At 36.5% G+C, this 72,089-nt stretch overlaps 4 protein-coding genes and 1 long non-coding RNA gene across 5 annotated transcripts in view; 2 read left to right on the forward strand and 3 right to left on the reverse strand.

The window, feature by feature from the left end:
• LOC5575764 (leukocyte elastase inhibitor) overlaps positions 1-4,917 on the forward strand; it is a 22,719-nt gene extending 17,802 nt beyond the window's left edge. Inside the window, exon 3 of the mRNA XM_001662133.3 lies at positions 4,641-4,917. Coding sequence (XP_001662183.2) covers positions 4,641-4,768 — 128 coding nt within the window. The 3' untranslated portion in view covers positions 4,769-4,917. The remainder of the gene's footprint in view (positions 1-4,640) is intronic.
• Positions 4,918-12,365: 7,448 nt separating this feature from the next.
• LOC5575766 (cuticle protein CP14.6) lies at positions 12,366-12,938 on the forward strand. The gene is made up of 2 exons (XM_001662134.2): positions 12,366-12,551; positions 12,605-12,938. Exons 1-2 carry the CDS (start codon positions 12,406-12,408, stop codon positions 12,828-12,830), a joined length of 372 nt encoding a protein of 123 aa, XP_001662184.1. The 5' UTR covers positions 12,366-12,405; the 3' UTR covers positions 12,831-12,938.
• Positions 12,939-23,405: 10,467 nt separating this feature from the next.
• Positions 23,406-25,101, reverse strand: LOC5575765 (antichymotrypsin-2). Its single transcript, XM_001662135.3, has 3 exons — positions 24,906-25,101; positions 23,908-24,841; positions 23,406-23,845 (listed from the first exon to the last, which is right to left on the reverse strand). Exons 1-3 carry the CDS (start codon positions 25,035-25,037, stop codon positions 23,658-23,660), a joined length of 1,254 nt encoding a protein of 417 aa, XP_001662185.3. The 5' UTR covers positions 25,038-25,101; the 3' UTR covers positions 23,406-23,657.
• Positions 25,102-31,919: 6,818 nt separating this feature from the next.
• On the reverse strand, positions 31,920-33,049 carry LOC110675340. Its single transcript, XR_002499387.1, has 3 exons — positions 32,627-33,049; positions 32,211-32,543; positions 31,920-32,146 (listed from the first exon to the last, which is right to left on the reverse strand). It is a non-coding gene; the product is annotated as an uncharacterized LOC110675340 (long non-coding RNA).
• Positions 33,050-45,925: 12,876 nt separating this feature from the next.
• Positions 45,926-47,546, reverse strand: LOC5575767 (serine protease inhibitor 42Dd). The gene is made up of 2 exons (XM_001662138.3): positions 47,099-47,546; positions 45,926-47,027 (listed from the first exon to the last, which is right to left on the reverse strand). Exons 1-2 carry the CDS (start codon positions 47,213-47,215, stop codon positions 45,942-45,944), a joined length of 1,203 nt encoding a protein of 400 aa, XP_001662188.1. The 5' UTR covers positions 47,216-47,546; the 3' UTR covers positions 45,926-45,941.
• Positions 47,547-72,089: the final 24,543 nt, after the last annotated feature.

Genomic DNA, 72,089 nt, shown 5'->3' on the forward strand with positions numbered 1-72,089 from the left:
TAATTGAGAAAACTGTAATTTCTGGGTACTGCGGAGTACAAATTTGGATCAAACAATGTTAAAACTCAATTTAATCTTGTTAGCGTGTTCGACAAACTTTAACAGAATAAAATTAGCTTTCAAATAGTGGTAATAGCAAGTGGTTTTGATTTTTCACATGCTAGTTATGATTTTTCAAACCTTGAAATAAGCCCAAAAACACATTTTCAACTTGAAGCATACTGAAAACTTTATCAAATGAGCTGAAAATTTGACCAGACATTGCTCTTAGCATGAACATTCCGAATACTGCTTGACCGGTAGATTTCCACACATTTGTTTAAATATGAACAGGTCTAATGAACACGTTCTGCGCAAAATGTGTACATCACAGAATCGCTTGGACGTTTGGCGGTTTCATCGAGAAGTGATTGAAAGAGCAGTCAACAATGTGGAGCGTTCTCTCGGTTGCGTGATTGTTGAGCGTAGCTGGGTTTGTTTCGTGGCAGATTCATGTAAATTTCTAGCCGATTTAACTGAAATATAATTGGAAGGGCCCTGATTAGTTGACAGATGGTCATATTTGCTTCAGCTGTCCCGGCGTAAAATCTTGATGATTGAATTGGCGCATGATATGGTTTGTGCTGATCAATTCAGATTCGACCAGAATCATTTGAAATGAATTGAAAGAGCCGGTGAATACTAATGGTTTACGATTCAGTTACAAAAACTGTAGTTTGGTGTGTTTGGTGTGATAATTATGGAAATGTATCAAATGACTTTCGGACAGACCCCACGGAACATCCGTATATATCAGGAACCGATCGTCCGACTGGGGTACCGTAAAACGAGGTATCTTTGATAAAGCGGGTAACTTTGATAGTGCGTAACCCATCACATACTAAACGAAATATCATAATTTCTGTTGACTAGTTAAGCAAAACGAATGCAGAACTAAAGAATATTAGTATGACACTTCATGTAAGAGTGGTTTTCATTTAAATCAAGAACATTTGAGGTTTTTTATACGAATTTTTAAAATTGACACAATTATAGCATTTTCGAAACGCTTACAAACAATCTGTTCTACGATCACTATTTGATGCAGTTTTGGTCACTTATCTTTGACAGCCTAGTTATCATAGAACTTGAATACGGACTCAAATCTCTTAGCGATAAGCATTTTCACAAACTGGGATCATTTTTGTAATATAAGTCAGAAATTTCCATATAACGTCAAACGCCTAGAGGTATGCAATGCCCTACAAATGTTCGTTATTCATTCAAGTTTGTTTGATCCATACTCTATTATCAAAGTTAGCGTTAGCGTTAGCGTAGTTACGGTATACTTCGTAGATTGGATACTAGCAACATTCATGTTTCTTTTTAATAATCTCATCCTGACTACTTTCAAGAACAAGGCAGGGGAGTATACCTTGTTCAAATCATAAACAAGAATACTAAAAGCATGAATATCACTATTCCCGGCCACGCCCATCTTTACCGTGACTTGGGATAGGGGAAGGAAATGTTGATGTAGCACTTACTTAATGAGAGGCCACCGACTCAGCGACACCCTCATAAGTGCTACGGAGTTGGAGGTTGGGGAAGGTATATTATCAGGATTCGCCTAGAAAGCTGGCGATAGACCATAAATATTTGTTGTTTAAGCATTTTCAAATAAATCTTTTGAATGCCGGCAATCAAAAGAGAAAACAATAGCTTATTTATAGTATAAATAGTATTTCGCGAAATGTTTGTCGAATGTGCAGTAATATTTTCGCTCAATAACCAGTAAAAAGCAAAACCGATCCCTCCAGGGTCATCGGATTGTATAAAATAACGATACGCGTAAAAAAAAATCACGCCTATTGAAAAACTGTACTGTGCCCATTGAAAAACTGTACTGGGTGGTACTGTATTTTTAGATAATCGAAAAACGAAAGGAAGCGCGTTCGAACTAAACACCCTAGGATAACACAGTCGGTTTTTCTGCTCAAAATTATACGAAAAGCAGAATCGATCCCTCCAGGGTCATCGAACGGTTAAGAAGCATCCACAACCGATTGTTAGTTGCGTAACACCCGCCCGGACAGAATGCGCAATCTGAACATAATTATCAAACTCCGAAAATAACAGAAGTTCCACGACGCGGACAAAAACGATCCGGAAGGCTCACAAAAGAAAAAGTATCATACTGGAATAAACTTACCGGATTGATTCTCTAAATTTATGTGCTGCCTGTCACTTCCGGATGGTTCGGTGAACTTAGGGCAGCCAAAAACCAACAGTACTAAGGACACAAATCAAACAAATCACTTTTTCATTTTTCACTCTTCACTATTCCATTTCTGAATGTAAAAACTGTCCTGCTTGGGCTTCACGAAGCACTCGATCCATACTCTATTATCAAAGTTACCCCAAAACAGAAAACCAACTTTCGTTCATATGAAAAATCATATATCCATTCAAAATAAATCTTTTGGCAATCTATCGACTGTAATCGATAGCTAGGATGCCAGTACTTGTTTTAAAAAAATATAAATTATAATTCTTTAAAACAGCATGCATCAATATTCAAGTTTTCTTCGAAAAAACTATCAAAGTTACCCCGTTTTACGGTACTAAGTACAGGTCACGAAAGATGTGCTTATACATTAAAGACGCTTTAATCATATAGGTCATTCGCGTCTTAAAAACTGAATAGTGTTGTGGTGTTGTGTCATTGAAATAGGCTGATAATTATGTAACTTATAGCCTAAACATCACGAAAATTATTGTAAAAATATGTGCACAATTTTAATTTAGGACTTACTAGTCCAATTGAAAATGAAGTTACTCAGGACTTCGAAAATATTCTCAATCAAGAGAACGTTTTCGAAAATGCCTGGGAGACTGATTTGGAAGAAGTGAGAACTATTATTAAAAAATTCAAAAATATAAAAGCTGGCGATGATGGAATTTTCTACATCCTCATCAAGAAACTTCCAGAAAGTAGCTTATCATTTTTAGTTGATATATTCAACAAATGTTTTCAATTAGCATATTTTCCTAACAAATGGAAAAATGCTAAGGTTGTTCCAATTTTGAAACCAGTCAAAAATCCTGCAGAAGCTTCTAGCTATTGTCCAATCAGTTTGCTTTCCTCCATCAGTAAACTTTTTGAAAAGGTTATTTTGAACAGAATGATGGCTCACATCAACGAAAATTAAATTTTTGCCAATGAACAGTTCGGATTCCGCCATGGACATTCGACCACTCATCAACTTTTACGTGTAACAAATTTGATCCGTTCCAACAAATCTGAAGGCTATTCTACTGGTCTTGCTCTTCTAGACATAGAAAAAGCATTCGACAGTGTTTGGCATGAAGGTTTGATTGTAAAATTAAAAAACTTTAATTTTCCAACATACATTGTTAGAATAATTCAAAGTTATCTGTCAAATCGTACACTTCAGGTTAATTATCAGAACTCCAGATCTGAAAGACTTCCTGTAAGAGCTGGTGTTCCTCAAGGCAGCATTTTGGGACCAATATTATACAATATTTTCACATCTGACTTACCTGAGTTACCTCAGGGATGTCCAAAATCTTTGTTTGCGGATGACACAGGCCTCTCCGCCAAAGGTCGAAGCCTGCGTGTCAGTCGATTGCAAAAAAGTTTGGATATTTTTTCTTCATACTTGCAAAAATGGAAGATTTCTCCTAATGCTTCCAAAACTCAACTAATAATATTCCCACATAAACCAAAAGCTCTTTATTTGAAACCTTCAAGTAGACATGTTGTCACGATGAGAGGGGTTCCAATAAATTGGTCAGATGAAGTTAAGTATCTAGGGCTCATGCTAGATAAGAATTTAACTTTCAAAAATCACATTGAGGGCATTCAAGCCAAATGTAATAAATATGTAAAATGTCTCTATCCCCTTATTAATAGAAAATCAAAACTTTGTCTTAAGAACAAGCTTTTGATATTCGAACAAATTTTCAGGCCAGCCATGTTGTATGCTGTACCAGGAAGAAAGCTCTGCAGAGAATTCAAAATAAAATTTTGAAAATGATTCTGAGACTTCCTCACTGGTATAGTACCAATGAGTTACTTAGAATATCCAATGTTGTAACATTGGAACAAATGTCTAATAAAATAATAAATAATTTCAGGCAAAAATCGTTACAATCTTCTATTGCCACGATTTATGCGTTATATGTTTAGGTTAAGTTAGGTTAAGTATATTCAAAGCTTTTTTTTTTCTCTTATAAGCAGGTGAAATCAAGTCACCTGTAAAAAATCTGAACTGCTACGGCAAATGAAATGTAATATGTTGTTAACAAAATGTTTATAAAATCTTAAATTTGTTTTACCAAATTAGGATGATAGTGTTGTCTAATAACACAGAACACCTAGATATAAGAAATGAATGTAATGTTTGGAATGATACTAATAAAGAAATATATAAAAAAAAATTGTAAAAATAGGTTAGGACGTAAAGGTTAATGCCAAAACGGAGCATGTCAAAAACGGAATCCAGCTGTATTGTAATACAAAATGGTCTTCTCCACTTCACCAAATAACCACAATCTTTTAGATAGATTAGATAAAGAAAATTCACATAAAATGGATTTAAAAAAACGTCCATTACATTTGATTCTTGACTTCACAGAAACCCAAGCCGTGGGACGCGCCGGCTACCCGAACTTCTACGTCGATCGACCCTTCCTATATCTGATCCGGAAGCGCTCGACCAAGAATATCATCTTCATCGGACATTATTCCGCGTACGAGCAGTAGGAAACCCCTTGGCCAAACTCGGAGGACCTGATCCAATTTCACCCGATCTGCATCCAACAGATGGTCTTTCGGTTGCACTTTTCAAAATGCTCTGAAGCACTAGAATGTAACAATTCTGAATAAAGCTAATCGACCTTCCTTCCTTGTCACGCTTGTGAGTTTCAATTTTGCATCGAAATTTTCCCACGAAACAAGTGCACTGCCCTAACCATCGTCCTCATCATCGCTGTTCTGCTCATCCTAATTGATGTGTGAATAACTTTTCCGCCTTACTAAATGCCGGCCTACTGCGTTCCGGCTTGAACAGAGGAAAGGTGTGTCGCCTCCGTCGAAAAAGCGGGAGAAATTTGATTCCCGCCCAAGCAACCTGCGACTCTTGGCCGCACATATCAGCTGGTTGGAAGACACATGCTCCATGGTTCCACTTGAAGTGGCGCAAGTGTAAAGGGTAAGCGTTATTTCAAACGATTCCATCGATGAACTCGAGTATAGTACTCGACACAGAAGTCATCCTTACGACATTAAGATCGAAATACACGTATCTGTCAATGGATACAAATTCTAGTTGAAATTGATTGGTGTAATAGGTTTATATTCATTTATAACCCTTCAGTCGTCGCGCGGTTTGCCACCGTCAGAACCACCACGCGGATACTGTGTACGTTAAGCGAGGTTTTTTCCCCACTGTTGTACAAAATACAACAGCGCGACGACTGAAGTGATAAAATTGATGATTTTGGTGAAGATTTGGACATTGTTTTTAGTTTTGTTGGTTTGCTGGAGGTCAATATGATATAACACGTTTGATGGTGTAAATACCAGCATTAAAATCGTTCCATGTTGCGGCTAAATAGTGACAGTAATAAATTGTGATGAAAGAGAGTAGGTGAAAGTTTTGCCAAATTCACAATTAAACATTGAAAATCAGAAACATTTTGACTACCCTTGTGGGGAAACATCCAACAATAATTTCAAACACAATTTTTCATTCTAAAGCAAAATTGAACAATAATTTGTACCATAATGTTGAAACTTTAGTGTTTCATTTCATTCATTTATTTTTAACTAATAATTTTGAAAGAGGGAAAAGCCCCTTTGAGTGATTTTAAGTAAAAATCTTCTCAAAAAGGCACAAAACCTCTTTATCTTTTCTAAAACATTATAAAATAAGAAATTTAAATCTAAAGGTTCATCCGGAATGGATCCATTACAGAACCGAAATCGCCAATACAAGGATCATCACGTAGAATGCCAGTTCCAAAGTGAGGTCAATCTGAAATTAAAAACAAAAAATATACAAAAAAAGAGAGTATCAAACACGATAAGAGATTTCATTTAGGAATTCAAAGAAAATTTTCATCAAGGGAAAACATTTCTGAGCCAAAATATCTCTAATTGAAATTGGAATTTCATAATTCAAGCTGATTATTTTATTGAAAAGTTTGTTTCTGGGTACAATAAAACGAGAACATTTTAATAAAATGTGATCAATATCTTCATAAAATGAATCGCATTCACAAAGATTGGTATCTTTTAAATTCATACGATATTAATAACAATTACAAATATAATGATTGGATACCAATCTAGAAAAAAAATATATGAAATTTCGTTCAACAGATAAATTGTTGAACCAGGGGATAGTATTAACCCTAGGATAAATAGAATAACTGTATCTTCCTTTATCACTTGTATCCCATGAAGTTTGCCAACTGTTTATGGAATCTCTTTTTAATTTAGAAAAATATTCGGAAGGACAAATGATACGTTTATATATTCTACCACGAATAGCACCAAATTTTGCTAAAGAATCAGCTTGTTCATTACCGTAAATGTTGCAATGAGCTGGAACCCAAACTAATTTTATGAAATAACCCATGCTATATAATTCATGTAATAAGCTTTTTAACATTAATATAGTATGATGTGATTTAAAATAAAGTTTGACAGAGTTTAAAGCTTGAAGACAGTTTAAACTGTCAGTACATACAAAATATACATTAGGAATGCACGATTGAATCAAATTACACGCAAAATATAAAGCAGTCAATTCAGCTATGAAAACAGAGCAAGGGAATTCCAACTTTAAGAAATAAGCCAAATGCATATTATACACGCCGAACCCTGCAGTATTGTTAATTAAAGAACCATCTGTAAAATAAACTTTCTCAAGGTCAACTCCAACAAATTTACGTTTAAATAAGTTATCAGCAAAATGAAAATGTAAATGATGAGGAATATGATTCAGTTCTGCATGTAATGATAAATCGATACATGGGCGAAATGCATGAACATTTATATTATGATTATAAAAACCATTGTTAGATGGGATGAAATTTTCGGTATTAAAATATGTGAAAGAATTTAAAAGTCTACAAGTAGGATTAATTTGATATAAAGAATTCAAATTATTGATTATTGGATGATTATTTGAAAAACATTGTACTAAAAATTTAGAATTAAGCTCATGAAATCTATTTTAAGTGGAATTATACCTGCCAAAACTTCTACAGATTTTGAATGAGTAGAATTCAACAATTTTAAACAAATTTTCAAACTACGGAATTGTATCTTTTCAAGTTTTGAAAAATGTGTTTGAACAGCACTTGAAAAGGTAAAACAACCATATTCCATTACTGAAAGTATTGTTGTTTTATAAAGTGTTATCATATCATGAGCATGAGCTCCCCACCAATTACCAGTAATCGTACGAAGAAAGTTAATTCTTTTAAAACAAATTATTTGGATATATTTAATGTGATTATTCCACTTCAATTTTGAATCAAACCATATGCCAAGGTATTTATAATCAAATACTTGTTCAATTTGATGGTTATTGAGATATAAATTGATGTCAATGGGAGAATGTTTTCGGGAAAATAAAATAAATTTGTTTTTTTTTTTTTCAACTGAAAAGGTAAATCCATTATTATGAGCCCATGTATGAATATTATCCAAAGAACATTGCATGAAATGACGAATAACTTCTCGATTCTTTCCACTAACAGAAATTACTTTATCATCAGCAAACTGGATAAAATAAGTTCCTTTAGGAATTATAGAAGTTATGTCTCTTGTAAATAAATTGTATAAAAAAGGACTTAAACAAGAACCCTGCGGTAGTCCAAAATAACTATAACGTATCATTTTTGAAGAACCATTATGATAAAAATGCATTATTTTGAATGAACATAAATTACATATAAAATTGGAAATTAATGAAGGAATTTTACAATCATTCATTCGCAATACAATCACGAGATCCACGACCTTTTCTTAAACCATATTGAGATGAAGAAAAAATATTATTTTTTTCAGCCCAAAATTCAAGACGATTTAATAGCATTCTCTCCATTAATTTACGAAGGCATGATAATAAGCTAATTGGTCTTCTACTATTGACTAATGATGGATCTTTACCAGGTTTAATGATACTAACTACTTTAATGAAACGCCATTCAGTAGGAAATACGTTCTGTAAAATAAATTCATTATATACAGAAAGTAAATATAATTTCCCTTCTAAAGGTAAATTTTCCAAAATAATAAATTTTATGTTGTCAATACCAGGAACAGTATTTTTGGTATTTGACAAAGCTAAATCCAATTTAGCACAAAGTTCAGGAAAATAATTGTATGCTGTTGTATTTTTAAAAGGAATATAATGAGGTACAAAATCAGGACAAGTTTTAGAAGCAAATTGACTAATCCAATCTTCCGTATATTCTGAAATGATTGGAGAAGAGGCATCAAAATTTCTCATATTTCGTGCTACAGTCCATAATGTTGATGATGAAGTCTGAGAGTCAAGATTTTCGATGAATGTTCTCCAATAATTTCTTTTTTTATATTTGATAGTTCTAGTGAATTGTGCCTCAGTTTTACAATATAAGAAATAATGATCTCTAGATCCAGAACGACGAAAATTTTTGAAGGCGTTAGATTTATGTTTTAGAGCCATACTACAATCATTGTCCCACCAAAGAGTTGGATTATGTTTTTTATGCGGACTGTAATTATTTGTTTTTAGTTGAGATTTACATAAACAGTCGATTAATAACTTTGAAAAAAAATCATAATTATTGATTGGAGAAAGTGAATTATCATAATTAATTAAAGCAAAAGAAATTAAATCAGAAAATTTGGACCAGTCAACAATTTTTGTCAAATCAGGAATAAAGGATTCATTAGAAAATTTCTTACGGATGGGATTTTGAATTTCAATTATTAAATTAAACAATTAAATGATCACTTCCGTTAGCATCATCAATAGTATTCCAAACAGTTTTAATTGATAAATTATTTGAACATAGAGATAAATCAATACACGAATGACAAGCAGGTGGTATAGCAATCCTAGTAAAAGATCCATCATTAAGTATATTTAGATTTAATTCATCAATTAAATCCATTACTAAAAAACCTCTACTTACCATCAGTTTTATCACTACCCCATGCTAAATTATGTGCATTTAAATCTCCAAGTATGTAAAAAGGAGGTGGGATATTTTCTAAAACTGATTTAATATCATTTACTGAAAATTTCACATTGGGAGGAATGTATATACAAACAATAGAAAATTGTAAATCATTATATTTTACTAAAACAGCAACACATTCAATTTGTGAATTGGAAGTTAAATTCAAAGATTTGAACTCAATATTTTTACGAACTCCAATTAAAACACTTCCATATGAAATATTTCTATCCTTCCGAAAAATATTAAACAATGGAATACGAAACGATTTTGAAACTTCTAACCATGTTTCATTGAGACAAAAAATGTCTAAATTATGATTAGTAATAAATGCTTTCAGTCTGTCAATTTTTGGAATGATACTACGACAGTTCCACTGTAAAATTTTCAAATTAATAAAATTAAATTTAGCCATTACAAGGCAAAAAAGGAACTGATGAGGGGTCCAAATGAGTTTAACTTTTCAAGAATAGAAGCTAAAAATGGTAAAAACTCTTTGATTATTTTTTTCCAAAAGTCACTCAAACCTAAAAACTCTAATATATCTTCCAAAATGCTCAAAATAGAATTTTCGGATTTATTACTAGAATTAGTGTTATTTGTATCATCATTGTTATTTTTAGTGTATTCATTATCTGTCTTGAAACCAGGTATATTTTGAGAAGATTTAGTTTTACTTAAAGGGGGGAAATTAATATCGAAAGACGTTGATGGCTGAGGATCATGATTTTGATATGACTTGTGAATCCTTTTTCTTTTACTGGGAGGTTTATAAATGAAGTTGTTTTCCTCATGATTTAGATCATTATCATCAATACTAGATAAAGGTACAAAAATATAAGGAGAACTAAAATTTTCAGTAGATTTAGTCACATCTGAATAAGATAATTTACTTTTATTTTTAATAGATTGATTAAATTTTTGTTGATGAGCAATATGAACAGAACATTCTTTTAATGAATTATGTTTTCCCCTGCAATAAAAACAAACATCAGAAATTTTTTCACAATCTGAGGATGAATGATAATCATTACATTTTGAGCATTTAGGTTTGTTAGAGCAAAAGTTAGCTGTATGTCCAAAAAGAAGGCATCGATTACAATGCATTATTTTTGGAAAATAAAGCCTCACATGAAATTTAACATTATCAATTATAACATAATCTGGTAAAATTGACCCTTCAAATGTAATTTTAATACAATTAGAATGGGTATAAAAAGAATCCTTGTCAGTAAAAGTTAATTTGGATAAACGATTACATTCTAGAATTTTAACTGACGAAATTGATTTATTTTTAAAAGATCCTAAACCATGATTCAAAATATCTTCATCATAAATTACGCCGCTTATTTCACATGAATCTGAAGGGGCATAAACTCTATATAAATAAAAAAATAATTTAAATTCCAATAAAGAGTTGGCATCTTCACGGGATCCAAATATAACCCTAAGTTTGTCAAGAGAATTTTTTTTAATTTCCTTGACAGACTTATAAGTTTTATAAATTTCTGAAGAAATTAATAAAACATTAATTGGTTTATCCTTTTTACGGAAATAAACAACAAAAGGACCAAGAAATGTTGAAGGATATGTTTTAATTCGAAACGATTTATCTGATGAACTCGATTTCTTGAGAACCGAATTTTCTGCAGATTTGTCTCCATCCCCGTCAGTCTCCATAATAGGAAAACGACGGGGGTGAAAATAAAGAACTATGTATAAGAATTAAATTACGATAAAAAAGACATTAACAAATAAAAATTATACTTAACGAATACCAATCCACTAGAATTAGATGGATAAAACCAGCACCAGCAGGAAATCAACGTAATATTCCACTTCTTTCTTCTCCTCCTGAGTCACCGGGCACCAAAATCGTCGAGTACCAGAATCGTCGAACACCAAAATCGTCGGGCACCAGAATAGTCGGTCTATTGATTGTTATACCAGCTGCTACGGAAAACTTCTGTTTTGATGACTATTCTATCGATCCTTCCCTTCTTTCTCCAGATTAGCTCTCCTACATACGGAAATTACTGCTTCAAATCCAATTCTTCAATTCTTCAGAGATCACCTGAAAAACAGAAAAAAAATGACAAGCGCAGAAAAAATCCACCAACCTTTGTCAAACTTTAGTGTTTCAACAAGGAGCCAATTCCAAAATCTCAGACAATTTACATGAACATGCCTTCAACTTTGGATTATTGAAAATTATTTTTAAAATCTATTAATGCCATAATTTTGCATAAACTGTAATTGTCTTCTGGTCCAATAGAGGCTCAAGAGCTATTCCGAAGCTTTGCACAGAACTGTATTTAAAATTCATTTAACATAAAAATGCACTCAATTTGAAAACAAAGAACAAAAATTTTTGATCAGCACATAACAGGCTAAAATATATTGAGATCCCAACAGCTCTGCAAATTTCGTGTATCGTTTCGTATTGCCATGAAAAAATTACATATCACATACCCTTTTTGTAGTCTGTAGGTAGGTAGAGTGTAAATGCAAATTGTAAATTTTATGAATTAGGGCAACGCGGTGGCGTCAAGACAATGATGACCGAGCCGTAGTCCACATCGGAGCGGAAAAAAAGACTGGCAAATCACCCGTTTGGAACGAAGCAGTCGGAAGCATGAGCATAGAGTGGTACTTCCCGTAACAGTCGGTGAGAATTCATAAACAGGTGTAAACAGCCCAATTGTATGTTGTGTGCGTTTTTTGCGCTTCAAAGGGGAAATGGCTTCTAACTTTGTCCGTTAAGAGTCCCTGTCGGCAAGTAGGAATGATCTAATGGCAAACACCTGATAAAATATCGATGTCCTTGGTCAAGCTTGACGCTTCTTGAGTGGCTACCGAAGTGCCCAGGCCAACGCAAATATTTCTCCAACGATTAGCGTACTAATGCCGTCAAATTGCAACGATCTGTAGGTGATCTCAGTGATCATGGGTGAGCTCATGTCAACCCTGGTAAGTCAATACGGTCCGCGACTCAGGTACGATCCACCACCATCAGACCTAACGAGCTTCCAAGTTGCTAATTGAATAATCATTGAAGCTCAAAGGTCACCGAGATGGGGATGTTTTGGTATAAATGTGACCCACCCACTGCTGGAAAGTCACATTCTCAATCAAAACCTCGAAAAACTAGGAACCAAAATGCTAAAATTTGCACTAATCTTTGTGTTATCAGCAACAAGTGCCATCTTGGGCGCTCCTCAGTTGCAGCAATCTCAGGATGCCAACGGAATCGAGTTGCTAAGATACAATTCCACCAACAACAACGAAGCAGGCTACCAGTTTACGTAAGTAACTCCCAAAGTTATTCGCACACAGCTAACTTGGATTCCCCCTTTAGATACGAGCAGAGCAACAAGCAGATCTTTTCTGAAGTGGGAACGCCAAAGGACTCCACAGATGGAACGAAGGTTTTGGCCGTAGAGGGAGCTTACACGTTTGTGGCTCCCGATGGGCAGACCTACTGGGTCAACTATCGTGCCGACGAGAACGGATTCCTACCGAAGACGGGAACTGGTACCGTTGGAGGTATTCAACCGGGACAGGATGCCCCGGTCCGGAATTGATTGGGGACAAGGGGTTCTGGTTTATGAAATGTATATACTCAAGTTTTTTTGCAGTGGCAACATGGTCTATTCTAATGTTCTGTAAATAAAGTTTAAGACATTAAAATTGAATTTTATCGACGATTTTTTTTTTCGATGAACTATCTTAAGGTGGAGACGTTTAAGCTTCCATAAAGTAGGCGGAAGCCCGAAAGTTATTAAAATCGTCATAACTTTCAAGTTTTCTGGTATTCTTCCATGTTGGTTTTTCCAAAAATTCTCCATTTTCCCAAAATCTGAATTGTTGGTGGAACTTGGTTACCTGGTTCCAGAGTTGTTCCGATGCTCTTTAGGGTATCGTAACGAACCCATATAAAGACTCAGGGCGGTGATAGTGCTAAGAACACATACTATTCATGCCGAGAACTTGGGATCAAATACTATTCCCTAGATAGTCACTTATGGCTTTAAAATTGTAGTGACGATTTCCTTCGGAAGGGAAATACAGCTGTTGGTCCCGAGATGCACTAATCCATGGTCCTAAATCTCGTTAATAAATATAAAAGAATATAGAAATGATTCGATCGCCATTTTGGTTATACATTAGAGTGATGCAAATTTTGAAATGTTTGCTCCCCTATGCTTAAACGATTTTAATTATGGCAAATAGCATTCTCCCAAAGTTTCAAGTGATTCGGAATAAATTTGACTGTGCACACGCCATTTGAAGTTTATATGGAGATTACTATGGAAAACGTCAATCTTTTGTGTTCAGCCCTCTAACACGTCATCATAATATTTTAGGTAAAAGTGAACACACTCATCTTATGTGAAAATTTCCCAGCTACAACTTTGCCAAAGACCACTTTTTGATTGGACCTCACGATAAATTGTTATTCTTCATCATAAAGTTGTTTTGCATGTAGCATGCTTCACCAACTGCTCGGCAGGCAACAGGGGTGCTCCTGGTGGGAAGTATAGATCAAAGTAATCCAGGCTACTATGTTCTACAGCAAAAAAGCAGTGTTGCTCTGAAACTAATTGAATGATCATCTCAGCACGATTTGGACTTTGTTATCAATAATAACAAATAATCCTTACGTCCCATCGAAATGTGGTCTTCGGGAAAGTTGTAGCTGGGAAGTTTTGACATAGGATGAGTGTGTTCACTTTTACCTAAAATATTATGATGGCGTGTTAGAGTGCTGAACACAAAAGATTGGCGTTTTCCATAGTAATCTCCATATAAACTTCAAATAGCGTGTGCACAACCAAATTTCTTCCGAATCACTTCAAATTTTGGGAGGATCATTTTCATCATAATTAACATCGTTTAAGCATAGGGGAGCAAAAACTTCAAAATTTGCATCAGTCTATTATACATTGTTCGTTCAGTTTTGGCAACACATCCAAAAATTTCGTGATGCTAAAATCGAACGGTCTTTCCATAGTGGATTTTCCTAATACAATGTATTATGAATTGGATTAAAAATCAGCCTACAACATTGGTTTTGATTATATTGTAGAAAAAGTTGATAATAATTGCCGAAAATTATCAAATTTTGAAAACCGTTCTTTTTTAGGCACGGTTTTAAAATGAGTGTTGCCTAAATTCAACGTTATTTTGCGGGCAATGGAATTACATTCCTTTATTAGGTTTACCATTGAAAATACAATGGAACGGAGTTTTTCTAGGATACTCCATAGAAATTCTTCCAGGAATTCTCCTCAGAGATTTTTTCGGGTTTTTTTTGTCTTAATTTATCCAAGGGTTCATTCAGGATTATCTCAGAGAAACCCCACAAAAGGTTTCCTCAAAGATTTGTTTAGAGAGTGCCACAAACTTCGACACAGGAATTTCCATAAAATTAATGGATATGTGGTTTCCTCTGATTTCATTAACACTTCAGTCGTCGCGCTGTTGTATTTTGTACAACTCAGGTGAGAAAACCTCGCGCTTTGTTCTCAGTAACAGCGTGGTGGTTCTGATGGTGGCAAACCGCGTGACGACTGGAAGGTTAATACATTTTCCACTGACTCTTCAAGTTATTCCTGTGGAGCTTCTACCAAACATTTTTCTAGTTTTTCTTCAGCAAATTTCTCCCTTAATTGCTATGGAATACCACAAAACCTTACAAACAGAAAACTCCACGCAATAGGTAAGTTGTGTTTCGTGAGGTTTACAAGTAGCTGGCATAATCTTCTAAGTGCGCGTCAGGGATGGTCAAGGGGTTCACAAAATTTGTCAGATGTGACTAGGACTTTTCATTGGATTTCCATAGATCGTCAAAGGATTTAAAGTTGATTCCAATGAAGATTTCAAAGCTTTCGAGGGAATCAGAATCAGAGATTATCAGAAATTTTCCAAGGGTTCAAGAAATTCCACACAATTTGCTAAGGGTTTTAATACTAGTTCCAAATGAGTTCACAAGAAATTCAAAGTTGTTCCAAAACTGTTTTCCATAATGTTTTTAAGAACAACTCAGGTGTTTTCATGAACTACTGAAGGTTTTCTATGATGTTTCAAGAATTCTCGAATGTCTATATAACCATATTACGGTGCCCCGACAGACCGTTATTATAAAAAAAAATGTCCATCAAATCTGAGCACAGGGCTCTATCTCTGAGGTTATTCTGCATCTCTTGGCCATTTTTATGAAAATCCTTAGGAGGAATGTCGAAAAATCTTGATTTAGTTTTCGAAACACATTTCAGTGTTATACGGTAATTGAACCCAAGGTGTTTTGGCGAAGTTGTTAACGAAATAAGATAAGCTTCTATGAACCAACAGTGAAGCAATGTCGTTACCCTTTGCAAGTTGCTGGTCCCTAAGCTGGTTACGCAACCCATTAAAAATATTCGCAGCTAGAACACATGTTTTTACTACACGGGAAACCATTTTATCATACGGTACAAGTGTTATATAGCTCTTCAATAAATTCATCTACATGTCCAGCAAGCACTGCTGCAGCACCAGCACATCTGAACCTGCTTCTTTCTCTACATGCAACCATATACGTTTGGGTAGAATGAATGGCATTACAAGCTTATCCTAGTTGTCCATCTTTAAAATAGTGAAACCCTTTTTTACTGAACTGCGATCGATTCCAATAAAGCTATCGTCTGCAAAATCAATGAGAATATACGACAAAACGCAATATTGAACAGTAAATTCGAAAAACTCATCTCTTTTCATTTCATGTAATTTTACAAAACACAACTTCTGTATATATGTATGTATACTCTTCGTATACAATTCTCACACTTGATTGTATTTTCCAGCTTAATCAGCTTTAAGTCTTTGATAATACCTACAACAGCTAGATTTTCGTTACTGAGTGACTGAGAGTGACCTAGAAGACAATAAACAGATTGATGATGAATCCCGAAAAATTAAAACGAAATAAATGGTTGCAAGTATAAAGAGTGGAAGTACTAGTGGTGTTGATACTTAAGTTGCACTTATTTCGTATTTGTTTCAAGTTGTTAATCTTCGAACACTTGCGACATATATCCTTGACAATTTTGATACAGATCTCTTTAATGAATGTTCGAATTCCGCTCCTAAATGCTTATCTTTGACAGATACGCGTATTTCGACTACCACTTGCAGTCTTCTTCAGTGTCAGTTACTCGTATCCACTGAAGAAATCGTCGCATCTCTCTACCTTAAATACTAACACCAGATAATTACCTACACAATCAAACTACCTAGGAAAAATTTCGACAGGAGTATACCTGTCATGTCTTGGTCAAAAATTGAAAAGGGGGATAACACAGCGTAACAAAAATGACATTTTTGCGTGTCTCAAGGATCAAATTATGTGTCTCTAGTAGTTTTGGGGCTGCTGAATCTGATGCCATTCTCAGAAATTTTCCAGCACGTCACAATTTTTAGCAACAGGTCGCCAAAGTTGTATAAAACACTGGTTTTCTTGATTTTTACATACAATTTAAAATATAATTTATCATACTTTTTTGTGATCTAATCCGCTTAGCATGCGAAATAGGACCTGAACTTTCAATTTGAATATAATTTGGTTGACATTGCACGATTAAATTTAGTTTTAATCGATTTTTTCAACATGTTTTCTGTCTCCATACAAAATTCTTGGTTTCTCTTATATGGGAAAATACAATACTTCTTCAAAGCATCAAAAAATAACTTTTCCGCATCGAAAGTTTTAAAAACTTTACTTAGAAGCATTGTTGTACACATAAAGTTTAAGTTCTGTGGCAAATTAGGCAAATAAATTGCCTTACAAGCTGGCAAACTTGCATGCAAGTTGGCTCAAATAGGCAATTTTTGCATTTTCAACAGCCAATATCTCAAAAACTAGACGTGCTATGATATTTCTGAAAACGGCACTGGATTCAGCAACCCATAATCAAGTAAATAGCGGTATTTAGGTACTGGAGACAAAAACATGTTCCGCAGTGTAATAATAATTATACAAATCCCTAACTATCTACCTATATATTCAAGCTCGTTTATATTTCTTAGGTACAAACTTAAACAGCCTTGATTGTCCGTTTCCTTGATCCCTATTAAGAAGTAGTGAAGGCTTTTGTTTGTAAATTTCTAAACTTTCAGCGACGTCTAGTTTCCAAGATGAAGATACGCTTCGCACGATGTCTATGTTATCGCTTGTCATTTGATGTCCATCCTGGAAAACCGTGCCCCCATTGTAATAAAATCTATATAGGACAAACAAAACGAACTCTAGAAATAAGATTCAAAGAACATATTGCTGAGGTAAAAAAAGCGGACAAGGAATTAGAAAAGGGATTAGCGTATGATTTTAAATCAAAAGTGGCTGAACATGTTTTCCAGGATGGACATCAAATGACAAGCGATAACATAGACATCGTACGAAGCGTATCTTCATCTTGGAAACTAGACGTCGCTGAAAGTTTAGAAATTTACAAACAAAAGCCTTCACTACTTCTTAATAGGGATCAAGGAAACGGACAATCAAGGCTGTTTAAGTTTGCACCTAAGGAATATAAACGAGCTTGAATACATAGGTAGATAGTTAGGGATTTGTATAATTATTATTATCCCCCTTTTCAATTTTCAACTAGACGGCGCCAAAATCTTTTTGTTTCAAATCTAATAATATTTGATGTTAATTTTACTCATGTGCTCCTATAATGCTAGAATAAATACAAAATACTAAATTGAGAGAAAAATAATGAAAATTATGTCAATTTTCTCCAAACATGCCGTCGGTTCTGAATATAAACCTGATTTTTTTAAGCTGGAATTCTCTATTACATTGAATGAATGAAGCGTGCAAGAAACTACCAAATTATGAGCCCTGAGATTTGTATTTGTTCACATTTTTTTCTTAAAAAAGATTCTGGGAGCACTGGTCACCAACGATGCAAAGTCAAGGTTATTGACTGAAAAACAACGGTGAATTCTTAGTTGAGCTGTCCTGTCCTATTACAGAACGCATTTGATTGTATATATAAATTCACATTTATACCTACATTGCCTATTTTCTATTTAATTACGTTTCATGTATATGGTTTTAGGTTCAATTAAAGGAATTCCTCGCCCTTATTTACCGGACTTCTATAGAACTTGAGCTAAATCACTGCTGGTGAATAATTTTTTTTCTGGAATGTGGATCAAGCCCTTTTCGTGGCCCATGTAGTTTTTTCGAAACATTGTTCGATGAAACAGGTCCCATTGCGTAATCATTAACCCATAATTTTGAAAAAAAAAATCGAATCACAATCAAAGAATGAGGGAGGATTGATCATCGTTGACATAAAAAAGTGAACAAAGCCAAAATTAAATTTGTCATTAGTTTTGTAATTCAATCTTGACTCTAGCAGTACACCATATGTACATTTGAAGTACGGATTGTCGTTATTGATTTCAGGCCTGAAAACTTCAAACTGGTTTCAAACATAGAAACAAATTAAGTTTATGGAAAAACGATCGGCTTAGACTACATCTAAGATTAAACAGTACCGTATTGTTGAGTGATGCTCGATGGACTTGGGATGTGTTTCAGTGGCATATTCTCAAGAAAACAGTTGTACCATAGATATACTACCAAAACTGAACCAGTTCCCACTTATGTTCCAGTCTCTGCTAAAATCATGCATCAATACTTCATACTTTAATTTTAAAAAAAATAATAATTTTTGCGTTTAAGCAGGATATGATCCGACCGTAGGCCCTTTTCGGATCGATTTGGTATTTTGAATTAAAAATAATTTTCTGATTTGAATTGCCTGAAAATAACAGTGACAGTTTTTTACAGCGAATGCATTTTCAACATCGATAATGAATCACAAAGCTTGCTTTGATTGATCTACAAAAAATATATAGAGTAGCCAAAACATGTCAGAAGGGGGTGATTTCAAATTTATGGCAAGCTAACGTAAAAAGCTGGATATATCAACGATGATTTATCTTTCTTTGAGAATATACTGAATAAATTTGTCGAAATTCATTACAAATGCATGCTAACTGCAGTTCAGTATTGTTTTCAATTTCGGCCAAACGGCATTCGGCCAAATAACCTTTTCGGACAAATGAATCTTTCGGCCAAATGGCGTACGGACAAATGGCATTGTGCCAAATGACATCCGGCCAAATGAAGTTAGGGAAAGTTAGACCATAGACATTTTCACGAAATGAAAACAAAATACCTGTTTGCCGTAAGCAGCTTGTAATAATACTTAAAACTGTGGCTTACTAATGGTTTATAACATAATGGATTACCTGCTTTGCACTTGCCCACAGTTGCTCAGCAGGAGTTTTCTCATTTTATTTTGTATGGGCAAAGGCATCTAACTTCAAATATCCTGTTGATGGAAGATTTATCCGAAAATGTATTTGATAGACGTGATAGCCATCATCATTACGCATAACCGGTACCAAATATTTTTTTCGAAACTAGTTCCCAATTTTGAGAAATAATTCGTTAGATGCATTTCGCCATACAAATATTTTCCGCGTTGCTTTTTAGCGATTTTTCGTGCATAGACACTAGACATATGCGTTACTATATGGTGAGTAGCGAATCAGGCCATGCATGTAACCCATTGTTTTATTGCGAGCTACTGCAAGACGTGGAACGTGTCACGAAGAATCATGCGAGTTGAATATGGCGCTTAATTGACAACTGTCACTTGAAACACATGGTTGTAAAAATAACAATGTTTGTTGTACTAAATACATTTCGTATCATTATATCTTCAACATTCTAGAAGAATACTCCCTTAAAAAACTTTTGACACGTTAATTGCTTCCAGTGGACGATTTGCCCTTTGAAGGAAGCACCACACTAGACAACGGACTAGCATGCAACGCCCAGTGGCATAGTCGAAAATCTTTCCTGATGAAAAATTTTCCGGATTGAAGTGGGAATCGAACCCACACCCCTTGACTCGATGCGGCTAAATGCTTGGTAACACTAACCGCACGGCCACGAAGCCCACTTTTCCTAAATTAGCTAAGACGGAAGGTCCCACTTACCCCGGATTTTCACTTGCCTCGAGGTACCTTACATAGAAACCTCGTTTACGAAGTCTTCTTTTTTACGCAACTTTTAAACGGAGTTCGTAAATTGAGTTATGAAGATTCAATGGGAAACTTTGTACAAGGATGATGAGTTTCGCAAGTATAATATGACTTGTTTTAAACTTTTGCTATGTAGTTTGGTTGAGACGTGTTGAATTTGAAATGTCAATACATACTATTGGTTATACTACCGTCGATGGGGGTGACAATGGGTCTAGGGGGTGAGATTGGGTCAAAACGGAAAAATATGATTTATGAAATATTTCAGCTTATAACGCTGAGATTACTAAAATTAATAATTCATGTATTAGGGAACATATTATTACATGGAATTCATCACAATATACATTTTTAGAAATAGTAGTTTTTGTTTACTATATCAATAAACTTGTATGTTGAAACTAGATAAAATTTACAACATTAAATTTCTTCTGTGCAAAGTATCACGCATGTACTTTAACCTCTATCGTTATATTAGTAGAAGGTTGAAAGTCTTTTCAAGACACTTCACACGTATTTTCCGGAATCTATTTGATTTTTCTACAAAAATTTCATTTTTTTCGGTACGGTGTCTAAAACATCGTAAATGGGGGTGAGATTGGGTCAAGCAAGAACGATAGGAAATGAAATTGCAAGTCCACTTTTTTTACATTTTACGGTACCGGATGTTTTTTTTTTTTCATTAAGATGTGTTTATTCTTTCTAAATACAGCATCTCTGAAACATCAAACAAGTCTACTTGAGTATTCCGTGCATTGAATAACAATGCACCGCATTTCGACAACTTTTCAAACCAGCAACTGTGTTTCGTGCCCAGCAACATCGTAAAATTTTATCAAATGGATTTTTTTTGTTTAATTTATTTATTAATCAGTGTTTTCATATTATAGAAACATCTCACGGAAGTACAAATGAGTTGGATTTTTGAAATACCGGGATTATGACGTCAACATCTGCCTGAAATGTATTGATCGTGGAATGTCGTATCGAAATTTAACTATTTGCAAAGGTTTAACAAAATCACAGTTTCAGTACACCTTTGGGGAAAATGAATAGGCTTTATGGTAATGGGGATGAGATTTTGAAGACAATTTGAGGGAAAAAAAAAGAAAATTTATGTAAACTTGTCGATAAATGTTGGGTTTACATATTTTTTCTCAAAGCTCTTTATTTTTTTAGTATAATCGTTCTTTTAAGTGGGTTTATCATACTTGTGAAACATCTTAGATATCTTTTCGTCTTGTTTGCATCGAATTTCATCAATATTTTTCAGCAGTGAATGGTTTTGCAATCATATTCTCAAAAACAAGTTACTTTAATTACAGTGACCCAATGTCACCCCCTCTATGGGGTGAGATTGGGTCATTTTTCATTCACTTGTGGTGCCGCTGTGAATAAATATTTTTCTTCCATTTTTTGAATAGTTGTTAATGTACCATCAAAGTACATACACACCAAATTTGAAGTTGATTGGAGTTAAATTGCGATAGTTATTCAACAAATAAATCGTACATATCCCTTTTTGACCCATTCTCACCCCCAACGACGGTAATACTAAACTCCAGAATGCTCTGGAATATAATTTCCACATCAATGAACGTGATCTATATAGGTTGTAAAATCTTTTCATTATGCAAAGAAATACAGAGCAATATGCTTTGATTTTGTTGCTGTATTATTGTTTTGCATTTAAGAGTAGTTTTGAGCCATCAAGTATTATTTTGGATCTATGTAAGTAAGAAGTGACATAGTGACCAATTAATAATCCACTACACACTCTTACTAATTTAATGAAGTAAGCTTCATTAAATCTGCATAGCCAATATATAAAAAAAAAAACAAAAAAAAACAACCACGTGATTATTGAGCTGAAATCGAATTCAGGTTAACTTCTGCGTTCATGAGTCCTGAGGTAACGCGCCCTAACTAGAGATCAGGGAGTCGTGAGTTCGATTCTCACTGAGAAGACGTGTAACTTTTTCGCAAAACTTCACATCAATTCGACCATTTCATCCAATTGCAAAGTATATGTAATGTTTAGCTTTTCGGTAGTTGTTAAGCGGAATAAGTTCTTTGAAGTTCAGCTTAGAAATTCATAACAAATGCATGCTAGCTGTATTTCACATTTTTTTTTTTCAAATTGCGGCCAAACGGCATTCGTCCAAATGACCTGGTACCACCGCCTCAAATTGCTTTCAAGCTTCTGAACAACTTTGCCAAAGACACGAACTTTCTAGGTGGTCGGGATCCTGAGAATCTACTGGAATATGACCAAATTACATGCACACTAGCACTACGTAGCGGCAAAACTGCAAGCTAAATAGGGCTGCCTCAAATTGCTATCCAGCTTCTGAACAACTTTGCTTAAGAGCGCGGCCAGGGTAGACGCGAATTGCGAAGCGAAGCGAAAATTGCATGGGAAAAAACAACAACTATTAATAATGAAATGTCAAACACCAAAGGATTTTCGCATCGCTTCGCGTGACGCGTCTACCCTGGCCGACACCTAAGACACGAAATTTCTAAGTGGTCGGGATCATGAGCTAGATATGACCAAATTACATGCACACTACCGCCACGTAGCGGCTAAATTGTTAACTAAACAGTACTGCCTCAAATTGCTTTCAAGCTTCTCAACAACTTTGCTGAAGGCACGAACTTTCTAGGTGATCAGGATCATGAGCTAGAATATAATGAATTCGACCAAGATACATGCACACTAGCGCCACGTAACGGCAAAATTACGCATTAAAAATTTCGCCAAATAAACGCCATAAGGCTGCTGAACAAATTTGCCGAAGACCGCAACTTAGTAGATAGTAAGGATTCCGAGATGTTACATCATAAATATTATTGTTTTTAGGTGATGCTAAACTTTTTGGGGGGTGCTGCAATATTCAATTGGGGTGTTGCATCACTAAGTGATGCGATTCCATACTTATGGCGGGTAGTGTATCATTGAAATTCAAACCGATTGATTAAACAACACAGAATTGTTGAGCCAACCCTACATCTGATTGAGCCTAGCGAGAAATGGCAAAGCAATAATTGTAATAGTAATATAAATTCAATATATCTTCATCATCTTTGAAAATATACGTAAACATGAAGTAAATGTTTAGAATATTTTTGGGAAAAGTATTTTTAAATGTCTACAATCTTAAGAAACATTCAAATAAATTAAGGATATTCAAGAGGAGTTTGGTACTCTCTGAATATACCTATAATGTAAAATGCGGAACTATTAATATATACTAAAATGATTGGACTACTATATCTCAACCAAACCAAAATGGAGTGCTCTACTGATAACCAACCGGTGGATCATCGCACTTCTGCTTATCTTCCAGTCCCATTGCCGCTTCCGGTGGCGTCTTCAGGTAGAGTCCGACCAAAATCGGTACCAGCTCATTCTGATCGTATACCACAAACAGAAACGGTTGATGAGCCGTAAATTGCTTGTCCTGTCGTTTGTCCGCAAACGATTGAGCTGGAAAAGTATATTTACTTTTAAACAAGTGTGTCACCTTAAGTAGTAAAAAGAATCTCTACCCTGTTTTTCTCCATCGGCTGCCATACTCATTTCCATCTTCTGAACTATTTCTCCCAGTGCAACATCCTGGCCCTGTTCAAACACTTTGAACACACCCTGGTTGAACGGTACCTTCATTCCCATAGATTCGAGTAGTTGTCTTCCGGGAACCGTAGTCTGCAATCCGAACTGAGGTATACGAACTGTAGTTTTGGTTTCTTTCAACTTGGACAGCACATCTTTAAAACGGGACTGGTTCATGGAGTTGATCAGAGATTCATAATTTCCATCTAAAGGCATCACAAGAAGGCAAGACAGCGGACTTTGATCATGATACGGAAGGTCGACAGCTTGGACGTTCCATTCCGGGAAGTTTCCATACTTCAACATTTCCTCCAAGTACAGGAACTTGGTGAGTCCTTTCTTCTCCCTACTTGCGTAGAAATAGCAGGTTGCTGAAAACTCTTCCTGAAACTTAAACTTCCACAATCCTTCGAACTGCCACGAGTCGATCGCGAAGAACTTCCAGTTCGGATTGATGTCCGTATCGGTCAAGTAGCTCTGCACCGCGTTATTGGTGATGTTCTTCAGTGCATCATTGATCACTTGTCCCATACGTTGGGCATTGGATGGCTGAAGATGTCCGGTGTAGATCACACAGTTGTTAATAATGCTTTCATATACAGTTGAGACTTTCTCGCTTCCGATGGCCACTGCCATTGCCGTCCTGTTGAGGTACTTGGCACTGGAGTACCGCACCCACTGTTCAACGTAAGGCCGATGATCTTGTCCGGATGGCTGCTGGTTGGGCACAATTTTCAACACATTGCTCAGCTCCTGCTGGAGGTTTGTACCGGATGCAGAGGTAAGGAGTTTCACACCTTGGAAGCACGAAAACAGCCGACGAAGCGAATACGGCGACATGACGAAGTTTTCCTTGTAATCGGTGAATACCTGCACATTTATGGTAAGTTTTTAATATTAGTTACAGAAATACTATGCATTCAGAAACTATTACCTTCTTGAATGCATTCCATGAGAACTCGTTATGATCGTTCTGAGCATCATAGCTTACAGGAACCGACGTGAATTGAGATCTTACAGAACATGCAAAATATATTGAACAGAATCCAATGATCCAGAGGTTCATGTTCGATCAGATTATGACAAGGGAAGAACCCTAGTGGTGTCGCCGTAGAATAAGATAAATCATCTTGCAATCAGATACGCTTATTTATAGGCTTATGATTGGTGGTCATTGATAACTGTTTACTCAACTGTTAAAACTATGACAGAACATGTGTCATGCACGAGATCAGCTACCGTGATAGCGATTTGCAATCGAGTTTGCAAACTGTTTGATAAGATAAGAACAACAATGTTTTGCATTGTACCAGTATGAGACTTGATGAATAAGAAATTGGAATCACTCAATTACAGCTCAATGCCAAGCGTATTTACATCTACGCGGTTTCAACAAAGACGAAATAAAGACATAATAGTCGGGCTCGTATTGGACATCACTTCTAGTACTCTGTTCGGTCCCAAAGTATTATATCCGATACCCAAGTTTGACAGATAGCAGTACACTTTTTACAGATTCTAGCTTTTGCTTTATTACCTCATGGGCTATAATTTTGGTGAACTGCAAGGAACGCGAACGCTTTCATTTTCCGGTCATAAAAATACAGCAAGTCTATGATAATCAAATATAAAACTAAGTTATAATACCTTGACTAATTCGGATTTGTTTTTGTTTGAAAAAGTATAAAAATCTGATGATAAAATATGAAAGTTAGGACCTACAATAGCAGGTATATACAAATAATAGACAGCTATATTTATCAAACAGGTAATAGTCGATTCTGAGTAGGTCGCCCTATTTATCAAAATTAGCCCCACAAAAGCTCATTCTCCGAACATTATCTCCCACGTCCATGAATCCACAATAACTCTGCTCCTAGAACTGAGAAAGCATATAACATAAAGTCAAAAGCAAATTATCATTCCCACAGTCGAAGCATTCGTTGCTTTCCAACCTTCTTTCAGCGAACACGTGCAGCCGAAGAAGCCACAGCTCCACAGCCTTACACAGGGTACACTTCAAAGAGCAATTTCCGAGAATCGCACTGCCCCTCCGCGATCGGCTCCCTTAAGGGGCGTAAGTAAGTAAGTACCCATCTACCCCATTGAAACCGTCCACTGGTAATTCAGACGCTACGACCGCAAAAGGTCAAACTTTAATGGGCCGGTTCGTTCCTCTTTGGTTCCCTCTCATCGTTCGAAAACGGCGTGCCGTGATTTCCTCCGGCAGAAAAGACGTACGCGACATGGGAACGAGTTATCATCAACGTTGGGATCGAGTAGGGAAGACTGGGGAGACTTGATCCTACTCTAGTTTCTTGGAATCAAAAACATTTTTATTCCTAGCAATTTTGGCTTTATAAAAGACAGTCGAATAATAATGCCTACCCGGGTAGGGAGAATTGCAAAAGAATAACAAAACTTACCATTATAATAGAATGTTTAAATAGCAAAATTTGTTCTTTGTTTGTTTGAAATAAGAGATAAAATAACAAAAATAATAACTAAGTTTATATGGCATAAAAACTAAATAATATCATATTTTGCCATTGTAATAACAAAATAATAGCAAACATATAGGCAATCGTAAATAACAAAATATGATATTATTTAGATATTGATAACAAAATAATAACTAAATATGCTATTCACGAGTAGATCGAAATAATGGTAATTTTAGTTTTTTGACTTTAATTTCTATATTTAGCATGACTGAAAAATAAACTTTTTGCTTTCCTGCAAAAAACATTTGCTTTTTAAATCTTCAATTATTATCATAAGAATTGTAAAATGAGCTATTATTGCAAAATTTGATGTTGGTTTGTTCTCATGACTTATTTAAATAAAGTTTTCAAATATCAAAACAATGACATATTTTACTGTGATGGCGATGTTTGTTATTATTTAGATATTTAATATTTTTTAGTAAGTTTGCGCAAATAACAAATTTTACCATGATAGTATATTTCGTTAGTTATTAGTTATTACATGACTTTCAAGGATAACATACCAATGACAAATTTAGCTATCATTGTATGTTTACCATTGATGAGATACTTATGTCATTTATTAATAACATAATAATGGTCAAACCAGATAGGCTTGCAAAATTTGTTCTTATTTTACCATTATTTTGTTATTCACCTCTACCCGGGTAATACAAGTCTCAGAATGATGATTTTTACAGCACGAGTCGTACAATTGTTCAAGGATAGTTGAATTGAATAATTATGAGTGCTGTGATATTCTCGAGTGGTATTTCTAATATTCAGAATATAATTATAGCCAAATTACTATTCAACAAATCACCGTACTTTTATTGTGTATCTTCTCGACTCGTACTGTTTACTGTTTTCTCTCCAGGCCCGTACTCTCGACTAATAATACATTTCACCAGTGCCGTACTTGGGCACCACATCTCCCCTTTTAACGAAATAAGAACTCAAAGCTGATAATCATTAAATCTTGAAGGCAACTTTCTGGCGCGCTTTTCATTGGCCGGTAACTGATATGACCGCGTTTCGGTTGTTAATGCGCTTTCTTCAAAACCCCGAAAATCTTCCTCAGAACTGGTGTCATCTGCATATTGAAGCTCTGCTTGTTGTGACTCATCGCTTTGAGGCGCAAGCACCGGTGCTTCATCACTGGTATCTTTTTTAGGTGTGAGACGTTCCGGTCATACGATTTCCCACTCTCTGGATCCTCAATCGTTACTCGTGGTCCGGAACGATTAATGACTCTGTATTCCTTCGAACCGAATGTTGTCTGAAGCTTATTTCCCGGCAAGAGATTCTTCATCAGCACAGTGTCCCCACAATCAATGGATGACTTCCTAGCCTTTGTACGCAAATCCTCACGTTCCTTCCCCTTTTCCTTCAGCATTCGATCTCGATCAGCAACTTCAGAAGAAGGTGGTGCTGTTTCGACGTCTTGTAGAGCGGGAATTTTGGATCTGATCGTTCTGCCGTACATAAGCTCCGTGGGTGTGCGTCCAGTCGTTGAGTGTGGCGTGGTTTAATACATCACTAAGTAATCTTGTAGATCCTGACGCCAATCACGACCGAGAGCATTGCTGATTTGTAATCGCTTGAGCAGAGACCTGTTCTGCCTCTCCACCAATCCGTTTTCTTGGGACCAGTATGGCGTCGAGTGGTTCAAATGAATGCCATGCCTCCGACTGTATTCTTCAAGCTCCGTTCCCACAAATTGTTTAGCGTTATCTAACGTTATCGTCATAGGGTAACCATGACGAGTAAAGATTCCGGTAAGTCTCGCAACAGTGTCCTTGGCTGTGATCTTATGCATCACCTCTACTTCTTTGTAGCGACTGTAATAGTCGATCACTACCAATAAGTATACGCCAGGGGGCATTGGTCCAAGGAAGTCCAGGGCTACGTCAACCCATGGTTTACATGGCAATGGTCGTCGTGAAAGCGGTTCTGGTTTGTTTGGCAGAGAAACCAGACGACAGCCTTCGCAATTTACGACTCGATTTGTAACCTCACGGTCCATTCCAGGCCACCAAACTCGATCCCTGAGACGCCGCTTCATGACGGATTCGCCGGGGTGCCCTTCGTGTGCTAGATCCAACATCCTTGAGCGTAATTTTGATGGTACAACTAGTTTGTCACCACGGACTAGTAAATCTCCTACCAATCCTAACTCGCCTTTAAACGGTGCGTACGGTTTAACTTCCGGTTCATCCCAATGTCCCAATTGCAGACACTTCTTCACTGCTGCTATGGTTAAATCCGTCTCCATAGATTTTTCCAGCTCCTGCACATCGAAAGCTGCTGATTCCATGACCGCGAGTACCATAAACTTATTTTCGGCATCGAACTCTTCGAAGACATTATCAACAACTAGCCGAGACAATGGATCAGCAATGTTACCCGAGCCTTTATGGTATTTTACTGTGAACGAGAAGGATTGCAAGCGAAGTACCCAGCGCTCTATTCGAGAGCAAGGTCGAGACGATGGTTTGAATATCGCCTCTAGTGGCTTGTGATCTGTTTCTAACTCGAAGGTATGACCCAACAGATAACATGAAAAACGCTCAACTGCCCAAACCAATGCGAGAGCTTCTTTCTCGGTTTGGCAATATCTTCGTTCAGTGGGAGTGAGACTCTTACTTGCATACGCAATCGAACGAGGATTGTCATCGGTTGAATCTTCGAACTGTAACAGTACAGCCCCGAGAGCTACCGGCGAAGCATCAGCAACTACACGCGTTCGCAGAGAGTTATCGAAGAATCGTAGCAGCTTAACATTGGTGATCATTTCCGTCAACTTTGCGAAAGCTTGCTGTTGCTGCATTCCCCAAACGAATTTCACTCCAGTGTGCGTGAGATCCCGGAGAGGCGCAGTAGTGGTCGCGAGATCCGGAAGAAACCGTCCTATATACGTCACAAGGCCGAGGTAGCTACGCAATTCTTCTTGACTTGCAGGAGGTCGGAACTTAGCCAGTGCTTCGATCTTGTCAGATGAAGGCTGAATGCCCTCAGATGAAATAGTATGGCCCAAGAAATCCAGCGAAGTAACCTTAAACAAGCATTTGTCCTTATTCAATAGCACTCCATATTCCCGGAGCGTTCACAGGACCATTTTCAGTGCTTCCTCGTGCTCTTCTTCGGTCTCCGAAAAGATTAGGATATCGTCGATGAAGTTGACAGCAAAATTACTGCAACGACTGAGAATCTGTTCGAGAATTCGCTGAAAAATTTCTGGTGCGATGACAATTCCGTACATGAGACGTTTATATCGAAATAAACCCATGTGCGTTATAAACGTGGTTATATAGCGACTGTGTTCCTCTAGCTCCACCTGGTGGAAGGCTTCCTTTATATCCAACCTGCTAAAAAACTTTGCTGAGGTGAATCTAGGAAGAAAATCCTCGATCGTAGGCATAAGATGTCTCTCGCGTACTATTGCAGTGTTCGCTCTTCGCATATCCACGCATAAACGTAAGTCTCCGTTATCCTTCACTACGGTAACTAATGGAGACACCCATTTACAGCCACCTTCAACAGGTTCAATTATGTCATTCGCTAGGAATGAATTCAACTTATCCTCAATTCTGGCTGTAAGCGCAATGGGTGGCCGACGAGGATGTTGGCAGACTGGTGATACCGAGTGGTCAATGGGAATACTAACCTTGATCCCTTTGATCTTGGGAAAGGGATGCTTTGCGCTAGATTGCAGCATCGATACTCCGTGGGTACTGGGTAAACCAACGAATAATACACCCAAATCGGTGGCAGTTGTGCGCCCTAACAGGCACTGTTGTCCACCTTTCACTACGTAGAATGTGGTCTCTTTCTTGTAGGAACGACCCGCATCTTCAATTTCTACCTGTGTCTGAAATTTACCTAGCACTGTCAACGGCTTTGCTTGATCGCCATACGGCAGAAAGACTTCATTACATTCCTTTTGTTGATTCCAAACTTCAGCAGAATTGGCCATAAGATATTCCCAGGACTTCTCATCAATTATGTTTTTCTTGCATCCGGAATCGACCAACATCTGCAGCAAAACACCTCCAATTTTCAACCACAGCAGCTCTTCTCCGTCACTTATACGAAATATGAAGTTCTTGTTCGAACTTGCGCTTCCTTCATAGCTCTCACGTGAATGGACGTCAATTTCACGAACACGCTCTGGTCGAAAACGTTTTCCACCTCGTCCTGGTCCGTCATATTTACGTTTCGACTGGATCACAGTGCGGCATTGAGTGGCAAAGTGTCCTACTCGTCTACATTTATTACATTCTTTGCCTTTTGCTGGACACGAAGCATCGTTCCCAAAGACGGTCCGAGCTGGTGGGGATGCTCATCGAGCGAGCCTGCTGCTTCACGGACTCGTATATTATAACGATTTTGGTCACATCGTCAAGGGAAAGGGTTTCACGCTGGAGCAATTGTTCCTTCAGTTCGCTTGGTGCAAACAGAATCACCTTATCGATCACGCTGATTGATCTGCTTTCTTCTGTTGATTTTCCAAAATCACATTTGCTTGCCTGATCTTGGCAGCGGAGCATAAACTTCTCAAGCGATTCTTCCGCGTTCGGTTTCAATAACCAGAACCGATTCCTTTCGAATGTATCGTGTTGTTTCGGGGAAAAATACGAATCCAATTTCTCGATGGCAACAGCGTAGGGGTCGATAGTTTTCTGTGCATCCTCAGTCACGTCAGCACCAGGTATCGACGCAAACACCTCTTGCAAATCCGGACCACCTTTCGCCAGCAGGATATTCTTTATTCGTGTTTTGTCCGTTTCGTTGGTGGCGGACACTATGTAGCCGAAATTTCTTTTGTATTTCACCCATTCGTCACGAACGGCGTTCCTCGGCAGAGACTTAAACTTGAACTGTGGTACCGTAATCCGGGGTATCATTGATCAGCGGGGTAAAATTGATCGGAATGAACTATCTCGTAAAAAGTTCGTATCATCATTTGTTGATGAAATATTTCCAAAGCATGAATTGCGCTTCTCCTTCTTATATTCATGAACTATTGAAAATTAAGATGTTTTCGAAAATTGTATTTACTTCATGCGTAAATTTAACAACTTTTTGAAACAACGATTTCAATGGTTAAGGATGACACTACCGAAGATTCATGTCTCACATAAGTTGTGCAAGCGATATGAGCAAGGAAAATGTGATTCTTACTAAAAATTACATCGCCAAAAACGATTCCGTTGTCAAAACATTGATAAGAATGTTCAATTATGCAACATTTACGAATTACTGTTAAGAATGTAGAATTTCCTTAGGAAATTGCCTACCGCGGTTCGAGGTATTTTTATTTTTGAAATAACTCAAAAAGTAAATGACTTGTAAGAGTTTTGTTTCCATATTCGGCTTCAGGGGCCATGATTTAAGTAAGTAACGACATTTTCAATATAACCGAATGTTGTTTACATGGGTTGATCAATGTTACCCCATATCAGCTAAATCAAAAAATCACTTTAAACATTTTTTTAAACATACTTAAATCTTTTGAAAACAAAAATTCAGCATACAGACACGAGCGGTGGGTACCAGTACTTGTTTTAAAATTAAAAGACTTGCGACATTTGGATTTTCAAATGAAACATTTAAGAAATATCTCAAAAACTGATCAATGTTACCCCGGATTACGGTATATCCCACTTTTCCATTGTACCGGCCAGAGCTATTGAACAGGATTGAAGATCCGTGGTTATCTAAACGTATCTTGATCATTTTCATAGACTTACCAGTCAGTAACGATTTTACAAAGCTGTTGTCGTTGTCTCGGTACAAGTCAACGTTGTTTATCGTGCTCCCGGGCCTCTACGTAAGCAGTAGATTATTTTCGCTTCGGAGCCGCCACTGAGAATGGCTTATAGATTTCCGACTTCTACGAGTCTCTACCGTCCGGTAAATGGTATCGCTTCCGAGCTGCCACTGAAGGCTTTTCGTTGTCGCTGTTTGTCAACAGCTACTTTCATTTGATAGTATCGATTCACGCTGTTCTTAGACAGCCGCTACCCTTTGGTAGCATTAATCCGCTGCGAATTAAACAGCTACTACCAGCGTAGTTTAGTTGTCTAGAATGAATGAAAACATCACATAACCTCAATTTTATCTGGAACCACAATATTCACTCGCATTTTCGCAAATTGCTTCTTACCTTTACTTCCTCCAACAAAACGTTTACCTCCGTCGCCAAATGTGGTATTCTCGAGTGGTATTTCTAATATTTAGAATATAACTATAGGCAAATTACTATTCAACAAATCACCGTACTTTTATTGTGTATCTTCTCGACTCGTACTGTTTACTGTTTTCTCTCCAGGCCCGTACTCTCGACTAATAATACATTTCACCAGTGCCGTACTTGGGCACCACAAGTGCTGTTAAAATCGAACAACGACCACTTGAGAGTACCAGAAATCGCATTCATCGTTATTTTGGAATTTCTAAAAATTATTTTGTAATGATTTATAACGCAACGCAACGCAATAGTTGCCTAATGAAAAAGCGTTGCGTAATAGCCAGTAAGTAGCTGATTTCAAATGCGTAAGAAATATTACAACACAATGATTTATAACGCAACGCAACGCAATAGTTGCCTAATGAAAAAGCGTTGCGTAATAGCCAGTAGGTAGCTGATTTCAATTGCGTAAGAAATATTACAACACTGCTAAATTAAGTGCAGGAAAGTAGGCCGTTTCACGACCGTTTGAGGATAGCAAAAGTCATATCGGAATGCATTCGCCACCATTCTGCAAATTTTCGTAAATTGTTATGTAATGATTCATTACGCAACTCAGAACAGTTGCTTAATGAAGAATAGTCATAGTTGCTTATCTAAAAGTCATTACGGTCATTTGCGTAATGACTATTACGACACTGCATAACTTAATGCAGGAAAAAAGACTGCTACATGATAAACTGTCATACCACACGGCTAAGGAAGGCCCCATTCGTCAGGGTTATGAAATTTGTGAATGAGCTCAAATGTCTCGAACAAATTGGTGCCGGGATTTCCACACTAGGACAAAACCCACTTTAGAAATTCCTGATCCGATTTTTTGAAAAATGTTTGGGGGATCTCTTGCAAGATTTTAGGCAACTTATGTGAACAACACTAATGATGACCTTAGCAGATCTTTTGTAGACACATTCCACGCACATCTACGCCAGGCTATCAAAAATTTAAACTCTGAAATATTTCCAAAGCTATGCAGAATATGAAAGACAATATGTTGAATTGTATAAAAAACATAAATTTGATTGAAAATACTGTAAAAAATACACTTGAAAAGTTATATAAAGTATATATAATTTATTGGTGAGAAATTGAGACATTAAACAACTTTTTTATAAAAGCCATGTATCATAGTTTATCAAGTGTAATATGATTGTCTTATCCGTTAACTAGAAGGGTATTAGATGACATTGTTACGTGCGGGTTTAATTTTTTCAAACAAATTATTGGTTCTTTGAAAACGTATTTTTTCAAATAGTCACATTATTATGGTGTCGCGTTACGAAAATAGCCATATTTTTGACATTGTAAAATAAATACTTCTTACAGAACTCTTATATTTTGGATTCTCTTCCTACTCGTCAAGATACGTGTTTCCATAAAAAAAGATTTAAAATCGGACCATTCTTCGAAAAGTTACACTAGGTGCAAAGTTTTGGTGTCGCGTTACGTTAATTTTCACCGTAAATTTTCAGGATGAAACTACAAATTTCAAAATGCTCGTTCTCAGCAATGCTACAACCGATTTTCGGAATTTTTTTTTTAGTAGATGGAAATAGTTATACTAGCTTTCAGTGTTGGTGCCACCCCACTAAAACCCTCCCCGTTTGTGTGAAATGTTGGTATGTCTGTTTTCTCTTGTTTTTTTCTCAAATGTGATCAAGTAGCTCTGGTTTTTAATGGCTACCCGAGCAGAAGAAAATAACTACTGAATACCAAATTGAGGTATTCCATACTAGATAATTTCCAATACTTACAACCTGAATGAGGTATGAATGAGCCCTGCATAAGAGGTAAAATACCTCAAATAATACCTCAAGCATATTCTACGAACACCAAACTGATAACTAGATCAGGTATTGTAATACCTCAATAATACTTGATGGATTTTCATATAAAAATGAAATTTTTCAATTGTAGTTCAATACCTCCAGCAGACCTCAATAGCTTTTTAATACCTCAATGAAGTATTTTTAATTGTTTTAAAGATTTTTTTCAATACCATTATAATACCAAATTGAGGTATTGACAACTGAACAATACCTAATTTTGGTATGATACCAAAAAATGGTATGCATAAGTTATTGGGGAGTTATTTGTTCCTACTCGGGTAGTGACCCAAATCTTATCAGACAGGTGCCGTTTAGTGCAGGTGTGTAGTCTCTTACATGTTGTGGAATACTTGGCTTCGATGGTAAGCAACGTGATTCTCCAGCGGATAATCCGGAATATCCGTAAAAATGGTCAATTCATGAAAATAATCCAAGACAGTTTTTTTTTTGCAAAGTCACCAGAACTTCTTATTATAAAACGCAAAAGAGCTGAGAGCTTTCTTTGCCAAAGTTGTAATTTTCACATTCGTATATCGTGTGGCAGGTACGATTATACTCTATGCACAGGGAAGTCAAGTAAATTTACTTTACGAAAAGATCCTGGACCGACCGGAAATCGAACCCAGACATGACTTTGCTTTATAGCCGCGGACTCTAACCACTCGGCTAAGAAATGCTCCCAATAAAACGCGCAGTGGTCTAGAATGATTTTTACGACCAGTTTTGTGGATTTTACAAAGGAAGTTGTAGTGGCCCATGGCAGCCCTGATTGGATGATTTTATAAATTGATAATTTTAATGAATATTAACCAACCATTCTTAAAACCAGACCTAAAACCAGAGCTTTGTGCAAAAAAGAAAAAAAGAAACATAGGGAAAGTGTACCAGTTATGGCCATAGTAGTTCCCTATTTGGCCATATGTAAAATTTTAATAACTATCACATTTTAAATCTTTTTGAATGTTTTTACATCAAGATATATGTTAAATCTAACTACTACAACACACAAACATTTTCAAAATTTGAAGACATTAAAGTAATTTCAGGTTTCAGAAGAATTGCGCCAACGCTTAAATCTTGTACAACTGTTTCCTTTCAATGAAAGCTCAAACAATCGGTTGAATAATTGAGGAACTGTTATGAGTTAAAATGAATTCACAGTTTCGCCTAATAATCTGATTTAATAACTCTGCTGTGCGGTAGTACTCCATGATATTCAGATCACTATTTGAGACCACAAACATCCTTAACAATTTTGCTAAAACATGATCCTCAAAATACTACATGGCTACGTTGAAATTTTATTGGCCCAATATCTGGTTCAATTACACCCCTGTGCCACAAATTCTGTATCCTTAAGACCGCCATTAGTAAATCATAAACACTTGCACACGGTATGTCTGAACCAGCAGAATATAAAAATCGAATGTACATCGGATATTCTCATCATCTTCAAAAGAGATCAAAGGAACGGTTAAAAAATTGAACCTAAGAAAAGTGCAATTACCTAACTGTACACCAGCTCTACATATTTTTCGTCCCATCATTGGGAAGCTTTTATGGTCGTCTACAAATTTCTGAAACAATATTCTCAAAATAATTTATTGAATCTTTTTTATAATTTTACCCATTTATCAGATCCATTAACTCCACTGTGTTATTGAATTTCGGATAGTTCCGACAATCATACATGTCTGCTTGTCGACTTTGCCGAAAGCATACTTTTAAAAGTACATCGTTGAAAGGTTTACATAATTTTATTTTACAATCAAGTTCAATCATTCTAACATGTATCAAAGCTCAAGATTATTCGCTCCGCCATCCGAAAGCACTGTACCGGAAACATTCTTAAAAAATCACAGAAATATCTTAAAATTATTGCAAAGAATTTAGTCAAATTTATATGGTGACCACAAGTGCCATCTACCCTTTTACAAAGCACGACATTCTCAAAAGGTTTCACCGAAACATTAAATTAATTTTAACAAGTGTCGGATCAAATTACCCCACTGTGAGGCAGAATGTCGAATGTATTAAACAAATAACAATACTAGATATACATTTTTTCTGAAACCCGAAAGCAACATTACCGAATTTATCAATAAAAATAAAAAATGCTTTTTGCGTAACGCGACACCATTTGCAGAACCCTGTTGGAAGATAAACGTAACGCGGCGCTCATAAAATGAAATCAATGTTTTCTGCAATTATTCAATATTTCCATCCAGTTTGAAGTCACACTCTGATTCTTATCAATACATAGAAGGATTGCCTAGAACAAACCCGGATTGTAAAAATTATAGCAGAGCAGATATAGGCGATTATAAAGTGACGTTTAAAAAAGTGCATTTCAGCGATGGTGTCGCGTTACGAAATGCAACTGCTTCTAATTACCATATATGCAGTGTTATGTTTCAAAATGAATGTCACAACATCAAGTACATTTAATATGCATGATATAAAACCTGTTTTATCACATGGTCACAAGGCATATTTCCGAGAACATGCCTAATTTGATAATGAAAGTCGGTTCCTCGTGGTGTCGCGTTACGCTGGAATGTGTCTGTAATACATCTCAAGTAACATTTTTAGCTTTTTCATTGAGTACAAGCGTTGTTACCATCGCCATTCAACAGAAACACAATGTTGTTAACACATTACATGAGAATTTACGTACGATGTCTTCATATAATTGCTGCACTTCGTTTTAATTGCATTTATATTCTCCAAAAGAGCAGGTCTTTTAACAATGACTGATCTGCATATTGGTAGTGTATCTGACAAGTGATCTAATAATCGGAGGTTCGATCCTTGTCCAATATTTTTTATTTGTTTTTACTGTATTTGTTTGTAAAAATTAAGTCATATAAACTGTAACAATCAAATTGTATGGAGTTGTATTGACCATGATGAATTGACCAAAACGATGTACAGTCAGTGACATAAGTTAGTAACCAAATGCTTTTTTTTTCATACAAAATGCCCAAGTTTGTGGTGTTGTATCTCAGCTTCTGGCAGTCCGAATCGGCTGAAATTTGGATGATGAACTACAAATAACTTGAAATCTGGCCTGTGAGGGAATTATTACATTGCAGTAATTTTACATAGAATTCCAAAGGGTTGTTCAAAGACAAAAGTAAGTAACCGAGAGACTTTTTAATTTAATTCGAAAACGGTAAGTCGTGGAAAGTTGGTATGTTCTGCAAATTTGTGTGACTTCTGAAATTTAACAACTTTGTGGAACAGACCAACAACCCCCAACTTACCGTTTAAGAATTAATTTACAAAGTCTCTCGGTTACTTACTTTTGTCTTTGAACTACCCCCTTAAACTCAATGTAAAATGGCTGCAATGTAATGATTCCCTTACAGGCAAACTTTCAAGTTATTTGTAGTTCGTCATCCAAATTTCAGCCAATTCGGTCTACTAGGAGCTGAGATACAGAGTCTCAGAGTGTTTTTTGCGCCGTTTTTTAGTTACGGTGTAAGAAACCCCATTTTATTACAAAAACCGACGTAAAAAAAATCTGAGACATTTTTTTATTCACACAAAACAATGCTCTACATTAGGATTTGTATGGTCTTATTGGTCATTATTAAATAAATTATAAAGAATATAGCTGCGCTTCACTACAGTGCATATATTTAAAAAAAAAAAATGGAACAAATTTGCCACAATTTCCAAAAAATATATTTTCTTCAAATTTATTTACAACTTTTCATTTTTAATCTGATACATTTCGTATGAGGCTTAGACAATATAAAAAAATCAAAATTAAAATACTCTTCCTTAAGTGCATTTGTTTAAAAGGGAATCAAGTCACACTGAACTCTTTTTAAATGCTTATTAAAAAATGTCCCTATCACGAAGTTTTGAAAACATTTTAAGTTTATCTTGCTATGAATGGCATTGCAAAACATGATTACAAGCATACACGTACAGATATGTCACAAATTTCGATTTATATGAAGAGTTACATAGGACCTTCCTTAGCCTAGTGATTAGCAAAACCGTTTGTGGTTCTGGTTTCGATTCCCGATCGGTCCAGGATCCTTTCGTAATGGAAATTTCCTTGACTTCCCTGGGCATAGAGCATCACCATACCTGCCACACGATATACGAATGCGAAAATGGCATCTTTGGCAAAGAAAGCTCTCAGTTAACAACTGTGGAAGTTCTCATTAATCACTAAGCGCAGAAGCAGGCTCTGTCCCAATGGGGACGCAATGCCAAGAAAAAGAAACAGATGAAGAGTTACAGCTGAATTAAGGAAAAGGGATCCAGTCTCCCCTATTCTGTTGGCGTTGTCGTCGTTCGGGTCCGGCGGGTGAGCCAAAGGTAGGTTTCGACCTGTCTGGAACTTTCTGATGGTAGGTTCTTGTCGCGCTGTCTCGCGCTCTCTTATTGGGATGGTGATTGTGAACAACCAGAATCATTAACCCGCGCGTTCGATGCGGTAATAAAGTACGTAAGTCAGAACTGGGTGGATGGTGGCCGTGGGACTTTTGAGTTGTGGTCAAAATTATAATTTGAAAAATGATTCATCATTACAATAGCAACCTCAAATCGAATCGTGTTTTCGCAAAGAATAGTTTGATATAATTCAGATTGATATTTTTCATCATCATCAGACTCTTATGATAAACTATCCAACACAAATTTTTACGGAATGAGAGTTGAACCAACCAAACATATTTCAGCTGAATAATCTGTTATTTAGCAACTAATGTTTGTTGAGTAATGTTGAGTATGACTTTACTGCCTATATGTAGTAAATAACTTATTTTAGAAACATGTTTACTTTAACTTCCATTTTTATATAATAACTAAATGAATCAACTTAGTTGTAATATTGTAACCAAGTACAATACTCTAATCCACTTTTCGATTCTCTTCCCTTAGAATATGTACTAAAAGATATGTGACGTTCTACAAGGATCCATAAAGTACTACAAAGGTCAGCACAGGCTTTCCAAGAATTGCAAAAATGATCAAAGTTCCGCAATGATTTGTATCGTTCTATATATGTCAGCAGTATCCACGAAGGTGCGTGAAAATCAGCAACATTCATCGAATGTCTGCAAAGGTCCAAGATGGTCCACGTGAAAGTCTGAAACGATCCATGGAAAAGGCAATGATCCACGAAGGTTCGTGAGAGTCTGAGAATGACATTTGAAGGAACATCTGTGAAAATCAACATGATGACCTATTTGAAAGCACTCTGTAGTCTGTATAGTTAAACATCAGTACCAGACATTTCGTTACGCTTTTAGATTAAGGTTCTATATTTTCAGAGAGTTCATGGATGACACAAACTGTACTGGAATCAGCACTGAGAATGTTCACTGTATCAATAATCTTTCAGTATGTTACGTATTACGGACGTAGATCAAATGACCTAAATTACATGGTGTTGATGGGTAATGTACATTGGCGTAGGAACAGCAGGAACCCCCAGAGTCATCCAGGCCCCCTCCAGAATTTTGGATGATAAAATATATTAAAATAAAAAAAAATATATTTACATAATTCTAGAGTGAAGAAGAATCTTCTGATACAATTGACAAATATTCAGTAGTTACGTTTTTATATTCTGTTAAACAATAATGGGAAAACCTCGCTTGTCATACACAGCATCAGTGTGACGGTTCTGTCTTCGGAGAAACGTGCGACCATCGAAGAATTAATCGTCCAGCTGTCGCTCGACAACTTCGTTGAAAAAAAAATACTGTGATACTGAAGACCGTCAGTATGCAGGAAATGCAGTTCCTTTAATTCGTATTTTTTGAATAGTACAAAAAATACTATTTCAAATGTTTTAGCATAGAGCAGCATTCGACCTGCAATATGATTTCTTATGTTCTTGAAGGTGCCCTGAATAATTACAACTTGGATGGTCCATACATAATTACAACTCGTATAAAATTAATACAACTCAACAAAATTGATAGATATTAAAGGTAAACTAAACTATACTAAAGGAACTTCTTAGACATACGATAGCTGAAATTATTGATAAAAACAAGACCTTATTCATAACACATATCTTCAAGGAATTTTAACCTAGTTAAGGCTTGTACCAAAAGCTTGAAAACAAAATCGGCCATAGTTTTTTAATCCAACAATATGTTCTTTATTTGTTTTCGCTTTGATTTTTTTAAATAATTTCTTGAATTTAATTCAATTGCTTAAGTTCTATACTACGTTTTACCTAGAAAAAAATGTACAGTCTCAAGAATTTTGGTTTAATCAAATTCGTTAAGGTATATCAAAGAGTGGCTTTAGACCTTTTGCTACAAATCTCTTAGAAATTAGTCAAATAATATTGTGAATTTTTTCATGTTCAAGTTGATCCCGAAATGTGATACCGTATTCAACTAAAATATTTATTCTTAACCTTTCAAAAGTTCAAACTTTGCCTTAGCCAATTTTCAAAAAAAAAATTATTGATTCTGTCAAACTTCTTCATAGTTTTCCCAAAAATGTTATTAAAAACTTTATCGCAAAGTTCATCAAAAGTTCTTCAGAAATATTTTAAAAATATATTGTAAATTGCGTCACAAATTCTCCTTTTTTCTGTAAATTCTTCTTCAAATCCTCGGATTATATAGGAATTATCTGCAAAAAGTATTTTTGGAATGCCTTTCTGCTTCGAAACTTAAGAGAAAATTTATTGAAAACTCCCAGGAATACTTTTGCTCCCAAAATAAGCATAGCGGTAAAGTAAATCTGTGGAGAAACATGTAGAATAATAACTAGGCAGGGAATAATTAAAAAAGTATAAAGATATTCCTTGAAACATTACTTTAGGAATACCTTTATAATTTTGCAAATAATCCATATTCTGGAATTGAATTCTTGTGTAATTCCAAGGCGGAATTCTTAACGCTTTTTGGTAGAATTATGGGGAATCCAGAAGTCAAAGAAGGAATTCTTCTTGATTTCAAGAATAATTTCTAAAGAAGAAACTGATGGAGCTCCTAGAGAAATTTATTTTTTAATTCATTAGAGAGGTTTCAATTATCCTGCAGTTATTCATCTCCAGAAGAAGAAATATAGATAATCATATATCTATGGTTGTTTTGTTATCCATCTGTTGTTTCTATCTGCTTTAACATTTTGTTGTTTCTTCTTCTTTGGCATGACGCAGTATTGAATAAAATCAGGATTTTTATATGTATGGTTCCTGATTTCTTAAAGTCCATCAGGAATTCCTCAACGAATTTCCAAAGTAATGCACAAATTTCCTCTAAATTTAAAAATATTCCGTCAAAAAAGTTTGTTTGGAATTTCTGCAAGTAGAAAAAAATAATTTTCAGATTTATCAGTCAGCCATACTACCATAAAGTTTCGGAGTTCATGCAAAACATTTTCTAACATATTAGAAACAAACACTCTCAGTAAAAATTCCATCCGTTTCAACGTCATTGCCTATTACAAAAGACGATAAAAATGAACCAGATTTTTTGTAGTTAATCTTACACAAGAAACCAAAAAAGCTTTTTCTGTGAGGTACATCGTCAGGAATTTCACCAAAAAGTATCAACACCTGACAATACCTGACAAGAATTCAGAATTTTTTCCAAATTCAATTTGAACACTCACAAGACGCGACGCGAGACTGGACACAACACTTATTGTTCTTACAAACATAAAAAGGATTTAAACATTTACCTTTTTCGTCGACCGGTTTCGGGAGAGGAGTTGGACATCGTCCTGTAGATGGGCAACATCGAGCCCGAAACCGGTCGACGAAAAAGGTAAATGTTTAAATCCTTTTTATGTTTGTAAGAACAATAAGTGTTATGTCCTGTCTCGCGTCGCGTCTTGTGAGTGTACTATAGTTCTTACGTTAGCACAAAATCTTAAAATGAGTTCAATTTGAACTTCAATTAAAAACAATAGAAGTCAATGAAAAGATTCGTAGAGCAATTTGTAAGGATTTTGAGGCATTTCTGGAGAAGTTTTTAAGCCAAATATGGAAAGTGGATGGATTTCAGATATTCTTCATAGAAGAATCCTTGAATAAACATTCGGAGTAAAATATGGAGTAATTTTAGAAAAATGAAAATATATTTTCATATATTTATGTATATATACCTTATGGAATTTCAGGAGAATATTTTTTGAGATGTTCAAGAATTAATTTTAAAATTGTAAATCTATTGATTTTTTTTTTTTAAGTTTTCAGAAGAATCGATAATGCTGTTTAAAATAGAAAATGTTTGGAAAATTCTTGGGTGGATCTCTGGTGAATTTTTCGAAATAATCGACGACATCCCAGGGGAAGCAATACTATAAATCTCTAAAGAAATCTCTGAACAAATTTCCCGGGAATTTTTGGAGTACTTTTAAGGAAGAGTTTATGAAAGAATAGCTGAACGTATTCCGCTAAAAAAATTGGAAAGATTGAATTAAAAAAATAGGTAGGCGTGATTGAACAAATTTTAAAATATTAGAGAGGAGTCTGCTGCGAGAGAGAATTTTGAAGGAATTCGGGGATCAATTTCAAATTGATTTTCAGACAAATCTTAAATTTTCTGAAAAAATGAAGCAGATAGATTTGTGGAAAACTTCTCTGACAAATCATTAAGGACATTTTCCCAATTGAATCTTATGAAAATTTTTTAGAATATTATAATCTTGAGTTAATCATCCAACTTTTTTTTGCAGGAAGTCCTGGATAATATTTGCTGCAAATTTTTCGAGCAAACCTTCAAAAATTTCTGAGGGATTTAATGAGAGATTTTCTGAAAGATTTGGTGAATGAATCTGAAGAGAAACTTTAGGAAGAATCACGAAGGCAAAGTTTGAAAAACCTTTAAGTGCACTCTCTGATGAGTTTGTGGAAAGAGTCCAGTATTGGTGATCCTGAAGACAGTTTTGGTAGTATTTATTGTACTATTTTCTGAAGAAATCCTCAACACATCCAGAAAATTCTCAACAAATTATTTGTGAACAACTGAATTATATTTTCAACCAAAAAATTATATGTAATGTGTTATAAGAACGTAGTTTACCTTCATGGAGAAATGTTCTAAATTTGGAATTCTTTAAGAGCAAATTAATACAGATCCTTCGAAAAAAAAAATATGGTATGATTAGAAATTCTAAAGAAACTCCAAGAAAAAAATCTGTTAAATAATAATTTCTAATCCCGGAAATGATTTTCCGTGGGAGTTTCAGCAGGAACTTAGTGAAAACTGGTAGGGGTAAGTCCAGAATGCTCGGACACTTTTCGTTGAAAATTCATAGTTCTAAAAGTACATTACTTTTGGCGTGAATTTTGTTACTAATTGAAAGATCTACAATTGAACAAGAGGAATAAAATATGTGTGGCTCATTAAACCGTCACAATATGTTTTTGAAAGCTGTCACCCTTTTTTGTAAAAAATTGCTCAAATTTTTAGGTGTCCTCTATGTCCGGATACTAGATTCAGTTAACTCGTACAAGTGAACCAGTTGATGAAAATTCAAACCAATACCATAGACTGAAGATAGAACATTTGGTTTTTCTGCTTCATATAAATTGATTATTGTTTTATGCCCTTTTATCTACAAAATCAGTGTTTTCCAGGGGTCCAAAATTAAGCCTAAAACTTCAATATAAGTGTCCGGCTTTTAAAACACATGTCTCTGATTTCATAATCTGTGAAGACAGAAACCAAATAACTTCCCAATAGGTATTGTATTATGGTGTTAAGCTTTTTAAATTACTCTTGATTTATGAAAAAAACGGCTAGTGTCCGGGTTTAGAAGCTGCCCGATCATACAGAACTCTCCCCTAAGCGCGTTGTGGGAGAATGTACTGGAAAGGCTCGGAAATAATTCTTGAAGAGATCCCCGATATCTGAAAAGTTCCTGCAAGAATTACAAAGAGATATTCCTCGTGAGTTCTTTGGAAGAATTATTGATGGATTTTTTACTGGATTAGACATAGATTGAATATTTTCCGTAATGAAAATTGAAATTTACAAGTAACGATATACCTACATGATGTGAGACAAAATCACAAATATATTAAATTTATGCAAACTACGAAATTTGTGATTATTGCGAGCGACATTACTTCGGTAAGTCAACAAATTTGCTAGGCCCCCCCTAGGCCCCCTCCAGGAAAAAATCCTAGCTATGCCAATGGTAATGTAAATTAGTCGTTAAACTGAACTATTTATCCCGACCAGTGAATCAATTATCAACCAACACGCAGCAAGAAAGACATTGTCTTCTCCCATTCTTGTTGCAACAATTCCATTTTGCAACAACAGTTTATCATCACTTGAACAGAATATGACAATGATCGCTCACCGCATGCCCAAAGATTTTCTTGGCTTTGCATTGCAATTTTCGAAAACTTTCTCCATGTAGGTAAACATTGCCGCATTATCGAACAGCATTCGTAAAACAAATTCGACTTTATGTTTAAAATAACTGATAACTCACGAGTTGAAAAGATTGCAACAATGTTGCTTCTTGTGATTGTCATGACAATTTTTCTTTTTATTGTATCATAATCCGCAACAATTGAGACAAACGGTTGTGAACGCGCTTGCTCTGTTGTTTGTTTTTAGTCTGTTTTGATGACAATTTGATTCACTGATCCCGACCAATGCAAGCTAGGATATCCAAAACTATCAAATTATTAATTATTGCGATGGTATGACTTAAGATCAATATTTCCAGATGTTTAGCAAAAATTTGAACTTACTATTCAGTAAACGTTATACAGTAAATTTCTTTGCGTCTTTCTAAACATGTACTGCATAGATTCATATTCAACAGATACTACATTTTGCTAATTTGACTCATATTTCAGGAAGTCACAGTATGTCCATTTTATCATCCCACTGTCCGAATGCGACCCACCCTTCGAATAACGAATGTGGAAACCTGCCAGCCACACCACTGTCCTGAACTGAAGAGTGCACATAAAAATAAAGCATTTTCAGTGCGCTCGCAGCCTCTCGGTCCGAGATCGTTTCTCCTCCTTATATGGGAAGGAAGCAAACTCGAATGACTACAGCCCCAAACGAGCATCCACGGAGCGCAAGAAGTTGCTGTCGAGATCGAGTTCGAGAGGCCCCAATTGTGAGAGCCGCCATCGAAGCTCTGCTGTTCTGTGCAGGTGTCCTATAGACTCGATGGCGCCGGACTGCATTCCAACGAGAAGTTGAGCGCTTTTGTTGTTATGCTTTTCGCGTCTCTTCGCCTTTGTGGTCGATCTTCATGATCTTGGACTTTTTATTGGGGTAAGACCACAAGACGTCGTTCCGAGGTTCGAAAGCAAAGCGACAGAACAATCTCAGAGGATGGACTATGTACATGTTCGGCTGAGACGCAGGGGCCATGTTCAGGAATTTCGGATCGAAATTAGCTTCTTCTTTGGTCCCTTTGCATCCTACTCAAACTTCCATTAGATCGTCTGGTTTGTAGAGATGCCCCATGAACAGAATTTGTTTATTAGTCTTCTTCACTATCACAAACAAGTAAGATCTTGCCACAATGAACTGATATGGGGCAATTAGTTTGGCACTTCGTTTATTGAAACTTCTCACTACTGTGGCTCCTCCGGCATCTGCAGTTCTTTCATAGAACCGCATTCCTGCCTTGTGCATAACACTGTCCAACGATGAATCTACATCTTCGAAGATCCTCAGATCCCGCTGCTTGAATAACACTTCCAGTCCCATGGACTGCCGCAAGAATTCAGTGGCGTTGAATTCCGATTCAATGTGGAAGATCGGCACTGTAATTTCTGCTCGTTTCATTTGGAAATGTGCCTGTATTGCGTCGAAATGTCCAGGTTCTAGAGCTTTCATGATCGTCTCCAACGAAGCCTCTCGATCTGGTAACATTACCCACATTACAGCGTCACTCGATTTCACAAACGGCAATTCCAGAACCTCTATTTCCAGCTCAGGAATACGCGAGAACCGAAAATCCCCTCGCTTAAACATCGTCATAGTCGTATACAGCTTCTCGATCATTCCGCTCCTGAAATCCCGAGGCATCGTATCCTTGGTGTCGAACATACTTGCAAATTGTGGTTTGAAAGAAGCCGAGCACACCTGTACCACTTGCAAGTGTTTCGGAACATCATCCAAGTTAATCATACTACTGATCACTCGATTCGTGTTGAAGTTCACGAAGTGGTTCACTCTTCGCACAACTCCTTCTCGCTGTGAAAAATCGAAATACACCAGTGTCGTGTCCAGATCTTCCTTCATAACGTCTCTCATGTGCACGTCCACTTCACGGAGTCCATTCAGTATGATCCTGTTTCTCATGCGGAATCCATCACCACCGCCTCCAAGCATGTAGTGTAGCTCCTTCTGATTCGTCAGAAACTCGGAGAAGTTCGACGGTAGACCGAAAACCTCGCGTAACCGCGCCTGTGTCGTATCGGTTGCAATCGAGTACAACATCGCAACGCTGTTGCGCAACACAAACGGTGCGACAACAATGTTGTGCTCAGGACTGAAGGCGGCCTTGAAATTGCAAAACAAACCAATACATATGTGATTCACAACACATTTGTAGAATGTCACACACAGCCTACCTTGTAGACGCTAAGGCTGAAGTTTGTGTCACCGTACGGGAATCTCAGTTGGCCTCCGCCGTAGCACGTGCTCGCAAACGCAACCAAAATCGTAGTAATCCATCCCAGGAAGTTCATTGCTTACTCAACCGTGTTGCTTGGATCAGCTTATAAGCGCACTTGCACCGCTCAGGAACGATCACTCCGTACTAAGCCATCTAGCAGGCATGGGCAGCGAGCACTCTCCATAGCTGTCAAATGATAACGACGCCCGGTGTTTTACTGATAATGTGGAGCATCACAGTAATCCACGCTGCTGTAGCCATGGGGATGGACGATGAGAACGTTCGAAAATAATGCAAAAGCATTGATGATGATGCTGCGCCGGTATAAACAACGTCCCGACTATCATTGGATTACGACGTGCGAACTGTGGAGGACGATCGTAAAATAAATCGGCGCTAATCTATCCGCTTGGTCAACGCGCGAGAGCCAAAGAGCGCTGCCATAGTGAACGCGTCATGCGTTCGCACCGCAAAGTTGTTGATATTCATCGGCAGCGATCATTAGATTAACCATAACTGCGCTATGAAAGGCACAGATAGCGCCAGCGCTGGTGTGTTTGACAGAACACCAATGCTATCACAGTGTTAAATTCCATACACGATGGCTTTGTTTTGCGGTGAGTAGCGAAAAATATGAAGAAAATATCTTCAATAATCCATGGGAAATCCTTTGATCGCAACGAATTCGCGCACGCACACGCGTTGATATGTCATCGGCGAAATGGGGTTGGCCGCAGTAAAGCGCGTCAATTGAAATGGATCACCTCTCTGGGGTGTTGGGTGGGATTTAAAAATAGTGACAATGAACTGGAACGAGCGAGACTAGACGGTCCAGCTGGAACTCGGGGGAATTATGGGTGTACTTTCGAGTGACACGGATGGTATAAAAATAGCGTTTTGCATATTTTGTACTAGACAATCAAATAATGAGTATGTAGGTAGGAGTTGTTCTCCACGTTACTAAAAATAACCTGTAGTTACATATATTCCTGACGCAAGCAGAAACTGCTATCAAATGGGATTCACTGACTACAAACTAGAAATTGTTTTAGGATACACCATTCATAAACGACTAGCAACTTGGCTATACGGATGTCTAGGGTACATCCTAATCAAATGAAGCATCATAAAACAGATTTTGGCCACCACAAACAAAACTGCTTGTTATCTAAAATATAACATTCTAAAAATACCTCGAAAATGTTATTCATATATCTCTACATGAATACCGTAAGGTGAGATGAGACAAAATAACACCTCAAATCTATAGACGGATTTCACGCCAACTCGACAAAGGGATTGGCAGCACCCCTTCAGAATTCAATGAAACTTTCTGGGTGTGAAGACTATGTGAAACTTAGATACTTTACATACTTTGTTTTTTTCAAAATCGATCTAGACTAACATTTGGAAAGGGTCAAAGTTTTTTTTACTTTTTTTATAAACCCGTATAACTCGAAAACGGTAAGACCAGCCTCCTGACACCGCCCATACAACCCCATTGAAAAATAACGAGCAAACATCTCTGGTTCCTAATGGGAAATGGTTCCCACTGACAGCTCAATGTTTGTAAACAAATAACCGTTTGAGGAATAATAATCGATGATGGCGAAATCTTTTTCTCCGAAAAATTTCTTTTCCCACATAACAACAGTTATTCGAACAAACAAACGGTTGCAAACTATTGGATTGCAGTACAGCAAGTCAATTTGGGTTGAAGTGATTAGCTAGAAACACATTTTAGTATTGGAGGAAAAGTTCCCTAATATGATTAGGCCATTGTACGTTGTTGCTCTTGAGTTTGATGCTGACCACGAAAACATGGCTGCCTAGCACCGGGTTGGGTAAGACCTACAAAAAAGTGTTGTATGGGGGACTGTCGTGAAATTTCCTGACGTTTTAGAAAAAAATATTGAAAAAAAAAACACATTTTCTACACTGAAAAAAACAATATTCAAAACTTTAAAGTCGATTTAAAAAAAAAACGGCCATTTCAGATTTTGATCATCCTTAAGCAAAAAGTTTCGTAATTAAATTTACTAAAGTCGTCCATACATTGCAAATTGGGCATATTTTAGGGAAAAAAGTTTTTCTAACATCGAATTTTTAAAGTCCCAAAGTTTTTTTTACTCTTTTTTATAAACCCGTATAACTCGAAAACGGTAAGACCTACAAAAAAGTGTTGTATGGGGGGCTGTCGTGAAATTTCCTGACGTTTTAGAAAAAAATGTTGAAAAAATAAAAACACATTTTCTACACTGAAAAAAAAATATGATTCAAAACTTAAGAGTCGATTTAAAAAAATGGCCATTTCAGATTTTGATCATCCTTAAGCAAAAAGTTTCGTAATTAAATTTACTAAAAGTCGTCCATACATTGCAAATTGGACATATCTAAGGGAAAAAAGTTTTTCTAACAACGAATTTTTCAAGTCCAAAACTGAATTTTTTTTCAAAGATTTTGTTCTAAACCGTCAAATATGATCGTGTTTTCAAGTGATAAATGAGTTTGAATCAGAAATAAATTGTATTTTTTATTGAGAATAGTTAAAAACGGAATTATGCAGTGATTATGTTTTTTAAATGAAGGCAATCTATGGATTTCGCCTCTGCCTATGAGAAAATCAACTCCGTCTTACAATCCGACGGATTTTTATGGTTCGAAAGATTGCAAACATTGAAAAGGAACAACCTGATCCATACCCCATTAAATTTTCTTCTAGAAAATGCTACTAAACTTACCTGCGTTACAAGCCAGATGAATAAAAAATAATGTTTGTATTGTTATCTACCTAAAATGTTCGTTAACGACCTGAGTTACTCAACAATCACCGCGTGAGTGTATAGAAAGATAGGTATTTAACTTATAATTGTCGTTCTACCTATGCATATAACTATTTATGCTTGATGTCAATAAAACTCTTTTCATTTTATCTAAGTCATTTGTGAAAAGAAGTTAAAGATGGATCAACAAGATTTATCGCGCATTAAAATTTCGAGATGTTGCGCCGGTATAAACAATCCTAAGTGCAGGCGTAGCCAGTTGCGAAACTTGTCACCAACAATGATCGAACACATACGTGCTATGGGATATAGTCATCAGCTTGATGAAACTATGCATATTTGTGAGTCATATCGCTTAGAGTTCAGGCTCCACAGAAGTCCGCCTAAGAAAAAAACGACGTTCGGGTGGAGGCGAAGTGAATCAAAATCCACAACCACCAACAAGCGGTCAGGCCTCCAATGAAATGCTAGGTAAGATAAATTTACTTTGCAGCACATTAAACGACAATGATTGTTTACATAGAACCCATATCAATATATTAATTCGACATTATTGTATATTTCAGAAGCAGTCCCGTCCTGTTCATCTTTGCCATCCGTCCCATCAGCGGATGAATTACTAGGCCCCTACAACGTGGAAAAATTCAACAGTATTATTGAAACTTTGAATTCATCCCCAATCTTGTCGAGAAACATGAGGAGCTTGGACTATCGAATTAAAAAGTCAGTGGAGATCACCAAAGCTGTACGTCATGACATACTAGGCATGGATGCAATGGACGTCGACAAGGTGGAGGCATTCGAGTAAATCATCAATCAGTTGAAAGAAAAATTCAACTCACCTAGTATTGGCAGAAATGACCAGTTGGAAATATTATCGGTTCTTCCTAAGTCGTGGTCGATCAACAAAATTGCCGAGGAGTTCGAGGCACCAATTTACATGGTAAGATAAGTGAAACAACTTGTGAATGAACAGGGCATTCTATGTACCACAAGGGCTCGAAGTGGGCATGGAATTAGTGAAACAGATAAACAGGTTGTTATTGATTTCTTTGATAGTGATGATATTAGTAGGCCTATGCCAGGAGCCAATGACTTCGTTTCTGAGTACCGAAATGGTAGTAAAGAACAAGTTCAAAAGCGTCTATTGATGATGTCTCTTAAAGAGGCGTACATGATTTTTGAAGAAAGATGCCAAAATGTGGAAATTGGTTTTACTTTGTTTACTATGTTGAGGCCTAAACATTGTAGGCTTCTCGATAGCACAGGAATTCACTATGTATGTGTGTGCACATACCACGAAAATGTTAAATTAATGCTTAACAGTTTAGGAATTGTCTCTCAGGCAGAAATTTGTGAAAAACTGTTATGCGATGTTTTAGTAAAAACGACTGATTGTTTTTTTTTCGAGAATGTGAAAAGTGTAATTCCAAAGAAAATATTACAGGAGAACTAATCTCGCTTTTAGAGGAAAGCGACACAAAAGATGTAGTTTTTCAGCAATGGCTCACCACCGATCGCTGTAATTTAGAAACTATAATAAAGCCTGTTGAAGAATTTGTTACGTATTTCGTGGAGAAAGTTGATAAGCTAATAACTCATGATTTTATTTGTAAATAACAGTCTTCTTTTCTACGAAACAAAAACAACTCCTTAAAACAAGGTGAAATACTGGTAATTAGCGACTTTTCTGAAAATTATAATTTATCATACAAAATGCTGCTCAAGGATATCACTGGAATAATTCCCAAGCAACGATACACCCATTCGAGATTTACCATAAAAGAGATAATAAATTGGAAAACGTTAGTTTTATTATAATATCAGAAGTGTTGACCCATGATACAGTAGCAGTTCAGCTATTTATTTCAAAATTGATAAATTTTGTTAAACAAAAAATAAATGTCTCAAAAGTTATTTTTATGTTAGATGGAGCTGCAGCTCATTATAAAAATAAAAAAAAATTTGCCAGCTTATGTAATTTCAAGAAAATATATGGATTCGAAGCAGAATGGCACTTTTTTGCCACATCCCACGGCAAAGGCCTCTGTGACGCTATTGGTGGCACTCTCAAGCGAATGGCAAAAAGAGCAAGTCTTGCAAAAGACTATGGAAACACAATCGCAACTCCGCGAGAACTATTCGACTGGGCAGTGAAACAAACTGATACATGTATCACCAAATTAAATTTCTGTTATATATCTAATGAACAGTATGTTAAAATGTCAGAGGAATTGATGGAATTGTTTGATAAGGTTAAAACTGTCCCTGGTACCCAAAAATATCATTGCTTTATGCCTATTAGTGATACACAAATTGCAGCCAAACGGTATACTAATTCAGAGGATGAACCAAAAATATTCAATTTATTCAGTAAAGCCCAAAAATAATGTAAATATTCATGTGCAGATACTACGTTTTAGGATATATAGCAATAATAAAAATAATGATGCATGGTAAAAAAAAAACCATGACTTTTTTTTATAAGCATAATATTGACCCTTTCCAGACACCTGTTAAGATTGGCTTTGACCAAATAAGAAATAAAATATTATTGATATCTTTCCAACCATTAAAAACCCATCGGATTGTTAGACGGAGTTCATTTTCTCATAAACGGTTTGGTGCGAGATCAATTGTATTTAATAAAAAAAACTCTGTATAATTCCGTTTTATTTCTTTTAACTACTCCCAATAAAACAAATATAATCTATTTTGTGATTAAAACTCATTTATCACTTCAAAATATGAGCATACTAGACTATTTAAAGCGAAATAAAAAAATCAAAAAAAAAATTTGGACTTAAAAAATTCGTTGTTAGAAAAACTTTTTTCCCTAAAATATGACCAATTTGCAATGTATGGACGACTTTAGTAAATTTAATTACGAAACTTTTTGCTTAAGTATGATCAAAATCTGAAATGGCCGGTTTTTTTAAATCGACTTTAAAGTTTTGAATCATTGTTTTTTCGGTGTAGAAATGTTTTTTTATTTTTTCAATATTTTTTTCTAAAACGTCAGGAAATTTCACGACAGTCCCCCATACAACACTTTTTTGTAGGTCTTACCGTTTTCGAGTTATACGGGTTTATAAAAAAAGTAAAAAAAAACTTTGACCCTTTTCAAATGTTAGTCTAGATCGATTTTGAAAATACAAAATATGCAAAGTATCTTAGATTCACATACTTTTGACATCCAGAAAGTTTCATTGAATTCTGAAGGGGTGCTGCCAATCGCGTGTCGAGTTGGCGTGAAATCCGTCATAAGAGCATAAATCTAGAGAACAAGACATATGATCAAGCTGAAAAAAAATCCTATCGATCAAACCACGCCCACAGTTGAGTTACTTTGTTGATTCAATAAAACAAACATTCTGTATTTTCCCTTCAAACGAACCAGTTCAGCAGCTAACTACGAAAGGATTTCAAACATAAGAAGTTAGCATGGAAAGATACGTCTCTCCAAGATTTTCGTTTGGAGACCAGTGGAAGATGTATCAAGAGCGATTGGGGAACAGTACATTATGGCTGTGGACGTAGATGAGGAGCGTAAATCCGCTGTACTTCTGACGTCAATTTCACTAGATGTCTACCAAACCGTGAAGAACATTTGCCATCCTTCAAGATCGAATGGGAAGAAGTACGATGAACTATGCGCTCCTTTGAAGGGAAGATTTTGTCTTGCGATGATCACTTACCGGGAGCGAGTGATTTTCTACAGGGCTTGACAGGAATCAGGAGCAAGTGTTCAAGAATGGTACGATCGTTTGAAGAAGCTATCACTGAATTGCCAATTAGGAGAACATTTGGATCATACGCTGAAGGATATTTTGGTGACGGGTCTTCTACTAGGTCCAGTTTTCGAACGTTTGTGTGAAGAACAGGACACCGTTGCACTACCCAAGTAACCACTAGCCCGCTAATTCGCCGTTTCAGGCTATTGTACGGCTGATATAGATAATGTCAGCTGTATAATTGCACTATATTAGCACGCAAGGCGAATTAGAGTGCCATTTGGTTACTTGGGTAGAGCACTTGCTCAAGCTTGCGGCGAAACGAGAAAGAACATTGAAAAAACAGAGGGGTTCTTAAAGTTAACAAGAAAGGAAGGCAAGCTATGGGGAGAAATTACTGATGAAACCAAGTACAGCAGTTTGCTTTGCTGAACAATTGCACAACGAAGTATTTAAAACTGTGCTAGCGTATCAGGGTCGACAAGCCGTTGGCCAAGTAGTTGTCTTCGAAGGAGGACGCAACCCATTGATTGGATGTGATTTTATTGAAGAGTTGTAGAATTTGCGAATGAATAAGCTTCATATGTAGTCATTAGAGAAGCATGAAAAAGAGCTAAAGGAAATTTTAGATCGTTACGGAGAACTGTTCGGATACCAATTTAGTTCCAATCCAACGTGGAGGGAGAATTGAGGTATCTGGAGAAGACAGGCATCATTTCGAAGGCAGAAACCGCTGACTGGGAAACAACTTTGGTTCCTGTTTAAAAAAAAAGATAAATCAATCCGTTTATGCGCTGTCATTCCGTTCCTTGAAGGCAAGCGGTACCCAGTGCCAGTTGTGGAAGATTTGTTTAACGCACTGTAAGGAGGTAAGCTGTTTTCGAAGTTAGACTTTGAGTCCAGGAGAATTTTAGCATGGAGCACAAAGATATTTATCACGTAACCGATTGCCATTTGGAATAAAACCGATGTGTGCGATTTCTCAAGGGATCCTAGAAAAGCTACTACAAGATTGTCCTGGATGCGTCAATTTCTTAGAAACCGGTGCAACAAATCAAGGGTCTTACAAAAGCATTCGCAAGCAGGATTCCACCTGAACCGAGAAAAATGCTAGTTTTTGGGACACGTCTGCATATAGACTAGAGTGGTTCAAAAAATGGTTTTTGCTCCACACCGCTCATTTGATTCAAATTCAAATTCGGATGAAAATTGAGACCGCACAAGCCCTTCAAAATTTATATGGGAATTACTATGGGAAAAGCAAGCAATTCGTCCAATCGGTCATAGTGTTTGCCCATGTGCTTTTGAGGATTAGAGCTACGTTGATACTGTGAGATACAATAATCAGCTACAACTTTGCCAAAGCCCGTTTTTAAATCGCACGCCTCAGTAATTAGTTATTGATTTTTGTATGAGTTGTAAAACTTTGGCTGTGATAATTAGGCTGCTCTGCAGGTATCATTGGATATATGCAGTAAAACATAGTAGTCAGTAGATTACTACTGGTATCGATATTTGGACGAAGAGGAATTCCAGATTTGGAAAAAGGAGTAAGCAACAAGGTTGAAGATTTGTGTCACGATCACCAGTTCAATATAGTGAAGACGACGAAGAATTAATGTTTCTGTATTATTTGGAATCCGAGTCAAGATCATTAGAAAGAATGAAAACAGCTAAGTGTGCAATCTCGACGCGATCCTTTTGGTAGCCGAGTAGTGAACTTCGCGAAGACCGAAAGACCAAACAATGTATATGACCTGCAACTGAAGAAGTTTTATGTTCGGAAAGATGATCTGACGGTTGAAAAAGGAGCGCTTTTGATGGGCTATTGTGCTGCCAAGCCTCGCCCATTTTTACTGCAAGAACTACATTCAACACATCTTGGATTAGTCAAAGTGAGGTATTTGACACGCAATTACTGTTGTGACCCAATATCGACAAATACGTTGAAGACATTAACATGCGTTGTGAAATTTGTATCCAGCGTAGACCGGAAGCTGGAAATACTCTGATGGATGCAATGCTACTGTTGTGGCTTTGAGAGTTGATATTGAAAATAAGGAAAAAAAATTGAAGCTTTTGTAGTGGTATATGCGAGGGATTACCGAGAGCCTGATCGACAACGATGGATTAAGGCTAAGGGCGATGACATATTGCAGGAGTAGAGAAGGGATAAAAGGAGAGAAAAGAAAAGAGTCAAAGCTCTCTCAATGCAAACTATATGGAAAACGCGCTTACCTGGTACCGTTTTGTCTCAAATTCCGAACAGACTCATATTCCGAACACTCGGTTTTTGTATGGTGATTTGGGTGAAATGTTTCGCTGAAATATGTCATCAAATTACAAGGGAATGGCAGTCAATTGCAATTCAATTTTAACGTCTTCCAATCTATTTTATACCTCTGGAGTAGTGATGATTATCTGGTTCGACACCAGTAGAACAAGCTCAAATACATTTATTTGCGAAATTCTTCTTTTGAATACGATTTATTCGTGCTGTTCGGAATTTGAATCAAGGTGTTCGGAATATGAGACAGAATGAACACAGTGTTCGGCATTTGAATCAAAATGTTGTTGGGTACTTTTACGTAAAAACAAAACTAAACAAGTTAAAATAAACATTGTTAGCAGCACAAACAACAGCTAACCGTTAGACTTTGCGAAGGAATTAAAATTTACACAAATATCAGGTAATTTATGCTCAGCAGATGCAATTGAAGTCACTGTCGTCCTTAAGTGTTCGGAATATTAGTCAAAACGGTATACTGAAGGCGAAGCAAAGAGGTTCAAAGAGTTCTGTGAAGATCATTTGCTGCTTCCACGCGCAAGAACGCTAGTGAACGCTAGAGGAATGTGATATGACTGCGCTCGTTTTGGGCGTGAATGGAGCACGGATCAGAACGTTTGGTAATGCATTAAATCCATAAATAGGAAAATTAATGGTTGATGTATTAACTTTTGTAACTTTTTTTTGTAATTTAATTTCAATCCTTTTCCTTCAATCTAGCATGCTTTGATACCTCTGTAAGTCGATACCTCTCTAACTCGATATTTTCATGAAAAGTTCCAAATGTCCTCCAAACGTAAATAAATTTCATGAATTTGATTGTTATGATTAAATTGATAGTAAAAATAAAGTTTACTGCCAATTTGTAGGTGCTATTTTTTTATTTTTTGTTGAACGGTAAAAAGTGTCACATAGGTAAATGTGGTAAAATTGTATTATTTTTTACGTGAAAATAACTATTCTGAATGTATTTTGTCAAACTTATAAAAAGTTTAAAATTTTCAAAAATATGTGTTCTGTACCTCGATACCTCTTCAACTCGATGGTCCCTTCAATATCGAGTAAGGGAGAGTTAACTGTAATTACAACTGATTTATTAATACACTGTCAATCAGTATTTTTGTTTTTCAAATTATTTCATTGCTTTCTCCAGTTGATCACTACTTCAGAATATCCTTTTTCATTAAATGTGGTAGAAGAATTCCTACTTGGTTTTGCTGGCGTAAATGAAAAACTGTTTTCGAACGTAAACAAGAATAGGAGTGAATAATATTGTGCTTGTTCAGCTCTAACCTCTGTTTTAAGTGTCTATGATACTGACATGTTACATTTTTCAACAATAAAATAATAATGACTAATTATGATTCGTCAATCGAATATTACTTATTGCTATTTGTTTTGTTTCCTGTATATATTTTCCTAATAATACGAGATAAAAAGATGTCGAAGAATATGAACAGTTGATCATGTGAGCCTGATGTTTGATTTAAACTATCAACAGTTTAAACATTCGCTCTTGTATAATTTTAGGAGTTCTCTTGGCTTTATATGACTCCATTCAGGCGATTAACAAACAGATTGTTCACTGTCAGATGGTTTAGCAACCAATAAACTAATACAAATATCTAAATTCGAAAATCAGATGGATTTTCATCGAAAATTCAACTTCAAAGAAAATGCAATATTATTCGTCCCATCCTCCTCACCTATCTAAAATAAATCAATCCAATCCTACGTAAAACAAAACCAAAACAACGCCATAATGGGTTCCAGCCAATTTGATCGGATAAACCTTGAGTATCTAATTTTGCAAAACGCCTCTAAAATAATGAATTCACATAAGAATTCTTGATTACGATGCAATCAAGTGACAATTAAATTTTGTGAAATTTTCAGAAATTTTGTGCAATTCTATGGCTTACATAAAACAAACTTGCTTCGTGTGGATTGCTTTGTCAATGCGGTATAGAAAAAAATGATAAGACATGTTTGTTAAATTCTCAAACCGTATTACCTAGTACAAACTGAAGTCGAGGACGTAAAAGAGAAGCGTACGCGTTGAAGGTCTCTCCATGCATGTTGTATGAAAATCGCGCTTACATGGCATACTGAAGCGATGCGAAGTGGCATGGAAAGTGTGCTAAAGCGTGAAAGCAGTGCGTGTGGTGCTCCGACGCGTCAAAACGCTAGAAGACTATTTAAACTATTTTTTGCAGCACTCATATTGTGCGTGAATTTGGATCTGATGAAAACAGTTTTGAGAAAATTTAATTGACAAACACAAAAAGGGTTCTTATTTATGTGTGTGTGTGTGTGTGTGTATACAATCCATCTCCCACTGACCGGCAGTGCTTTTATGGAAGAAAATTGTATGCATGTATATTTGATACCCTTCGATATCTTTATATCTGCAGACAATTTTAACCCGGGAGATGAAAGGTGATAGCTCTACTGAAATTCCAACGACCCATTTCAAGAATGGCAGTAAATACACACACATTCTGAGGTCATTTTTATATACAGTAAGCCCCGCATAAAAACACCCAGATATCAAATGGATATATGAAATGTTTTTACACTTCCCGAATCGAAAATTAAATTTTCGACCCTGGCACGTATTTAGTTTCAAATGGTAATAGGTGAGTAAATAATAATAATGAACGATTTTACCTGGATGTAATGCTCTTTTTTTCCGTCGTCACACTGAGCTTACCGCCAAATACTATACACTTTTTCACTGCACTGCGCGCATAACATGTTTGCTTCACCCGCCCCGCAGGAGCAAGCGTCACGGTCAAAGGATCACACACTACTCTACTTACCAATAAACGGTTTTACGTGCAAAAAACTGTTCTTGTGATGCTGTACGATTTCAGAAATGAGTTCAACACTTCACACTGAAGCTAACACAACATTTGTATCACAAAAAGTTTACATGCAGGCCTAGCACCAGCGGAATGTTTAGTACCGACATTTCCAACAGTATTGCTAACACCTTCTAAAACTGTGAATATTTATATGCAAAACTGACGTTAATAAAAATGAAATAGTTTAAAAACATCATTAGACATCTATAAACTAGAAAACATTGATTGTCTGTGATGGCAACTAAGTATTAAGCATCCTTGAAAGGAAATGCTTTTTGGTACCGACCTGATCAAATTAACCCCAGTGATCAATTTGCACCAGGATTACGGTACCTCTATTGTTTGCCCTTCATAATATCAAAATTCAGATATTGTAGCGTAAAAACATTTCTATGATCCGATGTAAAGTTTAACTAACCAGATATCGTTATAAAAAGTTCAAATTACAAATTAGTAGAATTTGCTAAGTAATAATTTCATTGGTTTTAATTCTAATTTATATAGCAAATGCAAAACAGTTGAAGGGCATAGAAAAGTAGAAAATAAACATGTTATTTTTATGTTTGGCATAACATTACAAACTTGAATTCTAACGTATTCTATGCCTATTTTAGATTATTTTCTTTGAACGCTGTTGTTCGTTGGGCGTGGGTTCAATATTAGAATAAATTTCTTGTCAGTGATGCGGGAAATGCATTTTGCCCCATTGTCCCCAATACACTAGAGTCGGCATAACATGTTGTGACCAGATTTTAATATTTTTTTCTCTAACATGTTAATTCCTGTTAGAGAACCGCTTAACAGTGATTCAGACAATAAACTGTCTTTTCAATGTGCTAATTTTTACACAGTTTCAGTGACCTAATCCCGGGAGTACAGAAATCTACTAACCTTCCTATCAGGAGCTCCGTTTCGGACGCGATTACACTAACGATCCCAGCTTTTTCCTCAGAAATTCACCGGAACACGATGCACAGTCTTACTCTCTACCGTAATATCACACAATTGCACCGATATTCTCTGCAATTTTCGGGAAATTTACACTTATTCGCAGAATTTCAGCTGCAGCGAGTTCAAAAGCGTAATGAATTCCAACAATCAAAAGCACCGCAGCTGTCAAAATCCACAAAAAGGGTTCTTATTTATATTTGAAAAATAAAATGTGCTTTGTACCACTGAACTGATTTTCAATATTATACAATAACATTTTTCCTAACTCAAAATTATCATTTGGACATTCCATAGAAAACAATAAAATCTCACAATGTTCCATCACTTATTAATACAAGAGTCGTTATATTTTCAATTATTATAGCCCCAGCTTTTACTATAATAAAGTGGTAAATTGTTCTCAAATTTTACCTAAAAACGAACTGCATTTGGAGCCATTCGTGATCTTGTTTATGACATCGAAAGGATACCCATTAAACGTTTACAGTGCTCGAAGGAAAGGTACACATTTAAAAGAATATTTCATTCCGTAGATACAAACATGATCTTATATCTATAACTAGTGTGTTGCATTAGTAAATGTAAAGCAATTCTTCGTTCATAACAATAGAAGTTTAATCATATAATTTTGTGTGAAAAAAAAAAATTCTCGAAAATTATACTTATTTTTTAATATTCGGTTCACACTTAAACGTTTCGCCGAGAACCCAACAGCTGAGAATTTGGTAATTTTTCAATCCACATTTTTTGCCGAGAGGCAAACTTTACCAAGATTTGGTAAACATCCGAGGTATCGGTAAAAGTTTTGCCGATTTTGTTCTCGGCGATTCTGTTTAAGTGTGTTGGCCTTATAGCCATCATTATGCACAACCAGTACACACTTAGAAAATATCACCGACTCCGGTAATTTTTTTAGCAAAATATAAACCGCTGAGCGCTCGGTAATGTTTTCGGTAAAGCTAAGGATTACCGAACAATAAAATAGAATGATTAGAACAAAATAAATTTCATATTGATGTCAAAGTCCATCGATTTATTTCGCGTTTTCGTTTTTATACCGTTTGAAGATAAACTGCTCGTCTGTTTATGAAGATGGGAAACCAGTGGCATCACCAACAACTCGAACGCGCGCTTCAAATCTTGAGCTACAATCCTAGCTCATATGCAACTGTTCACCTCTTTTGCAAAAAACCGCCACCGAATCCGTCATAGGTGTTTATGTTGGTTAATGTGATGATGCTATCCAGAAACGTAATTGGGCAGTTACAACAACGACAAGTACTACAACGAAAATATTTTATTCAACCTTAAACAATAGGTTTTTTAATAAAATCACTCAGGTCGTACCTACTTACGAAAAACAATCAGAGAATATTAAACGGATGCAATACTATCGCGTTGACTATCACACAGAAACAAATATGGCAGCCTCAAAAATATCAAATTACAATTTGATCGGTAACGAAGCCAACCTTCGAATTTTCAAGTGCACAAGACTGGAGAATCTTTCAACAGTCCACGATAAAAATCAATCTACAGTTAACTCTCCCTTACTCGATATTGAAGGGACCATCGAGTTAGGGAGGTATCGAGTTACAGAACACAAAACCAGTGCAACTGCGATCCAAGAGACCATCGAGTTAGCCATGAAAACCAACTTTTACTATGGTTCTCTAACTCGATATCGAGATACGGAATATCGAGTAAGGGAGAGTTAACTGTAATTACTTGCTTGTTGGTAGTGACCAATGGGATACATTTTCAACTAGGAGCGCTGTTTGGTTCTCAAGTTTTATGCTCTTGAAAATTTGAGGTGTGGATTGTCTTCGTTTATAATCACCTTAAGCATTGTAGCACTACGAACTGAAGTACGGTGAAAAATTACAGTCTACGGCGAATCTAAACAATTTACAGTTTTTTCGGTAAATAAAACGGCGATTTCGGTAAAAGTGGACGAACATTGTTTTGATTTTTTTATATATAATATAGGGGGGTTCGGTAAATCTCGTTTGTAATACCGAAACTTCAGTTAAATATTTATTTACAGTACGTTGCCGGTAAAAAACATTACCGAACAACGAGAAAAAATCCAAGTGTGTACCAATTATGTTTTGATCTTGAATTAATCAATTTGTCTTTTTAATAGTTATTTTGGTAGTGATTCAAATTTAAGAACTGTGTCATGAAAATCTGGATTAACTATTCATTGGTTATTTCATTAACGTGCTCAATCGTGTGTTCAGTCATGTAAATTAACAACAACTCATTAATTCTGTTATAATTTTAATATTGTATATACTATTAATCATATCCTAGGATTGCTATTTCTACTTGTTTCGTTTAGGTTTTATGGGTTAATTCACAAATTTCATACGCAAAAAATTGTCATTTTTCACACCCAACCACCCCCTTGTAACGCAATTTGTATGAATATTTTTCAAATTTTATAGGAGCTGTAACATCTTCAGTACACCCACCCACCCCCTTTAGCGTTATGAAATTTGTCGGTCCTACATAGAAATTTTAAGTGGACTGGACTGCCGAATGATGACGAAAAACAACTTGCTTTGTGATTTGAACGGTTTTCTTGTACGTCATCACGAAGCAATGCTCCTGCTTGATGAAATGATTTTTACCCCCTTGCTATACATTCTACAGAGTCGCCTTTACAGGCGCCAGTTGATGCAGATGGACATGGGAAAAGAGAAAAAAACGAATGAAGCAGCCATGCGCTCTCTCTCTGGTTGCAGGCAGCATGCTGTTGTTGAAGCACAAAATCAATGAAAACAAGGAGCGCATTGAAACTTTTTCGAAACCTCTCCCAGTATGCCATACCATGTTTACCTCTTCTCTTCTCTTTTCGCCAACACTTCACTTCACTTCTCTTCTCTTTCAATATGTCATCGCCCTAAGATTGTGCGAAGAAAATGCGTATATATATATATATATATATATATATATATATATATATATATATATATATATATATATATATATATATATATAGTCACGACATGAACCAGCCACCACAGGTGCAACGTCACATGCACCGTCATCACCTTTGGATCGGACCACTGCCACGTGCTATGCAACGTCAACACCTTTATGCCCAACAGCCGGAATTGCTAGGTCAGCAGTTCAATTCTACAAAACCACCGGACTGACCGTGACCGGTGTTCAGTTTATTTTTATCCGTGTTTCATTGCGTTTCGGCTTAAGTAATAAAGTGATTTAGTGAGGAAAATCAGTTAAGTGTTTTTTAAAAAGCCCGAACCGCCAGCAAACCCAGGATTGGCGCAGCCGTGCAGTGCTCGAAAAACAATTTCGCGAAAAACAGTGTAGTGACTCTGGTCTACCAGCCAGAATCGAAGTGAACCCGCGAAAGCATTCGCTAACATCGAGGGTGCAGCGGAGTTGAGGTTCCACCGCGTGAAGTTGGACGTCGAGAGAACCCACGCACAACGATTGCAAGGTGAGTGTTTTTTTTCTTTATCCTCTATTCCACACCGAAATACGAGTGAAAGTGAAAACATCGCCTAGGTTGGCGTTTTATTTTTCCGTGAGTTTGAAGCCCGTTCTAAGAGAAAGGCTCGAACTCATTAAGAAATTAAAATTTGCTAAACCCCTGGAGTGAGAAGAGTTCTAAGAGAGCTTCCCCTCCAACCGAAATTGTGAAGTTCTAAGAGAATTACATTTCGGGAGTCATACGAGTTCCGAGAGATCGTACGGCTCAAAACAAACAAAACTATAGCTTGCTTTTATCTTCTAAGTGCATGTCATGCCAAAGGAGCATAAAGTAAGAAACAGTCTGAAGCAAACTCACCACTTGTTATCTAAAATTAGAAACAGCGCGTGCGTGTCTTCAGATTCAGACAGCTCTGAGTCTACCGATTCGGGAGACTTAGCACATATTCCAATAAAGTACATCCCTTCACTAGAAATCCTTTCTCTAAACGACAACAACAATATGGAAGAAGTCAATGCCAAACTGCAAACGATGATGCAGATGATGGAGGCACTGGCAAAACAACAAACAGAACATGCCACGTATTTCAGTCAAATTCAAACGCAAACAAATCAAACTCAAGAAAACGTTATCGCACATCAACCTGTAAGTAACATCGACCAGCTATTCAAAATTCCAGACCCGATCAAAATGATCCCCATATTTGACGGCAATAGAAAACAATTAAGTTCATGGCTGGAAACAGCAGAAGAAACCCTTAATGTATTAAAACCACATGTATCAGCTCAGCAGTTTAGAATGTACTTTACTGCGGTATCTAATAAAGTCCAAGGCAAAGCAAAAGACATTCTTTGCTTAGCCGGAAATCCGGACAAATTTGAAGATTTAAAGGAAATATTGACGAATGCTTTGGGAGATAGACACGAATTGTCAACATACAAGAGCCAATTATGGCATTGTAAAATGACCGAAGACATGTCTATCCATATTTACTACAAAAAATCCAAAGAAATAATTCAAAATATTAAGACTCTAGCAAAACAAAAAGATACATACAAAAATCATTGGGACGCCATTAACGAGTTCATTGAAGAGGATGCGCTAGCAGCCTTTATATCTGGACTCTCAGAACCGTACTTTGGTTATGCACAAGCTGCACGACCAAAGGATATTGAGGATGCATACGCATTCTTATGCAAATTCAAATCTAAACAAGTTGTAGCTCGAAACCTGAATCAAGACCAAAAATTCAACAAAAACAAAATATTTGAAAATAAATCCCAAGGATCATCAAATTTCAATCAAAATAAGAAACCTTTTATAAAAACCGAACATAAAGATACAACTGAACCAATGGACACAAAAACTACTCGGAGTCGGTTAACCATAAATAATCATGTAAAGGAAGAAGAGGAAACTCAATCACATTTAAATTCAGAAACTGAATCTGATGAAGAAGTAGATCTAGATCTAAATTTTCACTTGGTCAACCCCACACAAAAAACAACCTAAATTACCTCCCATATTTGAAACTGAATCATCCTAAAACAAAAAAGCAGTTAAAAATATTAATCGATACTGGGGCAAACAAAAATATTATTTCACCAAACATAATAGAATCCGTTAAAACCGTACCGAATACACAAATCAGTAATGTTTGCGGAGTCAACAACGTCACTTCGAAAGGAGAACTCGATCTTTTCGGAAATACGTTTAAACCTTTGCAATTTTACGTAATGAAATTTCATTATTTCTTTGATGGAATTCTGGGGTCAGAATCCCTTGCAAAACTTAAAGCACAAATCAACTATGAGAATGAAACCATTACGTTAAGGGATAAACAATTTTCATATTCAAAATTCTACCCTGCAAAAAAACTTTACAATCATTTCATAACTATCGATACAATGAACAACGGAGACTGGTTGGTACCCACATACCAAAAACTTCATAAAAAAGTTTTCATTCAACCAGGACTATATAAAGCACATAATAATAAATCGACCATCCATGTTATTTCTGCAACCAAAAACATAGAAAATCTTCCAAAACTTCAACTGACAGTAAACAATTTTGAAACAATTCTCCCAGAAAAGATTGACTCTCAACATATTTCCAAAAATGATATAGAGTCTATAATTAGAACAAATCATCTTTCGAAACTAGAGAAACAAGAACTGCTTTGCACTCTCTTCAAACACCAAGAAGTGATCCAAAAGAAAGGAGAAAAACTTTCATGTACGTCAGCTACAAAACATAAAATTATAACAACAAACGATTCTCCCATTTATACAAAAAACTATCGCTACCCACACCACTTTAAAGGCGATATCCAACAGCAAATTGAAGAAATGCTAGACAATGGCATCATTAGGCCTTCGAAAAGCCCATACTCTTCACCGATATGGGTAGTACCGAAAAAACTTGACGCGTCAGGCAAAAGAAAGGTACGCGTCGTAATAGATTATAGGAAGCTGAACGAGCTCACTATTGACGACAGATACCCTATGCCTCAAATAGAGGATATTCTGGATAGCCTCGGAAAGTCATCGTACTTCACAACGATCGACTTAAAGTCTGGTTTCCATCAAATCCCGATGGATCCTGCCCACATAGAAAAAACAGCTTTTTCAACGGACAAAGGACATTTTGAATTCACGAGAATGCCCTTTGGCCTAAAGAATGCTCCTGCTACATTCCAGAGAGCAATGAACAATATCCTAGGAGATTATATCGGCACCAAATGTTATGTCTATCTTGATGACATAATTATTATCGGATATAATCTAAAAGACCATTTAGAAAATCTTAGCCTTATCCTGAAACGCTTATCGGATTTCAACTTAAAAATCCAACTCGATAAGTGTGAATTTCTCAAGCGAGAGACCGAATTTCTAGGGCATATAATTTCAAATGAAGGTGTCAAACCTAACCCCGAAAAAATAGATAAAATTCTGAAGTGGCCTCTACCAAAAACGCAGAAAGAGATTAAACAGTTTCTGGGTTTAGTAGGTTATTACAGAAGATTTATTAAGGATTTTTCAAAAATAACTAGACCTATGACCAAATATCTCAAGAAAGATTCATCAATCAATATAAATGATTCATCGTATCACACAGCATTTGATACGCTCAAAGGGATAATTGCCACAGATCAAGTTTTAGTCTATCCCCAGTTTGATAAGCCTTTCATCGTAACAACAGATGCTTCAGGATATGCATTAGGTGCAGTTCTATCTCAGATACAAGACAATATAGAACGCCCAATCGCCTTTGCATCCAGAACACTAAACGATGCAGAAACCAGATACGCTACCAACGAAAAGGAAGCGCTGGCAATCATATGGGCCGTGAATAAATTCAGACCATATCTTTACGGGACTAAATTTACTTTAGTAACTGACCATAAACCTCTGACTTTTATTAAAAGTTCAGAGAAAAATCAAAAAATTTTGCGATGGCGCCTAGATCTGGAAGATTATGACTACGAAGTCAAGTACAGAGAAGGCAAATCAAATGTAGTAGCAGATGCACTAAGCAGAATGCCTGTTGAAGTAAATATTAATGAAACCAATAATGATGAAATTCCTTATTTTTCAGGTTCCGAAGATCTTGAAGATGATGCAGATTCCATTGCCAATAACTCCCCTGAATCCCATGATTCCCTTGATTCCCAAACTGTTCACTCAGCTGATGATTCAGCTAATAACTATATTCATTTCACGGAACGCCCTTTAAATTATTTCAAAAATCAGATAATATTCCGTATTTCCCGTATAGATACTATTATCCAAGAAACCCTTTTCCAGAACTACCATAGAACAATAGTATCTCAGAAAACCTACACAAAAGAAAATATCACACATCTTTTGAAAACCTTCCACAATGGTAGACAAACAGCCCTTATGGCACCAGAAAATCTTATCCAGACGGTACAGGAGTCCTTTAAAGAAAACTTCAATCAAAAAGGTCATTTCGTTTTTACTAACAATATGGTCGAAGACGTGCAAAATGAAGAAAGACAGAATCAAATAATAATAAATGAACACAATAGAGCTCACCGAGGTATAACTGAAGTCGAAGCCAAAATTAAAAGATCATATTTTTTCCCAAATATTTACTCAAAAATCAGAACCTTTATAAACTCATGTGAAATATGCAATACTCACAAATATGAACGCAGACCATTTAACATAAAAATTTCACCCAGGCCAATAACAGAAAAACCATTAGATAGAGTCCACATGGACATATTCATCATGGATAAATGCAGCTTCTTATCTCTAATAGATTCATTCTCTAAACATTTACAGTTAATAGTTTTGAAATCGAAAAATCTTGTACATGTGCAGAAAGCACTAGGAAAATATTTCAGCTCCTTTGGAGTACCCAGAGAAATTGTCACCGACCATGAAACCACTTTTCAATCAATTCAACTAAGAAATTTCCTTAGCCAGCTAGGGGCACAAATTCATTACGCCGCTTCGTCAGAATCGAATGGACAAATAGAGCGTACACATTCTACTATAATAGAAATTTTTAATACCAACAAGCACAAATTCAGAGGAATGGGTACAAAATCAATTGTAAAATTATCCGTTGCATTATATAACAACTCTGTACACTCTTCAACTAAATATACTCCAAATGAAATATTGTTCAACCAGAATAATATTGTTAACCCGGAAGAAATTATAAGAGACGCCCAAGAGCTATTCCTTAAAGCAAAATTGAACATGGGTAAAGCACAAAAACAAATGATTTCTCAAAATTCTAATAAGGAAGACCCTCCAATTATAAATGATGGGCAAGAAGTTTATGTTATTCCAAATATTCGCACAAAGACTCAACCCAGAGCCAATAAAACAAATGCAAATGAAGTCACAGACAGAACATTCAAAAACAACCGTCACATTAAAAGACATAAAAACAAAATCAAAAGACCGAAAAAAATGTAACACCATTTACTTTTATAACTTTTTGCTTCCAGATGCTTCACTACTTTATCACATTCACCCTCATTCTCACAAACATCTCATGTCAAGACCTAACTATCAGGAATCTTCATAATGATTTGATAATGATGCAAAAAAACAGCCTATGTAGAATTCAGACAGGAAATATCCGAGTTGTACACCCGATCAACCTAACAGACATAGAAATTACTATCAATCAACTCACAAATTTGGTGTATCGTAAACAAAATAATAACGCTTTATTTGAAATTAGTAAATACAAGATACGAGAATTGTACTCTAATTTTATGCAAATCAAACCAATATCGCACAAACGGTCCAAAAGATGGGACATCATCGGCACAGCGTGGAAGTGGATAGCGGGCAGCCCAGATGCTCAAGACCTACGGATAATCGACAGAAGCCTCAATGAACTTGTCAACGAAAATAATCATCAAGTAAAAATTAATCACCAAATCGGCAAAAGAATTTCGGAACTTACAACCACCATCAACGAACTAATCGAAAAACAACAAATCAATCAAATCATTCTCGATGAACTTGACGTCATCACCACCATACTGAACATAGATACACTCAACAAAATTCTAACAAGCGTTCAAGAAGCGATACTCTTTTCTAAAATGCACGTCACAAACAGCAGAATATTATCTGGCAAAGAAATTCATCTGATCAAGGATATACTCAGAAATCAAGGAGTCCAGCTAGACATCCCGGAAGAAGCACTCAATTTTGTTACACCAAAAATGGCAACTAGCGAAAATACTTTACTCTACATATTACATGTTCCAGAATTGGAGACAGAAGAATCGACAATCATGCGAATCCACCCATTGAGTCAAAATGATTCGATTATTAAGACTTACCCTCAATTCCTTATCAAACAAGCAAAACAACTCTTCACCACTGCAAAACCAGACGACTACGTCCAAAGACACAGTTTTATCAAAGAATTCAAGGATCTGTGTATTTATCCACTCATCATGGGAACAGAGCCACAATGTCTCATGGAAATCAACGCAGAAACTACAACCAAACTAATAACCAATAACAAAATTCTTATCTCAAATGCAAAAAACCAAGAATTACGCTCAAATTGCGGTCCTAGCGACAGATACTTATCTGGAAATTTTATAGTATCGTTCTCAAATTGTACAATCGAATTTATGGACCAAAATTTCACATCTACCGAAAAAATAAGTGAAAGCGAGTCTATTCAAGGAGCATTACACAATCTGCAGATAAACAGCGAGATTTTGCAAAATCATGACGTTGCAAAAATAGAAAAAGCCACCCTTCTGAACAGACGCAAACTGGAAAAAGTATCTCTTCAACACGAAACCGACCAGATTTGGAAATGGAGTCTATTAGGAGGAACCACTCTGATGTCGACTCTACTATTCTTCACCCTTTACCTTATCTTCATTCATTTAAGGTTTACCCACAAAAGGACATCGAGGAAAACCCACCAAAGGAAGCCTGAAACCAAATCACCAGGACATGGTAACCAGGAGCTGAGTATCGAGGACGACACTTCTTCACCCCCCGGAGGAGTCACGACATGAACCAGCCACCACAGGTGCAACGTCACATGCACCGTCATCACCTTTGGATCGGACCACTGCCACGTGCTATGCAACGTCAACACCTTTATGCCCAACAGCCGGAATTGCTAGGTCAGCAGTTCAATTCTACAAAACCACCGGACTGACCGTGACCGGTGTTCAGTTTATTTTTATCCGTGTTTCATTGCGTTTCGGCTTAAGTAATAAAGTGATTTAGTGAGGAAAATCAGTTAAGTGTTTTTTAAAAAGCCCGAACCGCCAGCAAACCCAGGATTATATATATATATATATATATATATATATATATATATATATATGCGGTGATTTTAAGAAGAATTACTCTAGGCCTAGATTAGGTTGTTCCAACCGTAATGCACAACCCAATGGACCAATGCTTAATTTCAATATTTGACGTTTTAGAGGTGCCGTGTTATTTACGTGACCATGGAAACCAGTGAATTCGGCACCGCTAAAACGTCAAATTAGAGAACTCGTGCATTGATCTATAATGAATTCAATCAAAATAATGAAGGGGAGAAAAAAAAATTTACTCTAATTTTGAACTATATCAGATTTTTATTAATTTTGAACCCTATCAAACGTACGGAACGAAATCAAGAACGCAGCCCATGAAATATTTATCGTTTCAGTGTCAATTTTACTCGCTGCGCAAAACACACTCACACTAAACTTATAATAGAATGCATACACACTCATGACGACAACAAACTTTGTAGCAGTACCATGAATTTGTAATTATAATTTGTAAATAAATAGCATTAGTAGCAAATGTAATGAACTTCACCATTGAACTACCCCTTGAAATCGATCGCTCAGATTGAGTGAATATTAGGATAGAACTCAATGAACTCACTGAGCTCACTTGCTCCACACCGCAGTTCATAAACTAAATGAGTTCCAACTAGCCTTCTGGCGCCAAACCTCAGCAGCCATACGAACTTTGTTGAAGCGACCATGTGACGATCCTCGGACATCGACCTGTCGAGATCATATTGAACAATCGTTGACCCGGCCTTTCCTATTCATAATCTTCGGGAGGGCAGCGATTTGGAGGATCTATCTTGGGGAAAGGGGATGCTTTCACCCGACGAGTTAGAACGTTGGTGTGCGTGAAAGCGAAGTCTTGACCTTCGCGAAATTAACTTCGTTAGTTTCGCGTAATATCCGGTGACGAAGACCTTCACATCTCGCGCCTTATCTGAGGACCCTCAGACTTAGCTCGTTCACTTCGTTCAGGTTCGCGGAAGAGGCGAGAACGGTCCAACTTTGGTTACCGCGCCGTGGTGTGTTCTTGAAGTTAGTAGTTAGTAGAAAGTGCGTAGTGCGTTTCTTGCGGTTTTGTGCTAGTGTAGACTTGCGGATTAAGCGATTTGTGGCACGTTGCGAGCCCGTCGCACCACCCCCATTTTGATAGCGACCGTTTTCGACCCCGCTTTCCTGCTGCGAAGGAAGTCCCGGCGGTACACGTGGCCGGAGAGGGCAGCGTACGTTACTCCAGCGCCCTTGGCAGGGCGCCAAGCAACGAGGCTGGTTTCTACCGGCGAGGTTCTCAGCTCCGACGACGTTACGTCCGAGTGAGAAACAGTGAAGGAAAAAAGTTCCCCGACCGGATTCGATCCGGTGACCACCAGCGTGAGAGGCGAGGACCCTATCCACTAGACCACCGTCAGTGTCGATCGTTGGTGAGACGGCCGTACCCCGTCGTTGAAGACCACAAATCTGCGTGGGATGCGCCGTTGAGAACGGCAGGCAAGATCATCGAGCGAGCGAGCGAGCGAGTAGCACCAAGAGTCGAGCACCGGAGAGGAGACCGCGTGTAATACACGTGGTACTAATAGTCCAAGCCCGCAAACCGCAAATGCCCCCACGACAGTAGACAGCGTCCAAATCGTAAGTAGCATGCATGCTTTTTGATTCCCATGCGCATGGTGAGATTTGCCCCTAGCCTTAGCCAAATCAGCTAGTGTGGCCGCTGCAAATAGCCGTACCGTTCGGCCGCGCGTGAGCGCCGGTAGCAGGCTTTAAGTTTTGAATTTGAGTCGCTCATCGAAATGAACACCGCACCGCACAAGAATACCGCACGATATTAGATTTATAGTTAGCTAGCGTAAGAGGGAATGAATAGTAGATAGATAGGCCTATAAGCAAATGAACTCGATGTCGATAAAGAAAAATTGTAAATACAAATGTTGAAATGAAAAGTTGAATTAGTTGAATAAATGGGAGTTTGGGTTACACGATAGATCAACAGTTTTTGAACAGCATTTCGTATGAGAGAAATATGAAGCGGTAAATGT

Source organism: Aedes aegypti, chromosome 2 (genome assembly GCF_002204515.2).
Source record: "Aedes aegypti strain LVP_AGWG chromosome 2, AaegL5.0 Primary Assembly, whole genome shotgun sequence".
In the NCBI taxonomy this organism is placed as follows: Eukaryota; Metazoa; Arthropoda; class Insecta; order Diptera; family Culicidae; genus Aedes; species Aedes aegypti.

Excerpts from the sequence above, each read along its gene's own strand:
- LOC5575766 (XM_001662134.2), top strand. The coding sequence starts at position 12,406 with ATGCTAAAATTTGCACTAATCTTTGTGTTATCAGCAACAAGTGCCATC. Across the intron at positions 12,552-12,604 it reads GAAGCAGGCTACCAGTTTAC|ATACGAGCAGAGCAACAAGC; the intron begins GTAAGTAACTCC and ends TTCCCCCTTTAG.
- LOC5575767 (XM_001662138.3), bottom strand. The coding sequence starts at position 47,215 with ATGAACTTCCTGGGATGGATTACTACGATTTTGGTTGCGTTTGCGAGC. Across the intron at positions 47,028-47,098 it reads TCAGCCTTAGCGTCTACAAG|GCCGCCTTCAGTCCTGAGCA; the intron begins GTAGGCTGTGTG and ends TGCAATTTCAAG.
- LOC5575765 (XM_001662135.3), bottom strand. The coding sequence starts at position 25,037 with ATGAACCTCTGGATCATTGGATTCTGTTCAATATATTTTGCATGTTCT. Across the intron at positions 24,842-24,905 it reads CATGGAATGCATTCAAGAAG|GTATTCACCGATTACAAGGA; the intron begins GTAATAGTTTCT and ends ATAAATGTGCAG. Across the intron at positions 23,846-23,907 it reads AGCCGATGGAGAAAAACAGG|CTCAATCGTTTGCGGACAAA; the intron begins GTAGAGATTCTT and ends ATACTTTTCCAG.